Source organism: Spodoptera frugiperda, chromosome 6 (genome assembly GCF_023101765.2).
Source record: "Spodoptera frugiperda isolate SF20-4 chromosome 6, AGI-APGP_CSIRO_Sfru_2.0, whole genome shotgun sequence".
NCBI classification, from domain to species: Eukaryota; Metazoa; Arthropoda; class Insecta; order Lepidoptera; family Noctuidae; genus Spodoptera; species Spodoptera frugiperda.
The window spans coordinates 9,843,795-9,915,883 of NC_064217.1; the positions used below are offsets into that span (position 1 = coordinate 9,843,795).

Genomic DNA, 72,089 nt, shown 5'->3' on the forward strand with positions numbered 1-72,089 from the left:
GTTTGAAATGTGGATGTATAGGACGTATATATTGTAATATTTATTACATGTATTGTGTGTTAAGTATGGATATAGTTACAATTATTTATGTTAAAAGATTTTAACAGTAACTCAATCTTTTACTGTTGACTGTTCGAAAATGCCAGATTGGCATTAAGTTCACCATTGTTTAAATTTACAAAAAGTGTAAAAAAAATTAAGTAAGGTAAAGTTAGTGTTTGCACATGAAGTACAATAGGAATCTCATTGTGTTAAGGTAGAATACATTGTGTACAAGACCCACGCCACATTTCCTTAAACATAAGGATGGAGTTTAGAAATTCCCAGTGATATTTCTTGGACGACCGGACCGGAAACCGCAACTTAAAACAACACTAATTTGTATTGAATACGAACCAAATAATGCGGTTTATGGTCATATACATGTGTACATTACATGCAAAGTGTGGCGCTTCCATGTCATCATAAAATGACTTCTCCCGCCTTGTGTGAAGCGAGAGTCAATATCAGACCTTTACTGACTAAAAATCAGCCCCTTCCAACTTTTGTTTCAAGCAGTAGCCCGTCTTTGTTGGCCGTTCGCAGCCTAGATAGATATGATTGAGTACCAAGTAAACGTCTTAATAATCGAGGTATATTATTCCTGATAATTGCAACACTAAACTGTATGTCTGTCAGTCTTCACAAGTTTGACTGCTAAGTAAGAGGTTTTGGTTTGGGTAAATGATTGGGTATTTTTCGACTATTCAAAATTCTCATATCAGTTGTAACACGAAGTCTAGAATTAAGATAGGTATAATAACTTATGGTAATAGACTCTCCCTCTAGCTGTTACATAGGACTCATATTATAACTTAATTGGTAAAAATTGGCGTTATGTTGTGTGTGCAGCTGTGGTCATTTCTTCAAGGATGCAAGATAGTTATCATATTGTTATAACAGCACAGGTTATTATTTATCTCAGTAACTGGAGCGAAGTCCGCGGCAGAAGCTAGTTATCAATAAAGTGGAGGATATGTCTGCTCGCATCGCTCCATAGTCCGCAGCTGGTGGCGCACTCCAGATAAAAGGAACAAATAAAACATTGCTACAATTTGTTACAATTACTTCCCATGTTGCAGGCGATACAGAAGGTCCACTCGTTTTTGTTGTGAACGTGTTTATGTGAACAATGTTCCGTTCATTCAAAGATTGTGTGGTAGATATTACTTACAATGAAATATACAACGGATTGTGGGGTTTTTGAATGTTCATGTTCACTATTTTAGTTTAGTTCATTCCTTATTTAGAAATTTAATACATGTGAACATGTTTTATCATCACCGTGATACCTACAAGCCGTCCACAGTTTTATAGTTGATTTGCAGATCGGCCCTTAAATTGAAGACACTTAATTACCTAATTTTGTACTATGAATTTTTGCTTTTTTTTTCAGCAACTCTGTATTTGTTACTTTGTGTAGTTAGTATAGATATGTGTCTTATTCTTGTCTGGTATTATTATTTCCAGATCATAGTCGCCATGTAAATCTAAGAAACCAATCGCAACTAGACTTTTGCAGGTATTTGGTGGTTGATGTTGTTGATACAAGTACACTGCAGGCCATTGCGGTGCACCGCGTGTTGCCACGAGCCAAATATTTGGCCACGTCATAATTTTATTACTACACATCCCTGCAGGTGAATTCAAGTAAAAAATTTCGCAATTTTTGGCTTCGCTTTTAATGTCACTCTTTTTTATTTTAGTTTAGTAATTTAATTTTTCATCGTTCCCCGAGGAATGTTTAATGTGACTGTTCAGGGGCGCCACAGCGCTTAATTATTCATTTACCAATGGGAAACTTTTGGAACAATGTTTATTTTTACTTCTGTTTCGGTAGAACTGTGTTCCGAAACAACGGCAACGTGCTGATACTCGGAATGGGACAAATGATTTGTATTTTCTCGTTTCGTACTCAGCGTGTGTTGCTAACAAAAATTTGTTAGGCGATTATAATATTTACAATGAGTATCTAATGAGAGTGTTTGCATTGATTTAATTACAGGCACACTGTAGCTGTACAGCAATAGCTCTTACAGAATTATATTAAAAAGGGTGATTATATGACCTACTTTTTAGTTTAGACATATTGCAAGGATCATACTAGCTGCCTGTAACTTTTGCTTTCCCGTTGTGGCAAAAACGTATGTGTACGTATGTACTTTTTGTGGTATAAGGCCTTGATCTGTATGTTTCTTATATCAGTGGAATGAAACGATGATTGAGCCATGAACTCGGTCACATTGATAAAGAACTTTATCATAATAGAGTAGGAAAAAAACAAGAACAACATTAAAATAAATAATTTAATAAACAAACATAATGTAATTGACTAATACTCGTAATGACTGCTACCCAAATATGTGGAACCCGTGGCCGGCTCCCTGGCCCCCGAAGAACAGACCGGTGCCGTACCCTCCGTAGAACGTCCTGAATCTATTCACTTCTTCATTCTCCTTTTCTTCTTTCTTCTCCATGACTGTGTACCTCTCTAACTTCTGCTCCTTATGCACTGTCTTCTGTAAGGGTATCACGGAGAGATCCTGCACTGGCACCAGGTTGTGATGTATTGGTATCAGGATCGGTATCACTGACGCTGACGACGGGTGTGTGATGTTCGCAGTGCTGTGGGACACAGTTTGGGAGATTATTGGTATCTTCACATTGTCGTGTGTGATTATATGCTTGACGTCTGTGTGCACGGCGCTGTGGTGGACGTTTGATTGTGGGGGAGCATGGTGGAGGGGAATTATATGAAACTTGGGCACGAGAATCTGTTGTATCGGTATGGAGATGATGTTGGGGCTCTTCTTCTCCCTGGTGGCTGTGTGGATGACGACGTGTGGTACTGTGAGCGGCGCGTTGTGCTGCGGCGTCAGCATCGGTATCTCCGCGCCAGGCTTCAGTTCTCTCAACTGGCGCAGCGGGATGTTGATCGCTTGTTGCAGCTGAACTAGTAACACAAGCAGTGTCAGTTTTGTCACCATCTGTAAACAGAAATACAAGTGGAGTTAGATACATTTTTTTTAAAGAAAATAAATGGTGGACTTATATTGAAATGTAAAGAATTTATACACGAAACGTTTTAAGCTAAGCTATTAATAGAACAATGATCAAAATTAAAGTAAATCCAGGAGAATCCTCGTCAGCCCGTAATGAATGACAAAAGTATACGTTTGTAAAATGCGTCATTGTTCGTCATAGAACAATGTGACGGTAAACGGTCGGATCCATTTTGAAATTAGAGAACGAGTGAATGAAAGAAACTTCAATGGGAAGGATGACGGCTTTTGATTGTTCATTACAATCCCGACAGAAGACTTGTAAAAACTGTACTTGTGTAAGGGTGTTTTTCTACCAGAGATGTGCTATGCTGCGTTGCTGTAATGCGTCGAAAATCATCCAATGACTTCTCCCGCCTTGGGCGAGGCGGGAAGGAGTGTCAGACTCTGTCTAAAAACCACCCCGTTCCTACTCCTGCTTTTCGAGCCGGAGCCCAGGTAAACCCGCTAGGTAGTCGCACGCACGGGTCTGGATCTGGTCGGGCGGTGAGCAACCCCTACTCGCCGTCCGCAGACCCGCACTTACGGTGGCCGGAGATCGTCGCGCGATCCCCGACGCCCGGAGTGTCTCTCGCGACCTAGGTATTAGATTTTCGTAGCATATCTACATAGCACATCTCTGGTGCAAAAGCATCCTAATATTTTTTGTCCATCACCAGGTTTTGTGTCTTCCGTATTTATTTATTTCTTCAATGTTGATCGTTTGTTATCTTTTCCGCATTATATCACCTATCTTTGTATCGAGATCCTAAAGGCCAATTCTATTCAATGAGTCTTTCAATAGCTTTATAATTATATCTTACAAAATAATAAATAAATATATAATTAACTTGTATTGTTAAATAAAATAAACAAAAACATTGCAACAAAATGCAGTGGTGAGCGTTGCTTATAAACTTCTACTTCCTATATTTTTATAATAACTATCGTGAGACACACTAAATTAACCAAGGAAACAGCAGTTTACTCACGCAAATATATGGAGAAAAACTAGTTTTGAGTCACAGAGGGAGTCTTCATCATGAGCAGCATATGACGACTCGAAACAAGTAGAGTTTTTCTCAATATACTTATGTGAGAAAAACGTTGTTTTTAGTTAATTTTACTCCTTAATAAATTGACAAAATGTGTTGAAATATTGTCATAAAAATCTCTCAAACAATAAGATAACCAGAAGCACTGTCCCAATTTGTTCCACTCCCGAGCACACTGATCTGTGTTCAGCCATAAGTCAGTGTGGTGTCAGGTGTAGCTGTTAATAAACTGCCGTCAGCGCCGTCACGCTATCACTGACGGCGCCGTAATGACGCGTTACGTCCGCCGTCCGTCACCACTTACCACTGTCATTCGTCACTGACACTCTACGGTTATATTAATCGCTTATTACAGGTGACATACTTGTTTGGTTCTGTGTAGATTGAAGGTGTGCATTATTGAGTTTAGGAGATTGTGGGTTATGTCCTACTTTGTTCAGGCAGGAGGCAAATTTTTACCTGGTATTATAATTTTAGAGAGGTTTTTAGATTACTTTTTGCTTCTTTTATCAAATGTACCTAATAAGTAAAGTGAAAATCTGTTAAACATTTTCACAGAAATTCCTTCGCTTATTTAATTTTAATTCAGGTTTAGTCACTGCATTCAAGACGTTGGATGTATTATATCAAGGTCAAATAACTAATTTAAAAACTCTCAAAGAAATTTAATTTGAAACTTTCAGTAAAGTTGAATGCTCCTACATTCTTAAGTGAGTAAAAAAATAAAAATATATTTATTTTTTGATTTGCAACGAAATCCTCGAGTGGAGCCGAGACGCACTTAATTGCTAAAAGACGATCAGAACCAAAACATAATCCTTTATTAATTCAAGGGATACAGCGGATTACAAGCGGCTTCTTTATTAAAAGAGGTTTAAAACTCAACTTTTTCCAATATGGAGTTGGAAAGTAATTAGCCAGTGCAGGCCAGGGCAGGCCAGGCAGTCGATCGCTGCACAAAGGGTAGATAATCTTGTTCGATGTGATATCAGACTGCTACTATTTGTTCCAGGGACTAATTAAATGTTCCTCTGTGTGGACGAGCCGACCGACGCTGGGATATAATTAATTAACATTGAGCGGGTTATTGCTTGTTCATTAAGAAGATACTGCGGTTTTTTAAGTTCATAAATACTTGATAGAACATTTTTCGATTAAAATAGACTGTGATGCAATGTCGATGATAGTATAGGAGCATAAACTTAACGCATTCAGAAACAACTTCATGATTGATTTTAGAGAAACACCAATCGTTTCAGGTGGCCTCTTTATTGACCTCTTTCAACAAAATATTCTAAAAGAGGCCAAGCGCATAATAAATAAATTAATTAGATATATTATCGGTGGTAATATTTTTTCCAATAAGCGCCTGGCAAGCAGTAGGGCTGATGTTGGGCTTCATTAAGCCCTGGCCTGTCCCAAATGTACCTCATTCCTGGTACATTACGTGGAACATGTGGATTAATAACACCGTAATGACTAGTGATGGCCGTGGTATTGTGTCATGTCGTGTGTGTGACTTGGTTCGGGAAATCATGGTGGTATTGATATATTTAATAATCATAGTAATGTCAAGCCAAAAGGAACTCCATTTAGGAACATATAGATATATTGTATGTTTTTCTGTCTATAAATTATAACGCTTTCTTTCTAAAATGTAAAGATATATTTTAAGTGTAAATGAATGTGTGCGATGACACATATAGATTTTACTTTCCGCACTTCTAAAAATAAAATATTCTTCAAAATGTCACCGGAACTAATCGTGTATAAAATTAATTAAATAAAAAAATAAATATATCTACAGCTGTCCACAGAGTATAAATCAAATCGTCGATAAATGTTTATTTGTCCGCAAAATTAATTGTCTGCGTTTTATACTAACACTAGCCGAGCCCGCGGCTTCGTTCATGTTGTTGATGAATAACGTCCTTTCTAGAATTGAAACTTAAAACGGGATATTTACCATGTTTTTCAATATTTATGAGTTAAAACATACCGACAGACGTGGAAGAACTTACAATTTGATTATAAAGAATTTGTTTGATTATTTGCAATTAATAAAGTTGTCATCAACAACGGATCATTGTGCATTCATCAAGTTTCACTTATTTAATAAATCTCGCTGATTTATTGGAACCAGTTTTGTCTAGGATTGTAGGAAACCATTTGTATTAGTTTTGTGTTTAGAAAATTTGATTTATCACCCAAATGTGTGTTAACAGTGAGGAATAGATCAGGTTTGGTGTTTATTTATAAATACAGTCGCGGTAATTAAATATCTATTTTGGATTTATTAGTTTCAAAGTTTGAAATATTGTGGGACATAATAGAATACAACTTTTTATTCTGAGAATATCTAAAAATAGCGAGATTAATGAATTAGTTGTAAGTTTGATTTTGTAGGTGACACTGTATAACTGCATACTTTAGTATTTTTATCGCATAGAGAAGGTTTGACCATAATCACAACGCTTGCTTAATGTGGGTTGGTGATTTCAAACTTATAATTAGAATTTATAAACCCAGGTTTCCTCACGATGTTTTCCTTCACCGTTTGTCAGTGGTGTCTAAATAATCTTAGAAAGTACATATAACTCGGAAAATCTCACATTGGTACTTGCCGTTGGTAAGTTCCGAACCCGCACAAGGGTACCTAAGCTTATATTGTGCTTCTACATTCTTTGCTTCACTAAGTTATCGTGAAAATTATAAAAAAATGTGCTGATGACTTTGCCACATACTAAATAGTAAACGTTACTTTATAATAAATGAAGTATTTTATAAATGGGATTACATATTATCTTATATTAAACGTATAAATTTAATGTAGGTACAAACTTAGTTAAAACATATTTGCAAGCCTAATGAAGAAAGTCGTTACTGAACACAATTATATTAAAAAGCTAAACGTTAATTTATGGCCACAATAGGCTCTACTCCATAAGCTCACTACACAAAGCGCTGACAAAACTAATTGATATAAATTGTTCAAAAGTGTCGTGACCTCCTAATCACTTAGGACATAATATTCAAGGTAGTTGACCTCTCAGCTAAAAGCGCTGTATGGCTGAACGTAATCAGTGTTGGCACATAATATGGTAAGCAGGTGCGACCTAATTAGGGTGGCCTGAAGCGCGTTAAGCTGCTGGATGGTGGCGGTAACTTAATATGTATTGGTCACTGTTGATGTGTGAACATAACATTACTGCCTTTTGGTAGAAGTAGAATTGCTCTAATTATAGCAAAATCATTAATGTTTTAATTTTTAAAATGTACCAGTATCTACCTAAATGTATTAATGAAACTAATTGCAGTGGTCACTTTGAGAATTATGGAGTAATTTGTTGTATTTGAAAAATTAATACTATACATTTTAGAATGCAAACCGGATATCAGAAGTTATATTAGAATTAAGATCCAATTGACGTTGGCTTTAGGCAAACATTTAATGGAGCCAATTAAGTGTCCCTACTAAATCACATTTAATTGAATTTTGTTTTAAGTATTTGTCTAGATATACTGCACGGTTGGCGCAGTGGCTGGGCACGACTGCCATGCAACGTGTAGCGGGTTCGATTCATGCACGGGTCTGGGTGTTTGGGGTTTTGGGTTGACTGCCTCGTTGGTCGAGTGGTCGCAAGTGCGACTGCCGGACAAGGGTTCTCGGGTTCGATTCCCGGGTCAGGCAAATTATTACTGAGCTTTTTTCGGTTTTTCGATAATTTCTCAGTAGTAGCATGGAGTCTGGAATTGGGCCCAGTATATGGCAATAAACTCACTCGTTGTTACATGGGACTTATAACATTAATGGCGAAAAGTGAGTGTACATTGTATAGCGCCATTACATGCCGCAATATGCACCTCTGCCAACCCCTTTGGGGGTAAAAGGCGTAACGTTGAGTATGAAAAGGAACCCGATTCATTATGAATTACGTGACCAAAACAGATCACTTTAAAAAAATTAACATACATAAGTATTTGTGTTTCAAAATCACCTTGTCCCACACGAGACCGTCAATAAAACCTCTTACACCGTTGCACTCAATTATAATGACATTTTTGAAAGCAATTAAGTACTTAATGAATTCCGATACAGTACTGATACGGCGGGAGTTGATAGTATTTGCATAATATCAGTGATATTGTTGAGTAACAGGTTTCGGTGATACGGTGACAGTGTGACAGTGAGGCGAGGACGGGGGCTAGACTATGTATGTTTGTAGATGGGACTGTTTGTGTATTTAGTACCTAATTGGTAATTAATAGTAATTGAAATTGATCTTTAAACCATACGCCTCGTTAGACGCAGTGTAATTGCAAAGAAAAAGATTTGAGTTTGATTTCCAAGTCAAGTCAAGATATTATGAAATTCAATTTAATTCTGAGCTAGTACTTCATCATTTACCTACACTAACTGATCCTTATACAACAATATTAAAGTGTAATATTAATCATAGCAAACATATAAGAGTTTTCTTTCGAGGGTGTGTCGTGTCTGCGCGGGCGCTCGCTGGTACTATCGCTGCGCCGGCGCAGGCGTCGCGCTCGAGATATCGCACGTGGTGTTTAATGGCCGCTTGTTACGCGTCCCATTAACTAGGCACTATATACTATATAGGTTTATGTAACCCGTTCGGTATCTATAGAACTTATTGTACGTAAACCTTTTCTAAGAACAACAAAAAGCCTTTTAATCCCATAAGGAATAAAATGTGAAAAAAAGAAAGAAAAGCCTAAATAATAATTAACTCTCTTAATTTTGTCAATAGGATAAAGATACCGTAATTACTTTATGAATATTTTTATACAATTGTTTCATGTGATTTTGAAAAAAATTGGGGGCGTCATAAAACATTTATTTACTGTTAGAACATAGAAATCGTTATTTCTATAATAACAACAATAAAAAAGTTAAGTAACATAGTAACTGTAACGAAAATATAAATCTAATAAATCATTACAACAATTATACGAGTATGTTATACATCACACACTATTCTATTGACACTTGTTACGTCTTTACTTACTGACATAAGTAAACATAGTGTATGTATGTATGTATGTATGTATATCTCCTAATGTTTACTAACGCACACAACTACACTCGCTCCATAAGCACTTTCCTTTGATTAAGTTTGTCAGGAATTAACTTAAATATACATCGCATTCAATCAAGGAGTTTGATCGAAGCCAAGTTAAAATTAATTTCACTCCAAGTTTAAGTTACGGTTTTTAATTAATGATTTAAGAGTTTAATTTGTAGCAAGCAGAGATTTACTGCGAGGTCAACTGCTCTGGGCTTCTGTTCCGAATTATATTTAGATTGGTATGTATTATAGCTATATCCAGCTGGATGTCTATGTTTAAAATATGTCTCACTTTTTTAAATATTTATTTAACTCTACGAGGTTAAACGCGTGAGTAGTAATTGTGTCTTTAAGTTTAAGAGAATTTTCTTAACTGGTCTACTTGTATAAACGTCGTAGGTTGCAAGCTGTCGTTTGTCCTACACCTATATGACAAAGTATATAATAAATGTGTAATTATGTATTAACTAAAAATCACGGTTTACTCACGTAAATGCTCACCCCCTATTACATATAACTTATAATAAAAATCGTGGAAAGAGGGTGTATATTGTACAGTGGCATTAAGTGCCGTAATGTGCAAATGCCTACCCTTTTGGGACTAAAAGGCGTGACGTTACGTATTCACGTAAATATCTGGCAAAAAAGCTCTACTAGTTTCGATTAAACTGAATTTGTTATGGATTCTAAGATTTACAAAAGTCGTAGTATGTATGTAGGTACATATTATTTTAATATACTTCCTTAAGTTATAGTTCTTTGTGATATTTTTTGTATGTGTAAGTGAGACGACGGAATGAATATTAATTATTTATTATATAGTTTTATATTATGATTTTCCGGAACATTAAATATTTATGAGTAGTTTTTATCAGTTCAATGAACTTGGGACGTGTGGAATTTAATGGGAAAATCTTTGTCTAAGAATTAGTGACAGACATTTTGTAAGTGAGGTTACCGGAGGCCCAATTACCCTTACCTGTACCCCTTCCCAGTCTTTACAATTCCCGATTCCCCAACAAACCTTAAATTTCTAACCCCCAAAAGGCCGGCAACACGCTTGTAGCGCCTCTGGTGTTTCAAGTGTCCATGGGTGGCGGCGATTGCTTACCGTCTGCTCGTTTACCGGTTTATTTCATAAAAAAAGACAGAAGACATATTTTTATGGTACAGTGAAGTAAACGAGTTGACGGATAATCCGATAAGCAATAACAATCGATACAGATATACAAATGCATTGTCGGCCTTTTAAAAAGACGCATGGTCTTTTTCGAAGGCTCAATTGTATTGTTTCAGAATTGCCTTATATACCCTATTTCTTTTTGAACTATTTTCTTCATAAAGCCTACTTATTTTATGGGTACCTACCTATTTTAGGCAATAAATCAGTAATGTATAGTCGCTTGTCAGTTAAATTTTGTTTTGTGGTCTTTTGATCTAGATGAGACCTATGTGCCTATTATTTTATAGTTTTTTTGTTTAAGGAAAAATAGGCCTAGAAGTAATAAAAAGGTCAAGGTGACGGAAGATTAATATGACTATTTTGACATGTTGTTTGTTTTTAAACATTCGTCCTTGAGATTTAATCTTTTACACATTTGGCAAGTTTATAGCTGGGTTTTTTATGGTGCGATGTGTTTATTCAGATTAAAGGTTGTAACAAAAGATAAACTTGAACCGATTAGATTATGTTTCGTAATAGCAGGCGGTGTAACCTCCGCCGCAAGTCATGTAATTAGACCACAGACTATATTTACATAAAACATGTCTAAGGTCATGTTCGACATTTTAGACTCCTGACTTCCGCATCCGTTATTAGAACTTTATAATAAATAGAATTGGTTTATTATTTATGGTTTAATTCTCGAGTTGTTTTTTGGGTGTTGGTTACTGAATAGGGCAAAATATTACTGGTTATTTTATTCTTCGATAGCCACAGATTGGAGTCTGGAATTAGGGATATGGCGGTCCATTTACAATCCGGGAATTGATATAGTGACCCACGTGTAGTCACAATTACTGGACCAGCAAGATATTCCATTCTAGTTAGACAAGTCGTTAATAGAGACTAATAACACATAGAGTTATTTATTACCGTCATGATTATAACTTTCATCAGTTAGATGTGGTCAAATAAACGGTGTATGCTAATAAATGTAAATATTTACATAGCTACATAAGTACATATACATATACCTATTGGTATTGATGTATAATCCTATTGAGGTGTAGGTCAAGCGAGACTAAATCAATGATCCTTGTATAGAAGGTTTGGAGTTTAATTTTATTAGTATTATTAATTGGTGACTTTATAAGGTGGTTTGTCTAAATTGTTATGCCCAAATGTTTTTTTTAAACGTTGCTCCTACACTAGGTTTATCTCCTGTGTCGTGGGTACGTTTACAAACATACAAGTTCACATAGACATGACAACCAGACCCACAACAACAATTTATGGATCACACAAAGAGTCGATCCGTACAGGAATCGCATCCGTTACACGTTGTGTAGTCATTAATACCCATGTTTGTGTAGAATAATTAGTCCTTTTGTGGAACTTAAGGAACGTTTTGGTAAATGACAATTTGTAGGCCATACATAGGTGATGTGTTGGGGGAGTTACTAAAATGGTGCTAACGCCTTTGTTAAGGAATTCTTAATAAACAATGATGTTGTTATCGTGAAATCTTTCACTATCTATAGAAGTTTTAGTGTTGAGGTAAAATTAAAATCCATTGTTTCAGATAAAACAAGACCAAGTAAGGAATGTTTACCAACATAGATCACATAAAGGTCCGTTACATTGCACTCATTTCACTCAAAAAAAGCTAGATTACACAACTTTTTGCCGACAGTTCTTGAACAGTTTTTCGGTTTTTGTAAAAACAACCTTTGAAGAAAGTACCCATTAGCCTGGAGTTTTAGGAAACCTCACACCTATTCTTCTGATAGCACGTAATACTGATAATAGAGCCGATAACAGCCTCGTACGCTCACATAGAGCTAAGCATTTCCACTAACATTACGACTATGAGGGAATGTATTTCAAAAAATGGTTTCTCGCCAAATAGCAGTAATGAGAGGCCATTGCTGAAACTGCGCAATGATATCTGCTTTTGAACTGAAATAGAGCTTCCCCAATTACTAGAATCGTACTGTGTACTATTTGAACCCTATTGATTTGACGTCGCTTGACATTTGAGTTGATTATCAACGTGTGGTTTGTTGATTTACGATTCGCTTTGATATCGAAACTGAGCGGCAAAATAAACATGAGTATGTCAAACTTAAACCTATAATTAGTTGTGTAGTTTAACTTTAGTAGGTATGTAATGTACGTAATGTATATTTTTTATGATTTAAGCCGGTAAACGAGCATGCGGATCACCTGATGGTAAGCTATCGCTGCCGCCTATGGACACCCGAAACACCAGAGGCGTTACAAATGCGTTGCCGACTTTTGGGGATTCAGAATGTACAGGTTGTTGGGGAATCGGGTAATGGGAAAATTTGGAAGGGGGATAATTAGGCCTCCGGTAACCTCACTCACACAACGAAACAACGCAAGTGTTGTTTCACGTCGGTTTTCTGTGAGGCCGTGGTATCACTCCGGTCAAACCGGCTCACTCCTGCCAGTAATTAGCAAAGTTGAAGTATTGTAGTTGTAGGTACCAGGAAATCATGAGTAAGTATTAGTATATATCGATTTATGGCATCTTACAATGTTTCTACGTCTATTCATTGTTTACACGACGTGTATAGCAAAAAACTCACCATCCATTTCATGAAGTATACAGACTATGTACAATTTTCTGGGCACAATGTTTTGTTTTTTTTTTCTTAAGTTTAAGTGACAAGAACGCGCTCAACATACAGGGTGCTAAGTTACCAAGGTGACTGAGTGCCGCGCGATAGTCAAATACAAGTAGTTATTGCTTAACTGAAACTTGTACTGATACAGTTAAGTTAGGCAACTAGAGCTTTGCTTGTAACGTTATTATGTTACAATACGAAGTGAATGTTGTCGTTGTTTATTGTGCTGTCATAGACTTGGTGATTGTATTTTTGTAAACTCGTCTTTTTGAAAAGGTTAACTGTGTGTGATAGATGGTGTGTAATAAGTCTCATGTAGTAAGACTCTTATTATTATTATAGCTATTTTCAAACAACCTGTAGCTCTAGTTAGTGTGAAGTTTCGAAAAAGTTCAAAAGTAGTTTTGCCGACCAGTGAATCAAACCTATTTTAATCCTTTGATGCAGGAGTATAGATGAATATCTATTAAAGTAGTGTCGTATTGTTTATGTCACCTGTTGCAGCTTGTTAAAGGCTTTGTTTACTATTGGTTTTATGTTCTTTCTTATCGATTGTACTATTGCCGTTAGAATAATTAATTTGTACTAACAACGATCGTATTTTTTCGATTACTGTAAAAACAACAAATATGATATTGGTAAAATAAATTAATAAAAAAAAAACACCAAAAAACCTACCTTTCAAAAAAGCACTTTCCAAAAACCAATCACTTAATAAACTTGGTATATTTTAATATTTGCTCGTATACTATATCCCCTCACTATGCGCATGAGACTGGCCAGGCCAACTGGTATCAGAACACTGCACCGCGCTGACGGCCGAGGGACGGAGCGGCCGACGGGGCCATTAAAACAGCGATAAAATATGAGTAAAAGTTGACTTGATGATTAAAACTGTTTCACTTTTTAAAACATTTTTTTTTAAAGAATTCGATGATATGGTGAAAATACTAAAAGAGTTGCTTCGTTAGCTGAGTCAAAGGGTTCATTTTGTGATCGAAGTAGGTACTATTGCGGGTTTTGGCTATTTGAAACTTATTTGTAACATCCTCATATTGTGCAGATTGTATTGTCGGTCGAGTACACTTGTCTGCTGACTACGAAGTCTTATTCCCGAGTCAAATCCAGCAAAATAACACTAAGTTAATTTGGTTATTACAAATAATGTATAGTTTTTTTTACCAATTTGCTGGTATCATCGCTGATTTAATGGCCTGTACCTCAGTTGCATGCGTAAAGCGTAACGGGTAAATGACACCACACCATGGTATCTCCTTGACGCCATGCGCCATCAAATATATGCCACCGCGCGTGCATATTGTCGCAGGCATTGGCAGGCTACACAATATCCTTATACGGGCCCTGAGAAAAGAAAACCCGACACAACGGAGCAATGTGCTCATATTGGAGCTTCAAATTATCACTTTAAAATTTGCTGTCAAAGTAGACGAAAATAAAAAAATGGACGAATGCTTCTTGACCGTATAATTAGCGCAACAATTGGCTGCCTGGCCGTCTACTGCAATGTTCGATTCGAGTCTTATTTATTGTATCAGACTTTTTAGAGCTGTTTTTCATAGAATTTAAGTCACTAATATTGTTTTATGTCGTACGTAAATTATATATCTCAAAGAATTGTTTGAACACCACAAGCAAGCCAAAGGATTATGCTAAAGCATTTTTTTTTTCAAAAGAAAAATAGCCTCCAATAGCCCCAGCCTCCCTAGCAATCAGTCCTGTGCCTGTCCCCCCACAATAAAACCTGTTTGCCCAGGTAGGCATGCCCGTTATTTAGTATTCAGCTGGGCATCCATGATTGATGCCCAGTCCGCCACCGAATTCGTTGTACCCGGGAAATGCATTAGGATTTACGTGATTTTTTTGCCCAGTTCGAGACTGCCTATGTAAGTAATGTTACGTCTCTTTGTCCGCGAAGGGGTAGGCAGAGATACACATTTTAAATGAAAATTAAATAAAAAATATTCGGGCAGTTAAGTAATGATTTCTATCTCTTATTAAGTGATAGTGTGTTAACACACTGTTTTAAAGACACAATTCTTAAACTGTAAGTTACTGCTGTAACTGTCTCTAGAATCAAACCCTCGAACAATTATATTTTGAATTAGAGTGACTTTTTTGATATTAGACGGTTTCGCTATTCCTGATGTTATTTCATACGTGAGGTACTATGCGAATATATGTTTCCTATTTAGCGCAATGGTGCTTAAAGCTTAATGCTTGGGAGACGGAAATTAAAGAATTATATTACCTACTCGTATGTCCGTTTGAGTAAATTAAACATACTTATTTCTTTTTCTGATTTTGGATTTTGTCGGCACCACCGACAGTATTTATAGTTGACGAGACGATAGTATTTATAGTTGGACTTGCTTTATTATTAAGTATTCGACTTCCCTATTAAACAATTAAGAAACAAAATGTTAAAATCGACATTTATCACCATACTTACTATGAACCTAAAGACAGCCTCGTTAGTCGAGTGATCGCAAGTGCGACTGCCGGACAAGGGGTCTCGGGTTCGATTCCCGGGTCGGGTAAAGTATCACTGGGCTTTTTTCGGTTTTTCGAAAATTTCTCAGTAGTAGCTCGGAGTCTGGAACTATGTCCGGTATATGGCAATCGGCTTACCCCCTATTACATGAAACTTATTACATAAATGGTGAAAAGTACACCCGTACATTATATAGCGGCATTATTAGCCGTAATGTGCACCTCTGCCTACCCCTTCGAAGATAAAAGGCGTAACTTTGCAGCAAGTTACTATGAATATTAAGATCCGAATTGGTTTAACGTCCCACATACAGGTATCATACACACAGTGCTGTGATAGTAGTCGACCTTAATCTATGCAGCCACAGATCAGCCGCAGCTGATGATCACTTACTTCATTTACTTATGTCATTAATCTAATCAAGAGCTGTGTAAATATTTGGCCCGCCCGTGCAGTCCGGCCGTGGCCTTCGATCGTTCGGAAGTGGTTATTTATGACAGTCTCAACTATGTGTGGTTATTTTTTCGTTTAAGGAAGTTTGTCGAAGATATTTTATTTCAATGCTTTCTATTCAGGGTTAGTAAATGTGGATGAGTTACTAGAATTGTGTTTATCAACATTATAATATCAATAAGACAGTATATAAGTATAGAACTGATACTCACTTTTCTTCTGTTATGTTGGAGCTTGTTGCTGTAAACCGCGTATATTTCAGATTATGTGAATATTGATAGTCTTTTCTAAATTGCATATTAAAATAATATTAATTGCAAGTTCACATTTTGTAGCGTATTTGGTAGTCACATCTTTAACCATTGGATCTTCAAATGAAACCTTTAAAAAGACACAACAACATCCCCCGTGGCATCCAGATTATCCTGCGTTAATACCCTCATTCACCCTTTAAAATCCACAAAAACCACAAGCCTCATGTTCCCACCGAATATTTAAAAGTCATTTATTCAGTATGTAAAATAGAATCACAGTCCAATCATCGTGGAATTGAAAATATACGTCCGCGAAAAATTTAAGCAGATTACAGCTGTGTCCGATTTTTACATAATGATGTCGGAGTGGGTGAAAAATGGGATGAGGCTGAATTTTATTAGAGAGCTGACGTGGATTACATGGAGCGAGGTATGAGGGCCGTAATGAATTCTCGTATGTATAGATCAGAGCTCGTATACTATTTCTTTTTATTCCAGTCTTAGCTCTCGTGACGTCACGTCGGTAATATACAGTTGGTACTAATTTACTGACTAGTTCCTTTAGTATGAGTTTGCTTTACCTACGTTTAAAATAATCGAAACGAGAGCGCGTTCGGCATTCTGATTGGCCGACTTGAATATACCAACCAATCAGAGCGCCGTTTAGATTACTTTAAGCGTAATGCAAGCTTAAGAGTTTGCCCTTAGTATGCTAAGGGTACAGGAGACTTCGATATTAATAAATTAGTTAGTCCCTTATGATCTCCAAGAGGCTCACTTCGATAAATGAACTATATATTTGATACGAAAGCATTCAAAAGTTTGACCAGCGGTTCCGTAATATAGACAGCACATTACACTTGTTCTACAAGGTTACAGTCACATTATTATTTCTTGTCAAGAGGATCACGATGCACTAGTCAATGGCATCACTGCAACGAGCACAAAGTGAGTGTGAATTACTCTGCGTATGTAAATAGCCGGCCTCCCCCAGGGCGGCGCGGGCAGCGGCGAGCGACCTTATTCTTTTGTCTCAGACCTCACGCCGCTCTATTTGACTTTCTTTGCCTCCAATTTGGGCAAGGTCGCCGCGGATAGACTAGGCCTTAAGTCCAAGATTAGCTTTAAACTGGATTCGAGCTCTCTTTATGGTATTTATTGCAGACACTTTGTATTTACATGTACTTATGTATTTTAATAGTGTGTTGTGGATTCTGAGCCTTTTTATTTTTTGTCTAATTTGCATAGCTTTTGGTCTAAAAGTAATGGTTACATTTGAATTAATTTAAACAACTTTGGTGAGTGAATTTTAAATTTTAAGTAAGCTTATATGCTCTAAAGTGAATATAAAAATAGGCAGTAAAGAAAATTTTAGAATTTGTTAAGCATTTCATTAGTTCTCCGTCTGTGGCAGTGGGCAGTGAGCCTCTAAAAACGTGTTTATTGCATTCTGCAGCTCTGCATATGTTTGTGCGCAAAATTAGCACTCACTGATGCAGTCAGCTGATTAATTCAGGGAGAGTGGTCTGCGCTAGACCGTCATAGAAAGAATATTTTGGATTATGAATAAGCACAGGTTTTAGTTGAACTTTTCATGTACTTTGCTTAAACGAATGTAATTAAGTTTTAGTTTAAGAAGTCGAGTGGTGAAGTGTGATGTTGAAGAGGTTTGTTATTCCTTATTTAATGACGAAGAAGATTTAATGCTGTATAATGTTTGTATACATTATATAAGAAATCTGACTTCTACATTTAGTTTTATTGCCAGCCCAAAGCAAAAGGGAATGATGCCTACTTTTATTCAAATCATCAAGTCCCTCGCGGTACACAAGTTACTATCGTCAAATATTCATAAAACAAGGCGTGTGAAGTTTTGTCAAAAAGACTACAAACACTTGTAATTTCAGATATAAAATCTGGAATTTCCTTCAAGAGTAATTCTAGAGATGTAAACGGGAAATGATGTAGGCAAGTTAGCGTGGTCTGTGTCTCCTGATATTCTGTTCAAGGTGTTCACAGGTGCTCATGAAGCTATGCAAAACCAGTATGGACTGACCGTTGAATGTGAGGAAAGACCATCCAAAGAGAGATCACGATAAACTGGTTATTGTATAACTTGATGTGTCCGTGTGTCCATTGAGAAGTTTTTCATATTATTATTATCATCTTGCATTTTACGACTAATATTTTTCACGGAGGCTGTTTGTTCTACAACTGTCAAAGTTTGTTTATCGCGATGACAGCTTGTTGCGAAAAGATATTCAAATAAATTTTGTGGAATTTTTAAGTTTAATTTGATTAACTGGTTGACGGAATGATGAGAATTAAAATTCGAACTACGATACATTAATTTAACCTTATTTAAATGTGAAACTGACAGATGTATGCTCAATAAAAGTGTCTTAATAGTGTGATTAAATCACTTACCTCCCAAAACTTTATTCGTAGTCCCAACTCACACGAAGCAGCGTCCATTTTTGCTAAAATATAACTATTTAATAAATGTTGTGCCCTCATCAAACAGTCTTAACAATAACGGGAGGGCCAAAGGCACACATCGCATATTCAGTCCTCTGGAGAGGTTGTGTGCTCAGGCCCTTTGTCAGGCCTCCCATATCACAAGGCCAAAAGCAGGCCATAAAGCGATCTTTTGTCTGACATCATAATGGCCCTGATTCCCGATATCCAATAGGGATTTGTATCTTAATGTCTGTTCCGAAACGTTCCCCTGTTATATTAGAGCTCGCTGTCAACGCAAGCGATCCTTTGGTTTATTAATAGAATGTTAAGTTCGAGGCTCAGAGCGCGGTGCTGTTTAAATGGAAGCTTTTTTTACTGTTTTAAAAATATATTTTTTAATAAAGAACGAGTATTTGCTCATCCTTTCTATCATCAACCAGTGTTTAATAACTACCTGACTATCAAGTTTACGTTATCAACGGATGGTTCTCATTATGAAAACATTTTCTTTATTTAAAAATAGAACGCGCATTTATCTGTGCTACTTGCAGCCATTACACCAATGAGGCCCCTGAGTGCAGCCCATCGCACACCATCACAGCTCCCAACATCTTCACCCCTCGAACAAATAATAGGAAATATAAAGTAATGAGTTACAATTTAGCCGCCTCTCCCCGAATTACACACAATACGCCTCGGTCGGCTCATTACCAGCCTGTTACCAACATTTTCAGGTGCTTTCAGGTATTTTCAGCATCATTACCATCTACACCGTAATTATTATACGCAGCATCTGGTGATTACATCAAAATGACATGAAAATTTAGTGAAATATTTCCGGGATGGGCGTAATCATGACGTTTTATAGTGTGTAAATGGTACCTCACATATTATACACAACATGTGTTGTACTGTGAACAAGACTGTTACTAAGTTGTACTGAGTATTGCTTGCTCAATGTTAAGAGGCATAGATTTAACCTCTTTAAAAAAATACTGTTTCTGTTTGATATCTTCTAGTTTAATTTTTGAAAAAACTATCAACATCTTCTACGAGTTGCTTAACTCCTAGGAATGTGAACTTATAGTATTTAATCTTGGTATTTTAGGAGATTATTTCTGCTACTAGGTACACATTGAGTTGAAGTTGAAGTAGCTGGTAATCTAGAATAATATTGTCGTTCAGTGGAGTTGCCATTGTACTGACATCAGGCGTTAAAGCTTCGAGTGAGTAAATTATTTTGGTAGCAAATCGTCGATTAGTGATTTTGCGATATTTTTAATTTAATTACTTGGTTTAATCTAAACGTTAACGTGTTATTGGGAGGAAAATAATGTACTATGAGATTCGTTCCATCGAGATGCATAATTTTATTTCCATTTTTATTAAAAACGGCTCGTAAAAGAGGTTATCCTGACATGATACTTTTTCTATAAATATTTAAAATAAGAAGCACATTAATTCAAGTAACGAACATGACAGTTGCCAGAACTCTTTGATCTACGCAGTACAAAACGTCACGCGCAAATTACGAAACTCCCGGTCGGGGAATAAAGATGAAAAAAACTGGAACATTAAAAGATGTTTCCCTCACAATCTCGCTTTGGATCAACCGTAACGATTATATCTACGGGTTCTTTAAAAGCCCTAATACAAATTTGTGTTACGTTAACGCGACCGACAAGTTGAAGACGTCCGGCATTTTGATAGGCCAGCTAAAATTAATCAACCAATCAGATAGCAAAACCCGGTAACGTGTCGATCGCGTTAAAGTAAAAATAAAAATCGTACTAGGCTCTCTAGGGGTGTGAGATTCTCAACATTTCCGCAGCTAGTTATCTTTTGTTCTGCGATAAGATAACGTTATGTTAAGTCGTTGTTTTTTATTCGTCGTTATCGTTTCATTTTTAGCGTTTATGAGGTGATTGTTGTATGGGGAGTGATTATGCTATATTGTGCTTTTTATATACTTTTCCGTATTATAGGTCTAGATATTATCCGTTCTGCGGTAGTGGTTGAAAAGAACTGAAGACTGAACTCAGTAACTTGCTTTTGAAAGGTAATGATGACAGTAAAGGTCTAGTCGCTAAACCATTGAATATGCTACTGGTAAGGAAGCTTAATTTCATGCCTGTCTCCCATGGGGGTAGACAGTAATTAGTGACATTTATATGTAATGAACGCTCGACCCCCTATTCTTTCAGAAAATGTTTATCACAGTTACCTAACACTTTTTACAATTCAAGGTAGTTCTGATTTTGTTTTGTCTAAAAGATACGATGAATATAGTATGAGAGTAATTGACTTCAATTTGTTACAAATATACAAATGTATCCAAAGATTGAAATAATCTACGTAAGTGCCTATTTACAGGGCTGTACAGATGCTGGTTTTCCAAATTGCTCTGGAATGAATCAAATCTTTTAACTTGTTAATTGTTGGGCTACCGTCAACCTTTTCCAATGTATTCCTTTTATATATTTTAATGATGAATGAATGATATCTCATGTATGTGGCGCCACCTGTGTAAATATTTAGGAGACTAAAATATTCGGTCCACTTATATGTGGTTTGAATGTCATAAATTAACTTAGCTTAGGTAAATATCTACTAAGTTAATTTTGTGTGTTTCGCACACAGACACACAAAAAAGCGTAGATTAGAATAACAGTACATTCTAGTTGTACAATTCTTGAATAATGTAGAAGTAAAACTTATTTTATCAGAACCTTCGCCGGCTTTTTCATTACCCACTCTCGTAAAAACCTGTCTTTATTTTTTACGAATCTAAAAAAGTAAAAGTTTTCTGGAATTGAGCAATATTTCAGGCAGTTTAATACAAATAAATCACGCGATAACTCGGTTTGAGGCAGGTGTAGTCTGGCAGGAGCCAGATAACAAGTGAAGGAGATGAGGTGCTGTTGTCTGGTATTTATGACTAAACTTTTTAAGTAGGTATCTGGATAACCTGACCCTTTAGTGCTTAGGGTTCATTTTCAACTTTTTTGTGGGGAAAGGAATACCTACTTAACGGAATTTTATCTCGTGTTAGAGTAAATAAAAGTAATTATCAAAGATTTTACGCAACTTTAATAAAGAAAGCGATACAAGTCTCAGTTACGTACCGAGACACACACACAAACACACTATGGCATCACAGTCGAGCATGCTCTCCCACATCTAACAACATTAATACTAACATTTTATGTACATAGCCTACACATAATATCATATTTACAGGCGAAAGTCTTCAACGTTTTATGACAAAAAGTATTTAACCATTTCTAGAACATAGAAATCTTCATTTTTGGTATTTCGTAAACGAACGAGCCTCTTTTTAATAATTTTAAGCCTACAATAAAGATACTACCTGTCAAGATAATCATAATCCGACATTAATGTTGAAGATTCCTAAATAATGCTTCTGCAAACTTGCCGAAATATTGCACGTCAGGGTAGACTGGCACATCCACCATGCCGTACTCCGGCTGCGCCACGAACTGATGGGGTGGTGAATACAGCGCTTGAATGCCTGATATCACGGGTCCCCGGTACGCTTGTAACGAGATCCCAGAATGTGATACTTTCCCTGGCTGCTCTTCAGGTTTCCCTGTAGTCAGTTGTGGATTCGCCTGTTGTTGGTCTTGAGAATCTGGCTGATGTTCATTGTCTGCAGACGTTGATGACTGTTTCGATTCTTCAACAGGGTTGGTGGTGGTTACTTGACCTTGGTTTTTAGGTTCTAGGTTATGTTGTTGGTATTGCTCAGGCTGGGACTGAATCTGTTCTATTGTCTGTTGTTGTTGAGACTGTTCTGCAGGCTGCTGATTCTGCAACTGATCGGGTTTGACCAGGTGACGCTGGAGAGGGTGAGCTTGTTGCAAGATCACATATTGTTGAGGTTGTATCTGCTGTGACGCGAACTGTTGTTGCGGAGAGCCTGATTGACGGGGTGCGTGTCGGTACTGTTGGGCATGCAACTCTTGTAGTTCTTGTTGGAATTGTGGAGGTTGCAACTGTTCGAAAATCTGGTGGTGTACTTGAGAATTCAGTTGGTGTTCTTCATGTTCTTGGAGAGGGTACTGTGGTGTGCTGGAAGGTTGGGGAGAGGGATCAATAAATAATTCTTGAATTTCCTGTTTCTGGATTACTACCTCATGTCGTGGTGGTGTCCCAGCTGATTGAATTTGTCGCTGTTGAGGTTGTGGCGTAGAGTGCTCATCATGCAAAAATGACGGCTTGTATGTTGTTGATCTTATTAGAGGTAAAACTGACGCTGGCAGAAAATCAGGATTGTCTTCGAGTCCTAGCGGCTGTGGTGTTTGTGACTCTGAATTAGTTTTCTGCAGGATGTTTTCTTTCGACTCATCTTGATTATTAAACGCAGGTTGTACGGTCGTTGATGAAACATGTTGGTCTGTATGGGACTGGGCGCTCTCGGTGGTTGTTGGAACAGGTTGCAAGGTTGTCGGTAAGAATATTGACGTGGTACGAGCAGGCTTCAAAGGTTTAACAAACTTGCTATAGTTTGGTTTCAATGGAGGCAAGGGAGTGTGCTGGCGCTGAGGCAATACCGGTGCTATCGGCTGGTCAATGTGGTTTGTAGGTTGTGGAGTGGATTGTTCATCGTAATTGTACGGTCTTGGTTCCGAATCTTTAGGCGATGGTGAGCTTGTTTGTGGGAAATAGGAATCTGCAGTAAGGACTGACTGAGGTAACGGTTTAAATGCAGGTATTTCAATAATTTGATCTTTAGTTACTGGTCGGGAATTTTGAAAAAGTAATTGCGGTGGAAGTTCATTCACAACGTCTGCCTGACTTGGAATGATATGTTGTTTGTAGCTTATAAACTGACGTATCGGTGGATATGCCGGCTGGCCATATTTTTGTTGTTCCTGAATGATTTTTTTGAATATTTGTGGATACTGGAAACTGCCTTGTTTCACTGGAACTAATTTATGTTGGTGTTGCTGAGTGGCTGCAGGCCGATGTTGCGCCGCTAACTGTGCAAGCTGGACTGGAGTCATGTCTTCAGGCTGAGCATAATGAACATTGTTTGGTGGAGCCTGCATCACTGTTTCGTACTGCGCGTGGATTGGTAAGTTTTGAGAGAAACTCGCAAAACTAATAGCACCATTTGGATGAACGTAGTAACCCTGGAACAAATAACGGCTTTATTACTACAAGTATTTATATTTTATACCGTCCATGTGGTACGCTTTATGCTCAAGTGATATCTTTTTTCTTTAAGTTAGTAGACAAATTTGTACAAACCTGTTTAGGTGTAGATATTTCATTCTGTGTTTGAGCTCTCTCTGTCGTTTCTGCTTTCAATTCTTGACTGTTTTCTTGATTCGGGAAACCTTTCTCTCGGTTATCTGCGGCCTCACCGTAGTTATATGCAGGATTAATGGGGATGAACTGGTATATTCTGTTTTGGTGAACATATTGGGCAGGAACCACATGGCCTTGGTATCTTATAGGTCCCAGTTGATCGTAAATTGGGAATATTGAGGACATTGGTTGCTTGAGAATTGACTGAGGTTGGTAAAGTTCTTGGGGTAAATTTGGGTGCACTCGAGGGAATCCAGGGTCCATTGCAGAAGGGTAGGATTCCAAGCGAACTCTCGGTTGCTTTACAGAGTACAGAGCGATGCTGGGAAAGTCTGCTGTCTGTGGTGAGGGTTGTCTCTGCTGGGTATCGGTGTCTGCCTTCTGGGATTTATATGTTGGGTAGGCCACCTGCGATGCTGCTGGTTCCTGCACCTCGAATGATGTTGGTGACGCTAGCTGTAATCAATTATAATATGTAATTATTATTCAACGAACGACAAAGAATTCAAAGATGTATCGTGATAAAGGAAATAAATATCAGGGTAAAGTCATATTAAGCATTTGAATAGAGATATGATAGGGACCAGCTTAAAATTTTCAATTTTTTTACAGTTTTATCTAATAAATTTCAACCGTATTTTCAGATGGTAAAGTAAAGAAGCTTTTGAGGATATACCTTTATTATTTTAAGTTTATAAAATGTAAGTCAACAAACTTAAATGAGGGCAAATAAAATTCGTGATTTTAATACATTACGTGGCTTTGGCACCGACAGGATTTGAATGTGAATCGGTTTGGCAGAGTCGCGTGTTTAGTGTGTATGAGCAATAACTCGCTTATTGACTGCTGATGCCAAATGTGATGTGTGGTTATGCATCACATAATATATTGGTGCATGAGCTTATTATATGGTTTGTTTGAGGGTTAATTGATGGTTAATATTACTACCTGGCACACACATGAAATTAATTTATAATAGTGTACACAGCTGTGCTTATAATACAGTATATTAATATTAACGTTTACGTAGTAAGAACTATGATAAGTGTTACAAGTTCGATCGCATCCGGACCAAAAAATTATTTGGTTTGCCATTAGATTGGCAGTCAATTTTATTTTATACCTAACTATCACTGGAGTTGTTTTATGAACCAGTTATATGAATGTGAAGATAAAGAAGTAAGTAAAATGTAATAGGTTTCGCATAGTACCTAAGTAGTAGTATAGGTAGGTAGGCTCGGCAGATAATTTTCAAATAAGTTTTTATTACTGTAAGTAAGGTGGCAATTATCTTAATTCCAAGTTGCATATATATATAGCAATTTGTGCTTACCCTGGTATGGTACACGGATATCGGCGAGTATAGGTGTTTAGCGAGCGCTGCCTCGAAGGAGGGACCCTGTCCACTCAGCACATCGGATATCTTGCTTATAGGGGGCAACCGCACTCCGAACACTTGCTGTGGAAGAAAACACCCTATCATTAGTGACGGAAAGTTCAGAATAGGTTGATGTAGTGAGGTTATTTTTGGATGTTCACAGAGATCGATAATGAGTGAGGCATGTGCGCAGATTTAATGGGGTGATGACTAAGATGTTAGCTTGATGCTTTACTATAGAGGCTGGTCGTATACAACGTGTAACAAAATACCCATATACATCAAGAAGCCCTGATGTATATAGGTTGAATAGAATCTCTACACAAAGTTTCAGCTTAAAATACGTTTAAAAAAAATTAGTACAAAAAAATTATTATCGCATGGTTCTTGATTTCAAATCATACAAACGTGTCACAACACTACAGGGGTCACTCGCTAGTATTACGAAACATTTCTTTTGTCAATCTGATCGCCTAGTACCTGTCTACCTAATTTTGATTCGCGCGGTGGCGCGATTGGAAAAATTCATAACTACGTACCATGAAAACATGAGTTTCAAAAACCCTTCCCGTATCGTTTGTTATGTTATCTAGAAACCGTGCACTTGATATGTATACCCCCTTTTTGTTACACGTTGTATAGCAGAGTCAATACCTAGTACTTAGATACCTTGTGACGGAGGTGCATCTATTCATCATACATGTATACAGTTTTATCAATGGGGTATACCTTACCTCCTATTCCTAAACTTAATTCCTTTTTACCTATGTATTGTATCCCTATATGACAAAAAAAATCTAAATTACGGACTAATTTCCATACCTTTGCCTGCTACTCTATTAATAACGATATGAATTTCTCGTAATAATCTAATTCCGAAGACTTTTCAGAACATTACTTGGGAATTAGAAAGCAGTTGTTACCATCGCTAATGAACAAATTACATGTAAACAACTTAACAAATGTTTTGTTGGTATTTGTAAACACACTACAGAAGATAGTCTTTTGTTGTTTAATTGTAGCACAATTGTATTGTTAGTAGTCCCGCGTGGGTGTTCAAGTACTGCCGACTGCCCCATCAGCCTCCTCCTAATTACTAGCGTCTCTGTATCGAGATATTTCCCAAAGACTAACTGCCGTGTTCAGAGTCATTTAATGGTTACTTAACCCATTATTTAGCAATTGTTTTCAATACAAAATCGTTACTAAGGAATAGTTAAGTAATCTTTAAATGTCTCTGAGTGCGGCAGTAAGCATTTTCCCTTTGTATCGAATAATTTTATAGTCTGTGGCGTACTGTAGATTGTGTTAATTGTGGAATTAATTTCGATTTCTAACTCGAAACGGTTTGCCTAATCAGCTGCCATTGAATTGGTGTAATTTGTTTTGATGATTATAACTCTTTGTCGTTATACATTTTGCAGCTATTTAGTAGAAATGGTTTACCTTAGTATACAATTAGTTTTATAAGTACTTAATTTATTTTTATAATAGCTATCTTGAGACATACTAAATTAACTGAAAATCACGGTTTACTCACGTACATTAATGGAGAAAAGCCCTACTAGTTTTGAGTCACAGAGGGACTCTAGCCTACACCGCAGCGCGACGCCGCCGCGTCTGCCTACGCTGGTCATGATAAAGAGTAGAGCTTTTCTCCATTAATGTACGTGAGTAAACCGTGATTTTTCGTTAATTTAGTACCTACATACTTTAACAAAATGAAACAAAATTAGGCACTCCAATATACCTTGTTACATACGTAAGCTAAGGCATAAAACCTTCTCCGAAACCCTGATACAGCTAATACATAATGTAAATGAATATCTACTCGTACAGCTACTTTTATAATTTGGGAGCAATAAGACCCAATTTGCGATTTTGTTGTATGTAAAAGGTAAGAAATAAATAATATAACGTTTAATGTATTTCGTGTTCGTATCACGACACGACTGACATTATAAAATATAATATATTTCGCGTCCCGGCTTCGCCTGTCGCCACGTTTAAGTAGACTTACTTTTACGCAATTGGCACACAAATCACGAAGCAACAAAGTGGAGGCTCGTATGTGTAGTCTGGTTGTGTTTTCGTAATTTGGTTTAAGCTATGACGGTGTTTTTAGTTTTGGAATAGGGTCAAACGAGCAGACGGATCACATGGTGATCAGCACCGCCTATTGACAACCGTAAAACCAGAGCAGTCACAAGTGCGTAGTTGGGTTTTTGCATGTTGTATGAAATTTTATTTGAGTACCTCATCTGTTTTGGATATCAAAGATATAACTTTTTATATTTCCGTTAATTTGCTTTTGAGTAAAAAACTCGATACTTTGGCTACCCAATCAAAATTGTTATTAAAATATCATACATTTTAGAAATTACATAAAATATCAGCTAAAATTGTACAACCACCACTACACATTTTACAAGCCAAACATTTTCTTTAGCTCAACTATGAATACGTCCCCAAGCGAGTGAGGCTCGCGTCGACAGAAAGATTTCCCGGCGGAAAATAAAAAGGAGGCCATACTTAATACACAGATGTAGGGCTGTCCATTTCACTCCACTTGATAAGGACGCTGCGTCAATTCCCCTCATTAAACCTCACTTACCCAGGTACAGCTCCACACGAACTTTCCGAAAGACTCTGATTTATCAGTAATTTGTGGAAACTTATTTTAGAAGGGTGAGTGTATTGGTTGGCTTCGTATGTTTCATTTACTTTAGATACTAGGTAAGGGAGATCCTCTTCCATATTAGCATTTTGTAAATTCATGGTTTGTTGAATATAATGTGCTTGGAATACTCGTAAAGGTAGATGTAACAAGAAAGACAGTAGTCAAACATTCACAGGCATTTAAAAAGAAAATTATTTTCCAACGTATTTTATCAGTGAAAATGATCCGTGTGTATGGAAGCTTGCACTCGACTTACAGTTCGTGTCGTGCGAACAAACAGACACAAGTGTAAGAGAACAATAAAACAATTATTTAACTTTTTATTTATCTCGGCCAGAGTGTGACGTTCTCGTAATATGAATTCGCTCCAGTAATTTGAGTTCACCGGCAACTGGCAACACATTGCTTCATTCCGTGTGATGTCACTATACAGTTGTGTGACAGAAGGTTCAGTTACACATGTGCTTTTAATTTAGGTTTGTTTGAGGTTATGAATGCAATTTCTGAGAGTAGGGTACAGTTTCTGGGAATTATTCTAAAAATTGATTTTGATTTATCTATATTGCTTAAGAACTTCTACAAAAGTTAGTACTCAGTAGGCAGTTATAAAAACAAGATTAGAATACTCTTCAATTCTAAACACTACACAACAACCACATCTGAGGTTGAAGATAAAGAACCTTCTTTACAATAAAAGTTGTATAGTTCCACTATTATGTCAATAATCGTCTTATCTTGGACGAGTCTCCAACAACCCAACGTTGGTCTGGTCCAGTCCAGCTCTTAATGACATTAGTCACGTGACCTTCAACCATTCATTGGTATATTTGTGTCACCTTGTTGCAGATGTAACTGTTGGAGGCGTTTGTCTCTTGCTGGATAGAGGCCCAATAGTATACCTACACCATTTTGCTTTAGAATATTATTTCTCATACTGGGAGCAAACCCTGATTTATGAAGGAGTGCTTTGTTCAGTGGAATATTTCGGCTAATGATGGTAAAGAGGATGAAGATGATGCCCATATAGAATTTCTAGGGTTTAAATAATATAGCCGCAGTTGTCGATAAGAAAGCGCTATTCGCGGCAGTAAATGCGCATTGACGTGTATAATGATAACTTGCAATATGTCTTGGACAGTTTCCAACTTTCCGCCCATAAACCGTCCCCGATTTACGGTCGTTTAAAATTTTGTGACAGTTTTACGAAGTCATAATCAATTTCGATGTAGTATTGAATACTTGGCTTCTGATAATATGGTTATTAAATTTATTGAACTACTAGTTCAATATAAGCCATAATGGTAGGTAAGTTTTTATTCTGTATAGCAGTGTGATACTGTAACACAGTAATTTGGTATCGAAACACGAGTAAGACAGTAACATTTTAATTCGATTCCTAATTCTATAAACAGTAAGTTGGAAGTCTTGAGTGCTTTGATTCGTATTACGCTGAGGCATGAGGTAGTGAAGAGAGGATAAGTCCTCACATCCTAATTCCTACACTATTTGAGCAATGACATCATAAACATTGATGGGCAACATATATCGTTTATAAACGTCACAGTAGTGGTGCACCGTAGTACCGGCAGTGGCAGATAATGGGCTATCCCCATGCATAATAAGAGGTCGTTAGTCTCGGGATAAGCTCTCGTCGACTGTCCTACAATGTTTGAGTAGTTTCAATTCATTTCGGAAGCGCCCAGCATTGTCTTTGGAGGACATGAATTATACAGAGACTGTATCATAAGTTTACTGAGTACGAGTATAAGAGCGATCTAAAAGTCTTTAGTTTCGATTTACCAGTCGCTAGTTTAACCAATATAAGATTGAATTAATAATATGACGACAAGTCGATATTCTTTAAGACTTTGCCTACCGATAGAAAACTGATGAGGGCAATTTTTCTGCTAGTGTGTCCTATATATTCTCTCCGGTGGCAATGAACATATTAAGTAAGAATACATTCTCTCTAACTATACATTTTGAGAAACATATATGTAGTAATATTAGGCATATTAACACTACTGTAAAATAACTTTGCCTCTCATTAGAACACAAGAAACTCTCAGAACTAGAACAAGCTTAATCTGGCAGTCTGTCCGTCCCCTAGAGAAATAAATGTTCACAAGTTTGTATACAAGTGTAAGACTTTAGGCGAAAATATATGAAGATAAATACAATATTAATAAAGGAGAGTTATTAGCCAGAGTGTCCCAGTAAATTGTTTTGATAACTCGCGTCGTGTGAGTTATAAAAGTAAATAGCAACAGGTCGCTAAGATTACGGGGAGAAGATTGGGTCCTTACTAGTTTTACTCCGGGATTCCCACACAAATATGAGCAAGTTGACTGTGTTTCTTTTTTCTTTGTTACGTATTTTCTTACAACGTTTTTTGTTTTGCTGTAATAGGTCATATATATACTCTATGTCGAGCTTATGAAAGAATACTGGTTTCAGATTGTATAATGTGGATTACGTAATATAAGTTTTTAGCGCTGGTCATGATGAAAAGTCTATCTGTGACTCGAAAGTAGTAGAGCTTGTCTCTATAGGCGAGTATTATAGCGAGTAAACAGTGATTTATAGTTAATCTAGTATGTCTCACATCATCATCAAAACTCAAGTATTTTTAGAAGCGTAGTAATTAGGATATCTGATTCGAATCAGATGATTCTAGTCTTTTTTTTACCGACTTCCCAAAAAGGAGAAAGTTCTCAATTCGGCCGGTTTATATATTTTAATACATACCAAACTGAATACAAATAAATATTGTATTAATTACTAGTAGTGCAGTAATATGTGATGGTACTTCTGTATGTATCCTGTACAGTGTTATAAGGCACTTTTCGTAACTTCTTGTGACAAAATAAGTTGGAACTTTTTGTTTTATTAATACAAGACGCGAATGAATGCTGATCAAATAAAAAGGAGTAAATGTTGATTTACTTCATGAATATTTCAGCGATCTTTTCACATTTGAGAATGTCATGAATAGAGTATGAAGAGTACATTTCCTTAATGTTTTTCGGTACGAATTCACCCCTTATTACATGGGTCTAATAATATTACTTGCGAAGGGCGTATACTAACCCTCTACCTATATTTTCGTTGAGTAAACAAATAGGTACCTTATGTTATGTATTTTGGGAAATATAGAAAATAGTATTAAAGTGTTGCCTCCGCATTTGTAAATATTTACACGTGTTGTTTTGTTATTACTGATTAAGATTCGATATGACGAGGAATTAAAAAATAACTAAAATATATAAATGTAGTTATAGGTTTTACATGCATTGTTTGTAAAATAGTCTATGTAAAATGAATTACTTCTACAAACAAAAGGGTTGGTGCGGTGGCTACGCAACGTATAGCGAGTTTGATTCCTCCACAGAGCAAGAGCCCTTTGTGTGATTCACAAATTGTTGTTTCGGGTCTGAGTGTTATTGTAGGCAAATATGTATGATCTTTAATAATTTTCTGTCCTAAGTCAGCACTAAATACGTAGGTAAGGAAAAGGTACAAACAATAACACAAATTAAGAGAAACGTTAAAAAAAAATCTCCGTCACGTAATGAGTTTAACAAAGCTTTGACCTCCGTGTCTGCCCGCACCTCCTGTTCAGAGTGTCGTAATGAAGCTAACAGTGTATATCTGTATGTACCCTCAGCCCTCCCTTTCAAGTAGTTCCGTGAGGATAATGCGAGGGAATTGTGAGGGTACGAGGCGTTTCCGGAGCCGGGTCGACGTCGTGTTAAAGTCTTATTAGTCAGCACATAACGTAAACGTAGTAATTTTACACGTAAAGCTTATATAATAATTCACAACCAAATCATGAATATATTTCACGGTCAATAGAAACTTCAGATCACGATCGACGGTACTTATAATTTTATTTTTGTTTTTGCTGTGGGGCAATCATACAATGATTTCTCCCAAATTAGGTAAGGCGAGAGAGTGTCAGACTTTTATTGACTAAAAACCACCCCGTTTCTACTCCTGGTCTCCGAGTCGGAGCCACGGTAATCCGTCCAAAGCTCCGGGTCAAAAATCAGCCTTACTGGACCCATCCATGGTGGTCTGACAGCTCTGAGGCGCCGTACTTTCGGGTCTGACTTATAAACTTTATTAGCTTTCATCTATGGATTAGATGATGCATCAGGTCTTTCATGTCAGGCAACGTCGCCTTGCAAAGAGTAGTTTTCGAGAATTTCTCCCATGGTAGTAAATCATAATAAAATTCCTTTATTAGTTGAGTGAGTGTTCAGACTACAAAACCATTAATACATTTAAGTAATTTAATTTCTGCACATAAATATCTAAATGCTTCTTGCAATCAATTTGCACTGTACCACATTATTGCACTTCCTTAATTTCGAACTTAAATGCCAAACCATTTCAATAAACCCATCTTCTATGATTGTGATTACTTTTACTTTCATTAAGTCTCGATAGTTCTTAGGAAATGGATTTGTACCTAATACGTACCCACTTCTAAATCGCCAATTTGATTCTCGCACAGAACCAATAAATGTATAATAATCAATCAACAAATAACTGTTTGGTTTTTGTGTCGTCTACAAAACATATTATAAATGTAACCAAAACTATGGAAGATGTCCTAGTTCAGCACGAATCCTTTTGAAAAACAACACATTTTTTTAATCATTACACAACAGAAATCACAGTAACGTAATCCCATACCTCAGTGTATTACCTTGTTTCAGCTGCTATTACTGCCTGTGACACAATGTAAATCGAGCGTGAAGTGTCACCTAACTGGCGATAACGCGAAACGACTGCATGTGGCAACACTGGACTGACAATCTTTAATTACTGTCGTTGTAGTGTTGCCACACTTGGCTCATGTGACACACGTATTGTATCATGTAAAACGGTACTTGTATGAATGTACTGTAGGTATAGTACCCAATTGGGACATTACATTCTTTGAAAAAAACATGGTTCCTTACTTGGATCGTCTCTTGTGGACACGCATCACAGGCAGCTGAACAGATCAAGAACAACAATTTGTGTATCACTAAAAATTAACACCGTGACTCGAGCCATCGTGTTTGGGCCAGATGAGCACTGGCCTTTTGGCGCTGTCTTGACGATAATATTTTTCTATTTACCTACCTGTTCTACCTATATTTTTTTCAAAAGCTCCTTCTACGTGAGGAATGACTTGGTGACACGTTAAGAAGCAGCAAGCTGGCGAATCGCTAACAACCATGCAATTAATGTATTTTTTACAGAACGAAATGTAAAATACAGTTGATTTGAGCTTAATATTTCTTTTTAGGAAAATCCAGATTTCTGTTACAAAACATCAAAATAATATAGTACAAAAGATAAAATAGAGCACTCACATAAATAACTCTTAACAAACTAAACTCGGGATTAAGTAAATTGTGAGAAAAACCCGAAATAAAGTGCACAATCTTTGTTCACTGTTTGTTCGCCAACTTCGAGGTTCCGAGGAGTTCGCTCGGTTTATGGAGTAGCGGTAGTTGCGGCCGCGGGACACTCCGTACTTTATTAGTGAATATCAGGAGTCATTGACCACCGAAATAGGACCCCAGAGACTTATTACTGGTGATTGTTTGTATTCGTGGACCTTCGTGGAATATGTTCTTATAGTTAGCAAGTCGTGGTATTGAGGGCTCATTAATTCGTAGTCATACTTCATATTGTTTTTGTTTGCAATTCACGGTATTGTAGTCATTAATTTTACTTTATATAAGAGTCCTTATCTTACCTCCAAAACAAGCAGAATTCAAACCCTTGCCTTAATTGAAGATCTGTACGAAGCATTATTATTGTCTCCACAATTTCGAAATAAATCATGATCAAAAGGACTGCTAAATCAACAGAATGGTCTGAAACAATGGCCGACACAATACGATGGTAGCCGAAGTAATCCGAAGTCATCTATCGATATTGTTAGCGTTTACTGTGCGCAAAAAGTGCGTGGAGCAGGTCGACCGCGTTAATATGCAAAACGCGGTCTATCGCGGATCGCAGGGAATTGTCCCGGGCTGGTCCCGAGCCGAGTCGTAAACTCGCAACTTTACAATGGCCTGGCAAATCGAGGCTAGAGTAAGCACTGCTGTCTATTTCAGAGATGATATTGTGATAACGATGTCTCAATAATATATACTGAGTACCACTAAAATATTCTTATCCGCTAAATCCACTATGAGACATCAGGTAAGATTAGAGACTACACAGATACATAGATGCGTGTGAACTAGCACCATGCCGGTCACTACAACTCTTATAAGCTAGGGTCTATCAAAGCTATCAAAGTTTAGATCAACTAGAAAGCATTGAAGCAATGTAATTCGATATATTCCCACATACACGACGAGATGGTTGTTCATCCTTCAGAGATTTGAACGACCGTTTATATATGTACCGTGTATTATATTTACTGGAGAAGAAGAAGAAAGGACCATATCTTTATGTACAATAGGGTATTATTTGAGTTGCAGTAGTTTCTCTAGCGTTTAGTAAAGCTTCCTGCAAATACAATGATGCCTGCAGTGGACGAAGTTTATGCAATTTATGAAATGCACCGGCCCGTGGCGTGCCTTCACCGCGGCGTGAACTTGCCGCGATAAATAAACAGATTTAAAAGTATTTATAACTAGTGAATTATTGTTTTAGTTTCACTTTATTTATTCAACTATTTATTCACTGGTTATTAATTTAAATTCTTTGAAGAGTTTTGTGCAAGGAAATGTTTTGTGGATGACATTTTATTGTGTCAGTAATATTAATACAATTAGATTATATTGGAAATAGTTGGATACTACTACTATCGATATACGATACTTACTACCTCATCTAATTTAAATCATTACTTGATTTAGGTGATTGTTACAATTACAATGTTTCAGATTATTTATTAATTAACATTAGCATTGTTTAAGGAGATAAACCTCTATATTTTATAAATCAAAAGCCTTAACCCTATTCCAACCAGTCACTCGAACTCAAACCTCCTTTCAACAGTGTCCACTCACCACGAAAAACTCACAAAAATAGTAAAATAAAATCATGACCCTCATGTGTCACATAGGGTGCGAGGTAACCGTACTTATGTGGTGACGGAATGCTGGGCGCCGGCCGTAAAGTCACAGCCTCGCGCTGTGGTAGCCGCCACAGCTCGTGACGTACATTACTGCCACTCTCACTGTCTACCCTCTCCCCATTATGAGGGTTTAAGTAAGTTGAGGTGTAAGATTTTAAGTCACGTACTTCTAACATATTTTGGGTAAGTTGTTGCTGTTGTTCAAAACAATTCTCCTAGAAACTGTTGTTTTTTATTATGATACTAGCGACCCGCCCCAGCTTCGCATGGGTACATTGGTGATATATTATGCCTGATAATATATCACCAATGCACCAGAGGAAGGTTTATATTATACTTATAAACCTTCCTCTTGAATCACTCTACCTATTACAAAAAGCCGCATCAAAATCCGTTACGTAATTTTAAAGATTTAAGCATACAGACAAACAGACAAAAATAGCGACTTTGTTTTATACTATAATTATAGTGATGGATAAACAGCAGCAGCTTTAATATGTGTCCTGTAAATACAAGCATTCAATACGTGCCTACAATAACAATGAAACTGTTAATTGATAGTTTTAATTTAATAACACAGCTTTAATATCGCATTCACATTTATGTCAAACAATATAATACCGTAGTGTGGACATTATACGGTCACTATTTAGCAAAATAATCGACCGCGCATAAAACTCCATTCACTCATTAAAGCGAAATTAAAAATATAAATCATGTACATTGCGTACTTTGCACCCGTGAAATTATCGTCCGCCGGCACAATGCATCATTGTTACCGCGGTAACTGTCTTAATTCCGAGATTAAAATTAATGTTGCGCCGAAACTTAGCAAGTTTTGTAGTAAAACCATGACGGCTCACTCACTCAATTCATCACTCCGTACTGTGAGGAAAGAGGGATTTACTCAGTAAACGAGGTTACTTTCTTGTTATTTATCAGATTTTGAGATATCTAGTTACTACTACACAAGAAGGATTCTTTAGAAACTGTTGTTAGTTGTGTTACTCATTAGCTTAGCTTGAAACTAGTCGAATGAGTTTTTGATTTTCTTTTTACTTCGGAGAAAGGCTGCATTATAAGTACTAACCTATCTAGTTAACTGAATCAAAATATAATCTATATTTTTGTACTATCGTTATTTGTTATATTTATCATATTTGTAAGAAAAATCATAAGTCTTGTTATAGGAATTCTAGAGAATATCTAGCACTTAGTTCGGTTATGTTAGTTTTGAATTTGCCTAGCGCCTACATAAACGTTTTCTTGTCATTAATGTTGCCCGTGATATCATAACAGACAACAGATGCTTGTGTACACACACATTCGCTAAAGGAACTGAGGTGAAATAAAAGTATTGAAGAGTGTAACAAATTGGCTATGATTGCTATCGCTAAACTTATAAATTAACTGTTTGGTAGGAAAATCGAGCTGGCATCTAGAATGGATTTTAAAAGCACTTTATCAATGTCTAGGAACCTTAGAACTCTAAGATAAAGATGAATTTGATGATCAAGGACCAGGATATCTTTATCAAACGCTGTGGTACACTGACACAGAAAAAGGCCATTTTCCAAGAACTAAGTTCCAGGTTTAATAAATTTTCTGTAAATGTATAAAATATGCTAACATTCCCCAGTGTTCTTTATCATTTTGTAAGAAGAGTGGTGGAGAGAGGTCCTCTTCAGTAGATAGACGCGAGGACAGACGGACAGATAACCTCTCTTACATAAAAAGAGAGGGCCGACGCTACTGAGCTATGTTTTACTACTTTGTAAGTATACGTGGAGAAATTTTAAGAGGGAACGTCTTAAGTTGGTAGAGTGTGAATAAATATTGTTAAGCAAGAAGTAATGTATAAAGATATCTTCTTGACATTTAAATTTAGGTAAACGTGTGCGTTTATATACGTTTGACTGCAACCAATTTTATTATTATAAGCACGAACATTTTACTCTGTTTTCACTTTATTGAAACCAAGTAAACTCTAAAAAAAATACATGATATTCGACTGATCATCTTACAAACATCATACAATTTTTAACAAAAAGTAAAAAAAAATCCTCAGACTGTAAAATTTTCCATTTCAGACTTTTTTTTGAGGGAGGAAAATCTTCCAATGTCTTCTTCCACCTAGTATGAGGCGAGAGGGAGTGTAAGACTCATATTGACTAAAACGACCCCGTTTCTATTGCCGGAGCCCCGTTAACCCGCTAGGTAGTCGGCAGCTCCGGGTTCCATTTCAGCCTTATTTGAGTGTCTGCCCCAAAGAAAAACATTCCGTATGTTTCCACTGATTTAAGTAGCGCGGGGTGGGCGGTCCATTTGCACTGATAACTTAGCGATACTCTTTTTAGAATAATCTAAGTTTAAGTATTGCTGCAAACGGGAGTGAAATGAGATGTGTTCTGTTCCATAACTCGATATTAATGGATTGGTTTTATACAACCGTTTCCCTGTGCCCTTTGTGTTTGTAATATTTATGATTTTGAAAGGTTAGCAATCATAATGCATGACTTTTGTAAATTATCTTGAGTTGGGAATATTTGTGGCGTATATTCGTTCGGTAATTTATTTATTTTATGGGAGTAATGTTAGATGTTGTCGCTAAGACTATTTGGAAGTGTAATAGTTCCAAGATACTCATAATCTATTCTTTTGAGAGTAATAAAGGTACCTACTTACCTACATACATGAAATGTCTAAGTAACTTTTTTGGACTAATTAGATCATTTTGTTTTTACAATGATATTCCAAGACATACTAGAACAAAAAATAATTTAACAAAGATATACAAAATACGTAACGGGGCAAACAATCCATTGAAAACCTTATTACCCTTTATAAAGTAGGTAAATGAGTGAAACTAAGTCTGCGTAGTTCAAAATATGAGAGAGGTATAAACTCGGATGCAGTGGGCACATGTTTGAGTTGCAGCTTGTGGGCTGTGGGCGTGGGACCGTGGGCCGTGGGCCACGCAACTTAGTTTCAAACACTGTTTACACAACAACTGCGCCGTTGCCGACCATAGCATTCCGCCTTTAATCTGTGAGGGAGTAGGCAGAGGAGCGGATTAAATAGGATTCCATTTTTCATCAGTTATGTTGTAGGGGTGGAGTTATTGCCATAAGCTTCATATATTCCGGACCCGGGTTACTGGGAGTATTCTCTGAATAATTTTTTTTTCGACTGCACGGTAGCGGCTTCGATTCCCGCACGGAGCAAATGTGATCCACAAACGCTTTACAAACGCACTGGTTTTTTTTAGTGGAAATGAAAGATGGAAATAACATAATAAAACTTTGCGCGACCAAAACTAAACCCCTCGTATGTCAGACTAATTAGGAAACGTATTTCTACAGGTCGGGTACAGATTCTCAGATGTTGCTAAACTGAAGAATTTCGTGATGAGATCGTGTACGCATACTGTAATTGTGATGAAGAGGGAGAATGTTGATCTTATGACCTATTGTTATACCAATAAAGTGGAGTTTTGAGTAACTCTTAAGAATAAATGAAATTATGAACCTTTTGCAATAATTGGTAATTTAGCAGTGTTTTTCGGAGCGTAGGCGTAGGATTCATCAGACCACTACAGATAGCGCCCAGTAGAGCCGCGGATGACTTAATAGGTTACCGAAGCTCCGGCTCAGAGAGCAGGAATAAGAAGGTGGTTGTTTTTAGTAAGCACTCTCTCTCCCAAGGCCGGAGAAGTCATTGCATGATTTTCCGCCCTAAACCGCAATAACCGTGTAGTCATCTATGTATATGTACATAGAAGTACTAATTATATTATTTACCTTTGAAAGTTCAAATTACTTGTGGTAAGTAGGTTTAATAGTTGTACGTACCTACTTAATAGTTATTTCTGCAATTTATGTTAGTAACGTTTAGTGTGTGTTGCGTGAAAGTAAATATTGATACTGCTACCTATAACATCAGTGAAAATACTCAATGGATATTAATTTAATACCGTCTACTGTTAGTACCGTTGTATTTAATATTTGGTTCGTAGATTTCACTTTTCTTTTAAGCTTTCATGCTAGTGCCTGTTAAATAGAAGCTAGGAAATTGCGTCATAAATACGCACAGACGTAAAATATAAAATGGCGGACGGATGTGACGTCTGACGATTAATTGTGACGGTATTACTGTCTAATGACTAAAGCTTAAAGGCCCAGGCGTTAAGTAAACACTCCAAGGGAAGGGACACAAATTTCAGACGTTTTAAATGGCAGCCTAGCGAATATTTTAAACTATTTTCGTCGCAAAATATTTGTGTACAAGTCTAACATCAGTCAGACTTTAAATTAACCGACACAAAACAAACAGTGACGTATTTTCATTCATTAGTTAAAACATATTTACTTAATGGTTAAAGTTTAGCCTTGAACGTTAAACCACGGCTAGACGTCATAAAACGAGTAGACGTTAACCGTCCTAAGTAATTCACTATAACCAAGTGATCCCAATAATTGATGAACTCGATATAATTCCGGCTTCCAAGTTATACCACGTAATACATATATTGGAAGAAATATATCGCAGGGCTCCCACTAGTTTGGCGTTTTTATGACCCCGACTTCCAACCAGAGGGCCAGCATTGAATTATTAATTCTTACGCAACGCAACATATTTGTGGACCATCAATCCAATATACATTTCTACTTATATAACTTTCTAGGAAATTCTATTTTGATAATGACGGTCATTATCCCGGTTTTTAAGGTCACCAGGTCAGCGGATTGTCTCGTGCTCAGTCGTGCGGTGTGTTTGCTCAAACATCGCTCATTTCTTTTATAGCAAATTGATGACAGGTAATGAGCATGCATTTATGTTTAAGAGACGCAACTTAATGATTGTGTAAAGTTCTAGTATTGAGAAGGGCATCTGATGAAAAATGTGCTATTGATCTTTTATATATTGGACATTGTATTGTAATTTATATTATGTATGTGATAGTTTACAAGATGTATGAAGGGATTCTTCAAGTACGAGCTGTAAGTAAAAATGTTTACTCTATACAGTTTATTGAATATTAAAATACATAATGTATGAATGCCAAACAGTGAATGTATCACGACGGTTTATGTTGCTTTGCGGTCACAAAATAATGTTTGTGGTCATAAAATATTTGGTGGGCGTGAGTCGCAGCCTAAATATTTACGTGAATTTGTCATGGCGCCCGGTTTTGCCGTAAGCCTCTCAAATTAACGCTTCGACCCTTTCCCGGCCGGAATTTGGATACTCCCTTCACAATTATTTTTATATTCCTTTTGGCTTACAAGATGTTTTGTTTAATTATTTTATGTTTTAATTTTCGTGGCTTTAGGATCAAAGAGAATGCTAAGTGAGCGAGAGAACCTTTCTGCACGTGATGTTATCTTTTGCCAGCGAATATCTTGTAATTTGTTTTTCATCCTCATCTACGTAATAAGTGAAAATGAGTTCTCGTGAGTGACGATAAATGAAGTGACATATGATATAATACAACTCCATGTTTGGACGTCTCTCGTGAAAGGTTTTTCAATCGAATTATTTTGTATCAATCCAATCAGTTAAAACCAGCCTCTATCTGAGTGATATCGTATGTACTTGGTTCTGTCTTTATGTACCTAGTACTCAACAATAATCCAAAAAAGAAATGCGTATGTTCTTTGAACAATTTCTTAAACTAAAGTTTCTATTTCAATATGAGATGTGTTTTGTCACAGATATGTACTAGAGCAGCGATGGAGAACCTTTACAAACTAACGTGCCAATTACTTTAAAGACATGTGTATTGAGGTCATAATACCATCAGAAAATTTTTACTTGTTATTCTATTTACATCCCTGTAGACTAGTAATAGTAGTAATTGTTATAATCTACTCAGCACCTATACAAGCAAAAATTAAAATTCTAATAACATTTTAAACAATCCAATACCCACTAAATAAGCGAAAACATGAAACCATACACATAGGTACTTCATAATGACGTCATTAACGAAATTAATAACACATTAATTATAATACGAGATAGTTTTAATTTAACCATTACGGTTAGCGGTTAGATAGTCGGGCAGCGGACCGGTTGTTACGTGTGATCGGTTCACGTGTTATGTAAGTAGTGGATCAACTCTCACTGCGCACACGCATGTGGGACATTTCGTATAGGGACACCTGTGTTAGATCTGTGTCTTAGATAGTATTTTGAGATAACTAGATGATGTATACCGGTTCAAAATGTAGACAAGTCATATGAAGTGAGCGAATATCAAATGTACCTATGTAAAATATTGTCTTATGTCTTTTTCACGAAGCTGTATAAGTACATAGCATGTAAACTGTTCGGACTTAATGACACCACTGAGATTGTTTTTTAAAAAATTACTTAGGAGTTCATGCTAGACCCGTGACTTATTAGTGAGACAAGCTCGACGGTCAAACTCATCTACTTCGGCCAATAAAGTGGCAAGCGTACATGAACTTGATATTTAAAAGTATAACGTTAAGTATAAGGTTTAAATAATTTAGTATAAGGTACATAATTGAATACACGTCTTGGCATACCCAAGAACTTCCTAATATACAAGCTAATATCTCAAGCGGCAAGCTAAACATTGACAAATTGCGACCAAACAACATTTACTTGACAAATACAGTTTTCTTTTCCGACAAAATTAACATAGAAATAACAGAGTTAATACATCTCTGTGTAAGTACTACGACGTGAAACACATCGCCGAGTATACGGCGCAATGTATCTTAATTAATTTCTCTGTGTAAATGTCTTAAACAAGCTTTACAATTTACGAGTGAGTATGTTTATGAGATTCTGCCGTGTGTAGAGGGCGCTGGTGTCGAGTTTAATCACTCGACAATTTCTTCTCTTCTAATTGTCACTGGACTATCATTAAGGGAATGGACCGTTTTGTATGAACGTCTGAATTCTAAGTACTTTAATTCAGTGTATATTAAAGTGCTTGAGTTTTAGATCTTGTTAGGACATAGCTCTTTGTCATTTAAACGAAAGGGTCTGAATTTAACTAGTACGTGTTTTATTGTTGTAGTGTTATTTCGAGTATTTAGTGTAGGTACTGCTTTTAAAGATGAAGTGTTATTAGTCCGAAGTCTGGATGGAATAAGATCCTCTTGGATATAAAATCCCCTTGGATATAAAGTTTAAAATCAAATTCAAAATGTCCCAAATGTGCGTGAAGCGTTCCTGTATAAATCACTGTAATATCTCCCGCCCTCAAGTACCTTTGACATACATTATTAAAATGATTTCTTTGTTACATGGGTCCACACGTCGATCGATAATTCTGCCTGGGTCCTCTATAAGCCCTAATAGGGACACTATTAACAATACGTTCCAGGCTTCCATGCCCTAATTAATCATGATCAGACTACGGTTGAGGTTTCAGACTACTTTTTTCTTATAACGTGAGATTTACATAATATTCCTCTTTGTGTGATAAAAGTGTAAGTTATGATTTATAATTTTTGATGGACATTATTAAAAATCTAACTTATTTGCTTGTGTTGTTTGAATAGATTGTTAGGATTTTGAGTGATTACTTAATGGTGTTAACCTCGTTACGTGAAATTAAACTTGTATTTACTATTTATGTGGTCTTTTAAAATTCAAGATTTCGTTGAAGTTACTCATTTCAGTAATGAGCAATTAGTAGATAAGGCTTCATGCTACAAGATCAAAACGTGGTGTCGGTATCTGAAGTTGGATATAGCAGGAGTCTGTAAACAATTCTCCAGGACAAACATCCAAGCTCCAAGTTCCGCTCGAGCTGAACCCCGAAATAATTCAATAATGATTATCAAGAAGTGAAACACAGCCGAAATAAAACAATTCCCGAAACTTTCCGTAAAACTCGGTATTATTGAAATTAATAAAAGTTGTTCTTTTAATTAATTTCTTCGAGATTTTTCTTCGTTTTTTTTTCGACAACTTTCAAGGAAATCGCAGTCGTTTCTGAAGTAACCAAACGGAAAGCAATAAGGATTATTCGAATGTTGATGAAGTAATTATGGAACAGGGGGTGGGCAGACAGTAGAGAGGGCTGATGAGATTATTGAGATCTTAACGCTGTGTGATATTAATGAGTATAGAGTTTGGAGTCATGTTTTTATATGGTTAGATAATGGTTTCTCTTTGGGTTATACCTACCCAATAGAAAATTATCAGCACCATGGAAGGACACTCGTAACACTTATATATTTACTTATACTGTATTTAACGAAGTATATTTTCGACATATATTTAAAACAGTAGCAGTAAAAGTGGTTACGAACGTTTAGGTAAATGTGATTTGTGTTGTATGTCCCCTGCATTGTCATAGTATTGGAAAAACACTACAGGGAAAATTAAACACGAAGTTAGGTGAACTTCTAGTCTAGTTAAAAGTATCGACAATACAGAGACATAATGCTAACTCAACGAACGTGAACCTATTACGTCACGCTCATCACTGTCTAATTACGTAAATGAATGGCAATAGCAATCATAACAATCACAATTTGTAACGAGTGAAAATAGTCACACTAACCAATCTCTATTACATGACTGACCAATATTTCGTAAAAGGATGTAATTAGTTTTATTAAAAAACAACTTTACGAAGTAATCAGGTGGTTTGACAACGAGCAAGATAATCCAGATTATGTTGTAATACAAATTCGGGTTGCTAATCTCAAAGCGATTGTAATAGAAAGGTGATCATTGCAAGTGTTTGTTATCATGCGCCATCTTGAAGCCGCGTTTAGATCGGTCGAGTAAAAGCTCCAGTGTCGTGCTAGTTGCAGTTCCTTGTGTTAAGGAGTTGAATATTATGTTGTAATTAGATACAGTTACGTTCATTACATAAAAACTTTTCACCTATAGATTATATTTATATTTGTATGTATTTATGCAAATATTTGAGGTTATGTCATTTCCTACGCCTAAATTATTGGTACCTAATGGTACTTTCTTTAGCAATGGTGTCAACAAGGGTGTGACTTCCTTTTTGTGATTTTCTATCTGTCTACATAATTATACGTCTCTGTTGGAAGCAGTTTACATATGTGGCATAATTAACGTTAATATATTTTATTATATAGAAAGAGAATAAACGAGGACTATTTTTGGAGTTATTCTTAAGTGAATCTTTAACAAGTTTTCATAGCTTTTAGTTTAAGTACATCTTTCAACAACAACAACAAGCATAACAATTAATCTACCAACGTTAATTCGTTAACTTTCTTTTAATATTCTTCACGCTAGTTGTAAAGCCAGTGCGAGTGAACGCGGCACAAGCTCGCCACTAATGCGACCTTGACCTAGTCCTATTACGTAACACTTGCTATTGCTATCGAGCTTAGCAAAGTGTTGTCAATTTTAATTATCTTGCAAATGATCATGTAATTAGCAGTCCGGTATGATAGTGAAGTATGATAGACGTGTGATGTGATATGTTAGTCTGTATCAATTGGGGATCAATAATAGATTGATCATTATTAGGTTGTACTGTTTAATTGAGAGCAACTTTTTGTTTGCTTGACACAATGATTGATTGGATTGGATAAAAATGGTTTTGGGTTTTGTACACGAAGAGTAGGTTGGTCATAGGAGTAAATGGTAACTGTCATGTTCAAAGTACTGTGTTTTGTTTTTCGGGTAGTGTAAAGGATTTGACCAGTGAAATACTAGTCGACACTTCGACAGTGGTTTCATGCGAAATTGTGTGATTTCGCGAAACCAGGCTTGCTAGCCAGGCTTAATGTATTACAAAATTCTCAGAATATGCGATATTTTTACCAGCGTCAGGTGGCTTGACCCCAACAATGGGACATGAAAACATAGAAAACAAAGAACCAGTAGGTAATAACAAGACAATGAAAGGTTCACATCAAACTATACAAATCCAGTTTATCATGGCCCCGCTTTGTATGATCTTTCCGCATATACAGCGGTCAGTTTATGCCGGTTTTGCATAGCTTAATGTGAGCCATTAGAACAGTTCCATTGACCAAACAATATCATTTACTATTACAGTCCAAGTTTTTATTAAATATTTTTGCTAATTACATTATAGCGGCACAATGGTGGGACCGATGGTACGCCACCAGCATTGGCCTGCTTCTCAGGGATTGCGTCACTGTTTAACCCAGAACAATATTATGGAATAGAATAGACATACAAGAAGTTATAGATTAAACATTGGACTGGTCCAGGCCATGAAATTGAACATCTACTGTGGCACTTTTGAAGGATCATAAAAGAAAATCTGCGTTTTTTTTAGAGCCGCCATACACAGACTTCTCGAGTTAAAAATCTCGAGAAGTTACCCAGATAGTCACATGCATGCACCATTCTTGCAGTTAGAGTCCAAGTCCTCAGCTTGAAGCTGCACTTCATAGCTGCTAATGCTAGACTGCTCGAGCAGTCTGCGTTTGTACGTGCGTAGAAGTCTATAGTTCCTGACAGGTTAAAAAAGTCCATGTATGGCAGCCCTTACCAAAATTGATACCTACGTGTGCAAAACTTGAATAAACATTACGACTTCACATTGATTAAATTATCATTGTATGTAAGAATGTGGTATAAAGAGCTGAAGATAGTACTCAATGTCATGCTTTGAAAGAGGTTAAAAACGGATTTGGTTTAGAAAAACATACTGTATAATGATCTCAGTCATAATAATATTAATGTTGATGAAAAAATAACAAGTGTGTGTCAACAGTCAACTGTATGAGGTGTTGGTCAACAGTTCACAGCAGATGCATACATACATAAGTACATACATACATACATACATACATACATACGTTGTGTTGCAACTGAGGTGATTGTCAGTTGTTGTAACATTAAGATTATGTCTGTATTTCTTCTTGTGTTTGTTATTGTTGAGAGAAAAAATTAAGAAATGCGCCGCAAAAAGTATTTTGACTTTTGTTGAAGTACGACCGGGTCATAGAAGTTTCTGGAAGTATGCTGGTCTGTTCCTCGGTTAGAGTATAAGCATTGCTTTACAACGTGGTGTGCTGCCAGCATTTTGGGCACTTCCTCTATTGACGTCGATGCGGACGATTTTTTTAATGCTTTGTAAATAATAAATGATTTTTAGTTTTCTTTTATTTTTCAGTTTAGTTGAAACTATTACGTTGTAGAGTTAATTTATAATACACAATATCTAAATACCTATATTTTTTATTTGGAACAAATAATGTTTACATGTCAAAACTTCTTCACTTATAGACTTCAAAGACGAAGTTTGAGAACAATACACCTCCCTAAGTACAATAGACTGGTATAATACATTCAATTTAGTAATTGTCTAAGTAAGGATCCATGTCAGGTCCAGTTAGTTGGATAAATCGTTCAATTTACAATCAGCGGAGTAATTGAGGGCGTATCTATACCTGTACGAGGGAGGAGGGTCCCTTCGAGAGGACACATCGCCCTCACTACACACATAAATTAGAAACGTAATTAATTCCCCTAGTACGACAATTTAATTTTATCCCTTTGCTGAACTAATACCTAGGTACAGACATAATTGATTTATAATAGAAGAATTGCTATTTAAAAGTGTTTTATATGTTTGTTTTAGAATTTTGAATGTTCGTAGGTTTTGTGTAAAACATTTTATTCATTTGAAGGTCAATGAACTTTTTCGTTCATTAGGAAATTATACAAATCAGGGAAATGTTTCAAATTAATTATGAAGATATTAATAGTAAAATAAGTAGGTATAATAGAATACTTGTCTTTATAAATTCATAAATAGGCTTGAAATTAAAAACGTTAACTTATACTAAAATATAATTTTAGTGTACCTTAAACTGAGTTATTTTTACTAAGATATCGATATTATAAGCAATCCTTATAATTGTTAAACATAGTAAGCATACGTCTAGTTTCCATAGTTTGGTCAAGAAGGTAGTTCATCGGGTCAACACTAATTATATGAATGTGTATCTATGTCCAAATTATGTTAATGTCCGTCCATCAGTCAAAACATTAACATTACACACAAATAATAATCATATTGACGTAAACTCAAGGTCGAATCTGCATCGTTTTGCAAAATACCTAATTGCGAATGAAAGAGTCAAATTGCAATAATACTCGAGATCTTATTTACTAAATGTCGTCACTTTTTTAATATACGAGTACTTAGGTACATTTTGAAACGAATTTTTTGTGTGTTTCAATTACTTCGTTTTATACTGCTATTTAATTCTGTTATAATAATAAAAACTGAGCAAATTTCAAATAAAAATGTATGGAAACTTGGAGAGAATATTTCTCTGTAAGACATATAAGAAGTTGATGTTCCATATCCGCAAGAAGCGAGTAAATGATTATGATCCGATTTCCGAGACAGAACAAGTCCACAACACCCACACACTCGTCCTGACCTCAGAGGGCTGAGGGCTGAGGGCGACACGACCTCACCGCCCCGCCACCAAGTTCAAAGAAATTTAATATAAAACTTGGCCGCACTTGAGCGGCTATAAAAAACCTTCGCCCGCCACTTTGTTGAGCACACATTTTTCAAAAGTTTCCTTATGAATAGTTCGCATGATGTAACGCTTTCAACAACTTTTATTGCTTTATCGGATGTCAAAATGTTCAAGATTACTTCCTTAATATTGTTCGGGCGGTGTCCAGCGGGAAAATATGGCTTCTTCAACTCAAAGTCGCGAGGTCATTGGAAAAAGATGTGTTTGGAAAAATCACAATTACAGCAAACACAGCTACTAAAACTGTTTCAAAATACATAAAGGAGAGCTTATGTCATTTATCTAAATTTTCAATGATACGTCATGTAATTCTATTTATTGAGAGATAATTAATTATTGAAAAATACAGAATCTAGTAGAACAATCCATAATAGTTGTATTAAGTACAATGAACAAGTCGTTGCTCATTGTATTTTCTTTTGTTTTCGTACTTGCCAAATAAATATCTTCATAAACAGACTAAAATTGTATGAAGAAGTGGTTACATCATTTTATAGTACAACTAGGAAATGTGTGGTAGGAGAGAGTCAAATAATGGTTAATAAACAACAAGATACATCGGTAGTAGATAAACACAATAAACCACTACAATGATAGCAGTGAATGTGTACATGAGAATAATAGTTTGATGGGTTGAATGTCATAGTTACCAACTAAAAATATGAAAAAGTGAACTTATATTTTGCTACCTCTTTACACTTTGCTCAAAGTCTATGTAATTGTATTTACATATTATCCAACTGTATTGCCTTGTTGCCTATTTAAAATTACCATCTCATCCAGAACAATCATCATCACTTTATGTATCTAATTGTTGTTAATAAAACATAAAATAAGTATAAAACTCACTTGTTCCGGGGACTGCTCAGAAATTAGCTCTTTCAGTTGCTTCTCATAGTCGGCTTTCGAAGCTGCCTCATTGGAAGCTGTAGGATGAAAAACAATAGATATTTTATTAGTGATCTTCCATTATTAGATTATTTGAAAAAGGGCTTGTTGGTTTTGACACTCGTCAAGTAATTTAAATGCCATATATTTTTATGATTCCAAGATCACTATTGGAACAACTTAATGACTGAAGTAAACAGAGACAAGATTTTATGTGTATTTGCACGTTCAAGATTGTTTAGAATCAATAGAAGGTGTTGCAATAGAGTTGTAGAATGAAAATACATCAGTACATCAAATTGTCTTTACGAAAAACTAGTATGATATTGATAGAATGATGGTGCCAGAATTATGCGCAAAAAATGATCTCTTCAAAGTAGTTTGTAGTCTTTTCGACGGAGTTTGGAATTGTACCCAGTATATGGCAATAGGCTCACCCCCTATTACATGGGACTTATAACACAAATGGTGAAAAGTGTGTGAAAAGTACAATGTACTCTACATTGTACAGTACAGTAAAAGGCGTGACGATATGCATACGAAAGACAAAAAATACGATCTGTATCTCTCAATACTAAACTATTAAATTTCAGTACAGTAGCTAACTATTACAGTTTACGGAGCATACAACGCAATGAATTTCATATTTAATACACGAATAAATAATTGATAAAGCAAACACAATTAATCACATGAAAGCTCGGAAGTCGAGCGAATATATGCAAATAGAATATAATTAAATAGTGCGTCGGCCATCGCATAATGTTTCAATGGAATCACTGCGATACTGGTGTCGCTGTCATTATTGTCGAGCGTATTGTTTGTGTATCGCGTGTTGTTGAATTAATTGATATTTTGTTTTGACAGCCCTAGCTGACGGTTAGTGGGTGATAGTGATGCCTCTCTGCTAGTATTTTTATTGGACTATTTCAGTTTATGTTGAAATATCTTATTTTATCAAAGCAATTTTGCACGCATAAAATGGATGAGATTTGCACAGTATGAATATGCTTAAAGTTTCTTTTTCATTAGTTACCGTTTTGAAATATTGAAACGTCTACGTTAAGTTATATTTAAGATTATTTAAGTATACCAAAATATTCTAACAATAAAAATGTTTATGATAGAAATATGATTCTAAAAAGACTTTAAAATTATACGTTTTCTTCACAACATATGGTATTATATCATGAACATGTATCAGTAGATACTTACCGAATTTAGGTGCAATATCCTTAGGTTTACGGTCTCCAAAGTTTCCTTCCTGGAGCTCCCTCTTGCTGGTCGGGCTGGGGTCCTTGGGCTTGGTGTCCGAGGTCTGGGCCACGGAGACCGCTGCAGCATGGCTGAGCACTGCTAGCACTACCAACGAGATCTGGGGAATTATGTTATTGTCAGGGAGAACATTTTGTCAAATATTTGAAATCTTCTCTGTGTATGTAACTATACGTAAGATAATTAAGAATTAAGTGAAAAAAGTAATCAAAAATCAAAATCACGACATGAATTCGATTGTAAAAATTTTCAATTCAATATAACAACTAAATATCAAACGACAGGGCGGGCCGCCCGCCCAACTGAACTCTTGCTTTTAATCAAATATAATTCAAATTCACAAGTCAAACTGGGATATATCCTAAGTTCCGTATTGAGAACTAATTATAATATCCCTTTAATCACAGATAGAAAAAAAATAAGTGATAGCACTAATGAACAATGTCACTAAACTGCACGTGGAACTAACCGGCAGCTTCATTGCGGCGAGTGGTCAACACACGTCTGACCCGCGTGAGCTGCGCGAGACGACTCACTACCAGCACTGTACTGCGCGTGCGTGACTTTGTGGGAGGGGCTTTTATGCTCTCGCGCATAATCGAGGGATAGTTATGATAAGTAAATCATTATTACTAAGTAACGTAAAGTATTAGGTCTTTTACAATTTAGAAATAGATTCTAGATTATGGTCAGTTGAAAAGTTAACTGTAAGTCAAGATTCGAGCATCCGACAATGACCAAGCATACTTGCTTTGTCATTCGTCAATAGCTTTAAGATGAGCCATGTTTGCAAATAATAAATATGTTTTGGTTTACTTTGCGTAAGTATAAACTGATAATTTTTTATTCGACTTTGGTTTTTAAATCGTTAACGTAACACTCGACATGAATTTAATGTGGCGTTTCGACTAGTTTACTTTGTTAGCTGTTTTACAAATAAATGCAAAAGAAAAAGTATTAAATAGGTTTAGTTTTTGGTTAAATGGAATGGAGTTTTAACTGAGGATAAAAAGGCAACGCAAAAACTATGCATCGTCACGCCTTTTATCCCCGAAGCGGTAGCCAGAGGTGCAGTTGCACATTACGGAACGTAATGCCACTATTCAATGTACACCCACTTTTCACCATTTGTGTTTTAGGTCCCATGTAATAGGGCGTGAGCTTATTGCCATATTAAGAATAATAAGGCGTGTAGCGATGAGGTTTTATCGCATCCACTGGCAGGCTAGGTGTTAAAATAAAGCACTGGCCTTATTAATTACTTACTGCCACACTCAGAGACATTTAAAGATTAAGTACTTAAACTATTCCTTAGTAACGATTTTGTATCGAAAACAATCGCTAAGGACTGCGTTAAGTAACCATTAAATGTCTCTGAGTGTGGCAGTTAATCAATTAAGCAACTTAGTAAACTAACATATTATGAAATTCACAAAAATGTAAATATTGCAGTGAATGCTACAAAGATTTCATTTTACATATAACTTGTTTTATTTCTATGTACAATATATTTCGATACTTTCATGTATTGAAGTAAATTCTTCAGATACAATAGTAGGCTAGCAAGTTGCACGCGTAGCAATAGACCAGTTAGTAGTTTGTTTACTGGAGTGCATTCACTAAGAGATACATACGAGGAATGCTATTGTGTGTGATAAACAGCACAATTATTTATTGTGGCAACAAACAACATACTTACTAGGGCACCTCACACTTTATTGCATTCAATATCAACATCTTGTGTCATTGTACAACTGGACTATGAATGTGACTCCTCTACATATGAGAGACTTTGTTACAATCATCACACTCTAGGCAAGCGGGTAGGCGATCGCAGTTTAAAAAGTTCATGTCTTTCTTATTCTTTGGTCCAGGTATTCGTGTATCAGAGGGTGCTACTGCTCAAATTCTGTCAAATGTGTAGTGGCACGACTATAATATAGGAATACAGGTTGTAAACGGAACGCTCCCGAACGCCGCAAACAGGAGACGGTAAAAACGAGTTTTATTTAAAAAATGAATGACATGAAAACAAAAACGATTAAAATTATAAAAAAAAACTAAGATTTTTGTAGCGTTTTTCGAAAGGGTTCCGTTTACATCCTGTATTATATACTTCACATTATTAGGAAGATAAATTAAAAGTTTGCTTGGTTTTTATGTAAAACATTCCGTTCATCCTTTCAAAGAAATAAATGTGACATATAATCGTTATGTTGTTAACCGACTTCCCAAAAAGGAGGAGGTTCTCAATACGGTCCGTTTGTTTTTTTAATCTATCAAGAATTGAAACTATTACAAACAAGACTAGGTATCTATTGCATACAAAACCAGAAGCTCAGAAAAAAAACAAACAAATGACATTCTCCCGCCCTCTCATCATTTAAGCAGGCTTCAAACATTTCATCTTCAAGGTCGTTCACTCTCGCGATGCTCTACTTAGATAAAAGATTATGCAAAATGCACTCAGCCAAACGTGTTACGATGCATTATTGTAAACTAGATGAACTCTGGTCATTTGCAAATGGTGTTTAATTATTGAAATGAGCTCTGCTCTCTATAATTTAGCGTTGCATTTGTGATTTATTTTGACGTTTATTTGCAAGTATATTGTAGTGTAATGTATGCATTCTCTTTTATGTAGTGGTTTGTTAAATTGAACGTGTTGGGTCATAGCTGGGCTGGTACCAGAACTCTTCGAAAGGCTGTTATGATTGTTATCCTAGGTTCTGTTTGGTCTGGTTTAAAGTCGTAAAAGTTTGGGATTTTAGACGACAGCACTTCCATCCCCATCATATAGATGGTTGACAGGCCATAACTGTGCGCTTCTCACGAAACTTTCTGCCTCGCACAGCAAAACTGTGTGTCGTCGGCGGTATTACCGAATCGATACCACCTTTAAAAAAATAGTGTACACCTTTTTAAAAGGCCGGCAACGCACCTGTGTCTCCTCTGGTGTTGTGGGTATCCAAGGGCGGCGCTTATCGCTTACCATCAAGTGACCCGTCTGCTCGTGTGGCAAACTATTCCATAAAAAATACACAATTTCCAACCTTTGTGATTGTAATTTGCCATCTGATTTTAACCATTCATATGAGCTAGGACGATATCGTTGGAAAGCCTCAGTTTTCAGAATTTTAGCATTCATTAGCGTTATAGTTTGCCAACCCTGGTTGGATTTTTACTATGTTTGGTTGCTACGATTTATAATCAGTTGCAGAGTTAGAACTTATGACGTCTTCTTGTAACCGCTAAATTAGGTATAATATTACCTTTCAAACCATTGCGACATCCATCTATCTCTTGAACATCTAAAATAAAACATATGTCCAAGACTTTACGTCTGAGCTATAATTACCTAGTACTCTACTAGTTGGTATTGCATCAGCCATGCGCCGACGCCGCGCCGGGGCGCTCACATGCCGACTATGTCCTGTTTCCTGACACCGTCCGTAATTGCTTTCCAATTATATAAATTGGTACTAATACATATATTATATGTGTCAGGCGTTTTATAGGTGAGGGAAATGATACATAGTTAAGTTTGTACTTGGTGTCATTTTTTGAGTGGTACCTATTTGGTAGGGGATTTTCGACGTAAATTTTTTTTCAAGGAATGGCACTACGTGTTTGTGACATTGATAAAGGGTTTTTTTTTCAAATAAATAAAGTAGTCTGTAACTGTCAGGTAGAGCTCTTAATTAACGAAAATTATGTCTAAGTTACATGTAGGTAAGTAACATTATTTAAATTATATTTATTTATTTAGTCTTCATCTCAAAACAAAAACAGTAAATGGCGGACTTAATGCCTTAAAGGCATTCTCTAACAGTCAACCATAGGGTAGTGCAGAGAAATGAAGCGGATTGATGCGAAGCCAAAACACACAAAAGAATTATATAAGAATACAATATACAATACATACAATACATATACATCTCTATATATAAAAATCAATTGCTGTTCGTTAGTCTCACTAAAACTTGAAAACGGCTGAACCGATTTGGATTATTTTGGTCTTGAATTGTTTGTATAAGTCCAAGGAAGGTTTAAAAGGTAAGAAAAATATGTTTGAGGCGGTACGAAGTTTGCAGGGCCAGCTAGTATATAATACATATTATATACATATAATAATACACACCTCTGCTTACTGCCTTTTCAAAACCAAATATATTGTTAGTCTTTATCTACGTATTAGTGGCACCAACTTCCTCAGTAACTCAGAACATAGGACATAGAAAGGTAATACAAAACCATTGAGTTGTCAATTTGTCAATGTGGTTGTGCAATGCGATTGTTTCTGTTGCTGCCAACTGGCCAAGTACTAAACACACAACCTCACAAAGCCCACATGTAGGTAAATATTCACACATCCACGTCTGACAAACAGGGGGGTTAGAGATCGCAATTTAAAAAAGATTATCAGTCAATGCTGGTTCTCGGGCTCTGTTAAACGTAGAGAGGGCTTAGTATGTACATACGTAGAGAGGTTGGTTCATTGGAGCCAGCCAATCATAGCGCCGAACGCCCGCTCGTTACGATTTCGTTAATCGTAAAATCAACTCGTACTAAGGGTACCCCGAAACTGCGGACTACTTAGTGGGTTACTTCCGGCTCGAAGAGCAGGAGTAGGAACGGGGTGTTTTTTACTCAGCAAAAGTCTGTCACTCCCTCTCGCCTCGCCCAAGGTGGCGTGCCCTGTTCTCTAGTCACCAGTTACCAATGATACCCGCGGGAAGAGTAGCGATGATAATAAACGTATTTACTCTGCTGTGTACAAATATTTCTCCCAACAATTATACACGATCATCTCTTAACAAATGATAGTTCTCATTCACCTTACAAGGCATTATGAGCCTTATCATAATTATAATTAACCTCATAAAAAGTAATTATTGTATGAAATAATTAACTCGCTAATATGGGAGCGAATTACATGAGATTGTGTGACCTCATAGTTGTGTGTAAACAAATACATTTAACGTAACAGACAGGCACATGAACCTACCCGAAACTGTTAATGGATTTTTTACTTTATGATGAATAAATAAAGTTGAAAATGTGTAAATAGATAATGATACGTTGATGTGCTGGTTTTGTAGTACAGTGTCAGTTTAATGGTGTTAATTAAGGCGTGAGTGATTCACACCCAGGTTTGACGGATGACACACATAATGATAGTCATTTACTATGAAAAATGTTTGCAAAAGCTTGTCACTATCCTCTAGGTATATTAGGAGCTTTAAAAGTATCTGCCACGGCTTTAATGGGAGGTAATGGAACAATAGTAAATATTGATTACGGATTTATTTTTCATACAAGAAATCTAAGTATGTGTTTGTTATGAAAGAGCTATCTCTTTTATTGTCTCTGTGGCTTCGTCAATTGTTTTCATTGACAAAGCAACGCATCGTGCGTATTTGTGATCAACTTTATGTATAGTAGAGTCAAGGTTTATTTAACTTTTTTATTGAATTGACTGGTCCGGGGTACGAAATTTCTTCACTATTGTAATCTTAAAATATAACACTACGTCTAATTAAAGTCGTGGCAGATTATTTTAGATATTTAATATAATAATCCTTTATGTTTTATAACAATAGTCGTTTAAGTAAACATTACTACGATTATTTATTAATTTACTAAGTAGTAACTGGTATGCGTTGCAACTATTTATATAATTCCGTAAATTCATAAGCAGAAGAGAATCTATTTTTTGTACCTAGTTGCCATTTACCATACAATTAGAATAATATTCTTACATTATATTGCTACAAGTTCCAATATCGACATTCATTGCTATTGAACTTAGAACCTTATTACTACTACATGAGAAATCAAATAATTAGAAGATGAGACAAGTTATTATAAATCTCGTAGGTAGTAAGTAGTGACATCAGTGAACAATAGTTATTCATTAAAATCCTGTTCTTTGATTAATATTATTGTAAGGTGCGAACTAGCTGTGTTTGTGTATTGCTCGCACCAGTTCATACAATGTCGTTTACTTTACAAGGTGTGAATGTCCTTCATTACATACGTATAATAGAGGATTTTCCTAATCCATACTAGAAAATATAATGTTCATAATTGTATTATAATGATGTACTTTGACACCGCATCGTTGATCAGTTTGTTATACGTTTAACGAGATCGAAACGAGACTGCGTTCGACGCTCTGATTGGCTGGTTCGTTCGTGCCGGCCAATCAGGGCGCCGAACGCGCTGTCGCTCTTTTGCATTCAATTTAAATTATAAATACTATACTAAGGTACTTTTGAAACGCCAATAAATAAAGAAATAAATAATAGTCTGCCAGTTTGTCCGTCAGTCAAGCTAGGTGCTCATTCCAAAGTGTAGCTTCGAATGGAGAAAAACGAGCAAGAAATTCGATATCCCCAACAGTGAGCGTTACATTATTTAGGTACAACTCTACTTATTCCTTCTATAAATGAGACGCGACACTGAAATCATGTCTAGTCCATATTGTAACCTTTCTTATTCTATAATTCAACCTCTGCTGAATATCTTTCTCCTTTATTTCTTTCTTTTGCAATCTAATCCAAAGAACTGAGCTCACAACAGCTGGTGGCTCAAATAACCACAGCGGTTGTTAATGTTCTTTCATAAAATGTTATTTCTATATTAAAAGTTTTTATTGGCTTCGGGGAATGGATTGACAAACAAAAGGGGTCGGTGTGCACGTGATCCCTCGGGTCCAAAGTTGAAATCTTTTGAAGATAATGTATGGAGACAGAGCCTTAAGATTTTATTCCCCGAAGGACTGCCAGAGTATTAGGTATATTCTTTTTTGTAGTTTTGTTATTAATCCCAATATCATAGACAAATAAATATATGGCAGAAATAAGTCACAATATCAACAACATTAAGTAACGTGACTTCTACATAAAATCCGAGATCACGTCTTCGATAACAGCCTTTCTGATATTTCAAAATCTTTTTTATGGTATAACGGTAAACGTGTAGACGGATCACTTGATGGAAAGCAATCGCCACCGCGCAAGGACACTCGAAACACCAGAGGCGTAACATGTGCGTCGCCGGCCTTTTGGGGGTTAGGAATTTAAGGGTTGTTGGGGAATCGGGGATTTGGAAAGGGGGGGGGTAATTGGGCCTCCGGTAACCTCACTCACACACCGAAACACAACGCAAACGTTGTTTTACGTCGGTTTTCTGTAAGGCAGTGGTATCACTCAGCAGTGCCGAAGCATGGCTCGCCCACACTTATATTTAATAAATCCCTTACAACCAGTCACACAAGATTTTCCACCCTATCTTTCGTGCTATAATTTGACAAAAATGAAGTGCAAAATGTTTACAAGTCAGTTAATGAGGAGCAGCTAATCATAGAGTTAATTAATCATACCGAGCCCCCGTAATCTGGCGGGAGTCGCCGAGTCGCGGGTGACGACAGGACAGACAAATTGTGTTTAACTGTAGCGACGTTTTACATTACTGTATTGTACTGCTATGGGACAGGGCGATGGTGGTACTGAGTTAGCGTCAGTAATAGAAATCATAATAGGGAATCAACAATAAATTAATGTTCATTTTTTTATTAAATTCTTAAGCCTCGCTGGTCTTTACAGTTAGTAATTATCTAGCGACTCCGACACGCGCTCTACTGGGCTCCTATTGACCATAGCGGGATATTTTATAAACTTTCTCGATAAAGGAACTATTCAACAAAAAAAAAATCAAATAGGACCAGCAGTTCTTGAGTTTTACTCTTCAGTTTTACCTATATAATATATATAATAGTATAAGATAGTAGTTGGTTTATTCAACAAGAGTACAGTTTGCAACATTTCAGGAATTAAGGTGCACGTGACAGCTGCACTCGACCTGTGTCTACTGCATGTGACATAGTCGTGTGTGTGGATTGGACGCTTAGTTTACTTGAAACGAGATAGTGTATGGTTTTGATGACAAGGAACTTAAAAGATTTATTTTAGCAAATCCTATATTTATCAAATTTATGAAAATATTGTCTTAAACTAATACTGTATTAAAGTAATAGTTAAAAAATCCGAAAAACGTAATTGCACGTAAAGTAAAAATATAAATTATGGATCGTTCAAGCTGCCTCTATTTCTGGACTGAGGTGTGCTTTCAACTATAATATTTTATTTGATTGTAAAAGCGATTGATATACACGACGACAACCTAATCAATATTATTAAATATTTATTTTCAGCTATGGTCGTACCATTGCAGGGCAAAGGCGGGAGGCCTTTACCCTAAGTTTTTTTTTGACCTAATAAAAGCTTCTTAAAAAGCAGTCTGTTTTTCAAACCCTCTTGTGTTATCAGTAGACCATTGCGATGAACGTGCTTGAGCTACATGATGTAAAACTAAGATATACATATGTATAGGTATATATTTACTAGACGTAACAATTCTCATCATGAACCCGAATGAATTTTGACAACTAAATCATAAGTCTAGTCTGGTCAACCTTTAATTACACATTACTTGGTACTCACTTGCTTTATGTAGCAACTACATATATGACAAAGTATGTATGTTATATATTTTTCCCGTACATTACACATAATTGTAGGGCACAGCTGTGCCGGCGTACAGGGAGTTACAAAACTGACATGTACAATATGCGTCCAAGTGTACGCTAATAGCCTTAAGGCTTTCAATGTTACGAAATACACTATCCTGTCTGTAGATACCTCGTGTGTTAGTGATTTTATGTGAAGTGGAATGAACAGCCTTATTGATCAAATCTTATATCTTATAGTTGTTGTATCAAGCTGAAGAGTTTGTTTATTTGTTATACACGCTAATCTCCGGAGCTACTGGTCCAAATTGATTAATTATTTTTGTGTTGGATAGTCTACTTATCGTGGCAGGTTACAGGCTATAAAGCATCATGCTACGGTTATTAGGAGCCGAACACAGCGGGTGAAACCGCGCAGAACAGAACCTATCAATCTGAAGACAATGATTAAAGTAAGTTTAAAAATTAAGAATCCTAGAATAATTTAATTTATACAAAATTAAAGTTCACAGGTGTTAGTAAATAAAATGATAATTACAGTAGGTGGGTGGGTATATTATATTAAAATAAGAAAACGTAAGAACCTTGGTAAGAATTAAAATGAAATTTTATTCCTTCACTTAGCGTTGGGTAGCAGTTATAATCGCAACGCTGACTTTTCATCTGATGGTAAACTTTCCTTACAAAAGGGCAGCCGATGCCCATGCAAACATTGCTCTAGGGGGGGTCGGCAGAAGTAAGAAAACTTTTTCTAAGTAAAAGTAAAAATGTTTCCTATCAGTTAGTATAAAGTTTAACAGTGAGTTAGTTTTATATATTTTTGTTAAACGGAGTTGTACCCGCAGCCCTCACGTTTACCGTACGTTTCAATAAAAGTATTTTCACTCAACAACTTTACAAACATGTTCGAAACGTGTATTGTGACGTGGCCGGGACGTCACACCCGCTGCTTCTATTTACGTGGACACTGCACAGTGGAGGACAGAAGTACTGCAATATTTTCTGTTTTATTTTAAATATAGATACGTTATACGCTTTTTAAATTTTTCTACTAAGCTATATGGCTGTGGGCGATCGCTCACGACACTACTGAAGCGCACATTCATAGCATGCATCCATAGCATGCAACTATAGCACGAATCTTTTCACATGTAAACCATAGCTTAGCTGAGTCCTTTTCCACCAGTGCTAAGTTATGTGAGTTTTTTCGTGTCCTGAGTAATAGTCTAAAAGAGCCTGTTGCCAATGTTTATTTGTGATCACTTGATCGACAGGGTGTTTTTTTCGTAAGTCAATGTTGTCAGTTTTGTACCTTTATGGGTTTTCTGCATGTTAATATGTATGGCGGTGAAATCTGTAGTAAGTGTTGGTGCCTCTATGTATTGAAGATCGGCAATAACTTAATACGTCTTGTGAGGTTTGTGTGGACATGGCCCCTGCTAATTTATTTACACAGCTTTGCTATTATAAGTACCTAGCTACTTTTATAAACTAATTTGTTGATTTCAGTGGGATAGAACTTTTTTTTGAGGGGGGATACTCATCCAATGCCTCCTCCCACCTTGGGGGGAGACGATGGGAATTATTAGACTCTTACTGACTAAAAACCAACCTGTTCCTACTACTCCGTTGATCCGCTAGGCAGTTACGAACAATTCTAGATATTTAATATTACACCTGTTCCGTGGTTAAAGTAGATAACCTACAACATAACACTAGTTTCCGTGGTTAAAGTACATGGAGCTATTCACACGGAGTTCATTATATACTTGATTTATAGATTTATTTATTTAGTTTGACCATGCCAATTTTTTAATTTTCCTTTTTTGTTAAATATTTGGTTGTAATAATATATACTTATTGTAGTTTAATTGACTACCTCGGTGGCCTAGTGGTTGCAAGTGCGACTGCCGGGCAAGGGGTCTCGGGTTCGATTCCCGGGTCGGGCGAAGTACCTACTGCTGGGCTTTTTTCGGTTTTTCGAAAATTTTTCAGTAGTAGCACGGAGTCTGGAAATGTGCCCGGTATATGGCAATAGGCTCACCACCTATTACATGGGACTTACAACATAAATTGTGAAATGTGGGTGTACATAGTGGCATTACGTGTCATAATGTGCACCTCTGCCTACCCCTTCGGGGATTAAAGGCGTGACGATATGTATGTATGTATGTAGTTTAATTTTAATGCTATTCCTGGTCGCCGTATTGCATATTAGCTTAGGTTTATTTATTTATTACGTAACCATTGAAAAAATAAACTATAAGTTCGAACTGAACTTTATAAAAAATATATTACCACATTTAGCGGTCCTATAGAAATAGTACAGCTAAGTTAAAAGTACATAAGTTTGAACCTCGGCCGAGTAAGTCTGCGGTAGTAACGAGCGCGCATAATACCTGATAATCTTCTAGCTTCTTATTAACTAGGAAATGTTTACTAACTTCCAAGAGAATAGAGTTTCATCTTATTTAATACTACAACGCTTTTATAACCCCATTCTTTTCTTTCGTAAATTTTAATTAACAATTTATTCTATAGGTTTCGAATATGTTCATATATGCTTTTTTCACTACTAAGTTAACTGGCAAAAACTGCGTAAGGTATATTTTAATCAAATTCAAAGTTCAAGCATTTATTTCAACTAAACCATGAGCAGATTTAAAACCCTAGACAGACTTTTGAAACGTCAACAAATATACATAGAATAGTCTGGCAGTCTGTTCGTCTGTGAAACTAAAAGATAACCATAGTTAGGTAAAACGAATCAAATTTTAGGAGGGGGAGCTAATACGTCATTTTTGCGTATAAAACATACTTACCTAGAAATTACATCATGCGATATTTCAAATGACGTGTCCAATGTTTTAAAATAATCCACAAGATGGACATTAAAATTAAAATTAGTCATCTACCCTATTCTATTGTATTTCCATATAGGTTTGTAGGTACGAGTATGTTACCTACATGGAAATACAACACCTATACACACCTAATACAAACCTATATGGAAACACAATGAAAGATAATCTGGGTCCGATTTCGATAATTAATGGTTTATAAATTAGGACTTAGATTGGACTGTTTTATTTATTGTTAAGCTTTATTTAGGAGTTTACCCTTCCTTTACAGATACTTGTTTTAGGCACATTTACATAATGTGTAGGGGTAGGACTACTAAATACACTACTGAGGTTAAAAAAAATCTTACTTCGAACCTCAAACGTTATGTTCAGAAGACACAGTTGCTACAACGACACAACCAACGACAAAAAAAAACATAAATGTTCTTTTGAAAGGTAATTTATGAAAAGCAGCAAACTAGGTTTCCTTTCAATCCTAAGCGTTTAAAGTTTAAAGTCTCCTGTGAATGCCTGTGCCCTAACTAGGCCACATAAAGCAGAATTCTATGAGCTGAGACCTAAACCCAGCTTCAAGTTCCACATCACTCTCCATTATCACTGAGCATAAACAAAAGAAAACAATGCCGATCTTAGGTCCGTTTACTCACAAATGGATACGCCTAAATCCGGTTATGTGTGTTCAGTAATCCTTTCTCCGGTTGTAAATTCGTAAGCACCCACTAAGAAGGGTACAAAAGGGGTCTCCGGATCTAGGGGTCCCTATAAAAATTACAATTACTTTTGTCTTCTAGTAATATTGTAGTCTGTAGTAGGGTGGTTTTCCGAAAAACTTTAACTTTTATTTAACAAATCATTAATCTCCTGCGTTATTAAGCATCATGTCATTCTAAAAAAATCCTTGTTTTAGTAATAATAAACTAAAAAAATATATTAAGATCAATAAATTTATAACAAAAACCAACAGATTGATCAAAAGACAAAAGTTTTTTATAAAAAATGTTAAACTAAATAAAGAGCGTTTCCGGCTTCTAAACCAACTAAATATTTACTCTTCAAGATTAAATAAAAATAACAGGAAGTATGAAACTGACACCAACAACCTACAGTTAGAACTAGACCATTTAACTGCAAAGTTGCACACCATGACCAACAAATATAGTGCATCTGAAAAACAAATGAGAGAATACATGTTGGCGATGGATGAGTTAGTGCGGTCACAATCACAGGAGAACCAATGTGAGAAATGTGATTCCAGCAATGTACTGCCTGCTTGTACTTTGCCACCATGTGATACCACCTTGTCTCATGGTGCCAGTTTATTACTTCCTAGCCAATGTAATAATAACTCTAGCTGTAATAACAATAATGTTGTGATCTTCAGTGATGAGATTGGTAAAAACTTAGGTTCCTTATTAACAAGTAAATACCCTGGACAATCAATAATAAATCACTGTATGCCCGGCTGTACTTTTGGTAATATTTTGGAGAGAATTATTAATTATAATTTTAATCATGATGCTACCCTCATAATTATTTGTGCAAATAGAGGTAGTTTGAATAAAAATAATTTTCTTAAATATCATAGTTCACTTGTAGCACTTAAACTAAAGCAAATAATTTTGTTTACATTACCTTACAGCAATAGCTTGCCACAGGAAGAAAATAACCATAGATATAAATTAAATGTTGCAATGTGTAATTGCATAAATTATAATTTATGCAATTACACAAATGTACATATTATTGACACCAACAATTATGTTGGTAAACATGTATATTTGACGAAAGATAGATACTATCTTTCCAGGTATTATTTAAGACAGATAGCTGTGTCGCTATCATATTTTATTAATATAACAGCCAAAAACTTGGCTAAACAGGTTGCTCCTATTGAGCAACATTCAAATATTGACATAGCTCAAAATAATTCTATTAGTATTGACATTCCCCATAATTTAAATTAAAAAATAAGACAAGAGAGTCCACCTCTTGCAAATATAACAGTAATGTTATCAATCTGGTTCACCAAAACATTCAAGGTTTTTTGAGTAAGGAATTAGAAATAGAACTATTTTTAAATTGTAATAGTATTGATATTCTGTGCATTACTGAGCATTGGTTGAAATCTCATCAACTAATGTTCAACTTTGGTAATCATCAGATTGGTAGCTCGTTCAGCAGGGAGAACGCTATACATGGTGGTTCACTAATTCTACTAAATAACAAACTTAAATTTAAAGAACGCAAGGATATAGTTAGTTACTCTGTTGAACGTACTGTTGAAATAGCCTGTGTGGAATTAGAGCGGTTTATTGTTTTAAGTGTGTATAGACCACCTACTGGTTTGTATGACTGTTTTGAAACAGTATTAGATGAAGTACTAAATAAACTCAGTAGTTCAAATAAATTCATCATTACTTGTGGCGATTTTAATGTAAATTTGTTAGAAAATTCTAGTTTAAGTACAAAAATTGTAAGTTTATTTGCCTCATTTAACCTCACGAACCTGTTTCTGGAGCCCACTAGGATAACTCCTACTAGTGCCACTTGCCTAGATAATATTTATACTGACATTGTACCAACTAATAAACAAATAATATCATTGCTTGATTCAGATCATTGTGGACAATTAATTTCAATAACAAATAAAGTAAATAAAGTGTCGAAACCACATATTATTGTTAACCCAAAGACTGAAAGACGCATTGAAACTTTCAAATCTAAACTCACTGACAAAATACCTTTATTATTAAGGAATAAAAATTCTAATAACTTGTGTGATGATTTTTTTAACATTTACCATACCGAGTTTAAGTCCACCTTCACACCTAAAACCATACCAGCTCATGGCAATGCGTCTTTCAATCAATGGGCAACTACTGGCATCTATAAGAGTAGGAAACGCCTATATGAACTTTATAACGAGAGAACATATATTAATACAACTGAATTTAGTGAATATGTAAAGAAATATTCTAAATTATTTAAAAAAGTTTGCTCAATTGCAAAATCGTTATACTTGAGCTCTAAAATAAAAAACAGTGACAATGTAATTAAAGCGACCTGGAGTATTATTAACAGTGAAACAGGGAGGTCTAAAGAGAAGAGTAGTGAATTTAGTCTTATAATTGATAATAATGTAATTAAATCGGATGCAGAAGTCGCGGCTGCATTTGAAAACTTCTTTTCGGACGTTCCTGTATCCACTACTAAGTCTTTGAACTCATCTCCCACAGTTGCAGAATCTTTACTAAAAGAAAATGTTGCAGCAATTTAGGCTTCTCTTTCGAACACATAGATTATACAGATATTGTCAAAACGTTCCATACCTTGAACAAGAAAAAGACTGCAGATCTGTGGGGTAATTCTGTGTACATTACCGGCTCTGTAATAGATATTGTAGCACCCGTATTAGCTCTAATCTTTAATAACTGTGTCGATCGTGGTGTGTTTCCTGATCTCATGAAGAATAGTAAAATAACTCCGTTATTTAAATCGGGTAGTACTTCTGACCCCACTAACTTTAGACCTATTTCAGTACTACCTACATTCAGTAAAATTTTTGAAAAAATTATTCTATATCAGTTGCAAAGATTCTTTAATAGAAATAAATTATTACATGGAAACCAGTTTGGTTTTACAAGGGGTCGTTCAACAACTGATGCCGGTGTTGAACTTCTTAATAACATTTATGATGCATGGGAGGACTCGGCCGACGCATTGGGTATTTTTGTGACTTATCCAAGGCGTTCGATTGTGTCTCTCATGAAACACTGATCAGGAAGCTATCCCATTATGGAATACGGGGCAGCTCTCTGGATCTTCTTATTTCATACTTGAGTGATAGGATTCAGAGAGTCGACATTAACGGAAAAGTTTCCTCCGGGTCTATTGTTAGGATGGGTGTTCCGCAGGGGTCAATTCTCGGCCCGTTTCTCTTTCTTATTTATATTAATGATTTACCTTACCTTGTGAAGGATAACCATGGGATAGTACTGTTTGCTGATGATACATCTTTATTGTTTAAACTCAAACGTGGACAATTAGTCAGTGATCATGTAAATAGTGCTCTCTCAAAAATAGTACGCTGGTTTAGTGCCAATAATTTATTACTTAATGAATCAAAAACTAAATGCATTAAATTCACAACACCAAATGTTAGACATGTGAAAACCAGCGTGCTAATCAAGGGCGAGGAGTTGGACCCTGTAGATTCAACTGTCTTTTTAGGTATAACTCTGGACGCTAAGCTACAGTGGGCTCCACACGTAGATAAGTTGTCGAAAAGACTCAGCTCTGCAGCATATGCCGTTAAAAAAATTAGAAATTTGACCGATGTAAATACAGCGCGATTAGTATACTTTAGTTATTTTCATAGTATCATGTCATATGGTATCCTCCTGTGGGGAAATGCTGCTGACATTCAGTCTGTCTTTGTGCTGCAGAAAAGAGCCATTCGATCAATTTATAATCTTAGTCCGAGGCACTCTCTTAGGGAACTATTTAAAGAAATTAATATATTGACTGTTCCTTCTCAATACATTTATGAAAATGTAGTGTATGCTCACAAAAACATTAATTTATTCAAAAAGTATTGTGATATACATAATATAAACACTAGAAGTAAAAACAAATATATTGTTCCCACTACTAGACTTAAGAAAATAAGTGGTTCGTTCAGATGTCAATGCATACGCTTTTACAATAAAATTCCCAGCGATATTCAAAGTTTGAGCCTGAATAAATTTAAAAATGTTATTAAAGAAAAACTGTATAGTAAAGCTTTTTATAAAATTAAAGACTACTTAGATGATAGTCAGGCTTGGGAGTGAGCCGCTATAATGTCCACACAGGTCATGTCGACATGTTTGTAACACAAGTTACATTTTTATACAATTTGACATGATATACATTAATATCATTCGATATTTTTTTGTTTTCACATATTATTTTTAAAATTGTTAGTTTGAGGACCGTGCGAGAGTTTGCCTAGTCATTTCACTTTTAGTTAATTATATTCTGACAGTGTGAGCATTTGTGTGGCCTACCCAAATGTTCTTTTGGTAGGTATTGTTCGTCGGATCATTCAGCAACAGCCGCCAGCTGAGCTCATTGTAAACTGACACATGCGTGCTGCCATCTGAACAGGTCCGCTCAAACTGCTGTGGTTCTTTCCTCAAAAGACCACTACAGAATAAACTTGCACGGTTCTCCGACATCTTTAATTGATTTTGTCTGGACTTTAAAAGAGACTATGACCTCTGAGTTTGTTTCGGCATTTCTTCTCAGAGTAGTCGGATAGGAAATGCCGGCCTCATCTAGCTATTTGAAATACTGACGTGTAAAAGTGTTATTTTATAATCTATTTACAGAAATAAATATCATTTATCATTTATCATTTATCATGGTAGCTTATTATCATCCTAATTTTTATTAGATTGGTTGAGAGCAGTGTCACAGCTTATTTTATTGAAACCAAATTTTGTGTTCTAATCTGCAGAATTGTTAACTTTTGGTTGAGGCTAATGACGTCGTTAACATCTTGTGATTTTTTTCGGAAATCCACCCAGTAGAAGTTGCGGCATACTGATCCACTATTAGAATTTAAAATATCAACTTTAAAATATTTTGAAACTATGTAGAATATGATGTGTAGTAATTGGTAACCAAACTATTAAATTAACGAATGATATACAAAAGGCGAACGTAAACTAATGGAAAAACACTTTTGGATAGTTTTCCGTTAGATCCTATGTTATACTACATTTTTGGGATTGCTGTCGCTACTAAGAAATTTGTTACGGAACTTCACTATTCAACATAAAATTCACTTGACAGGTTTTTATCCCTTTTTACGTATTAATTTAAATAAAATATTAATCGCATCCATGTTAACCTGACGGTGTCTTTAGTGTGAGCGGGGAGGGGTGTGGGGGACACATTCTATACGATTCGCGGTAATTTATTATATTTGTTTGCAGTTTCGTTTAAGAGATTCCTTGCACTGATTTTTTTTTACGTAAAATGGATTTTCTTTTCATCCCAGTAAAGCAGAATTTTGCGTGGCCATTACCATGGAAAATAGACATTAATGTGTTTTTCATTGAGGGTATTTTTACTTAATACACCTTTATGTACCCATTCTCGGGATTTGATGGCTTGAACGATGCTATATGGATACTATCAAAATGTGTTTATCCAACCGTTTAACTATTATATTCATCTTCATCTTTTATTGTTTTAAAGCTGATTAGTAGATACTTACACTCAAATCTGACTAAGTACTTTTCCTGTTGTTGATAAAATGTATGAATTATTTAAAATAGATTAAGTATAGTACAATTCACTCTCAGTATGAGAAAACATAAACCATCTCATCAAACTAGTCAACAATCAATTATTATAGTTGGCCCATTAAAGATGTGTGAACTGTCACGTCAAAATAATATGACTATCCCGCACAACTGGCATAAGTGTGAGCGAGAGATCAGTACCCTTAGTATGAGTTTGTTTTACGTTGAACGAAAACGAAACGAGAGGGCGATCGGCGTTCTTATTGGCCGGCGCGAATGAACCAACCAATCAGAGCGCCGAACCACGCCGAACGCGCTTTCGTTTCGATTACTTTAAACGTAAAGCAAACTCGTATTAAGGGTACGATGAAAATGAGTTATGACAGTTCATACGTTTGTAATGACCCAACTGTAATTACACTCAAAACTATGACATTGACACATCGGCCATCTTGAAAACGGCAACCATTTTGTTTATGTCACCGCTCGCTTTCATAATGATCTCTAACGTAACGGTGACTTCTGCCAAAGTTGAGTGGAACTTCACAATAACAGCGCGGAGTTATGAAAAGCGTGCTCCCAGCCATAATTAGTGATTGTTTCGTTTCTACTTCATTATTTAAGTTTAATTCTCTTGACGGATGGCTTAACTCGACCTTGACCGCGCGGCCGTTAATGAAATTTTGAATCGTAATTCGTTTAGTCTTTAGAGAGATCTCGTTCAGAAATGAATTTTGCAGTGGTGTTATAAATGGCGTGTTATTTTTCATTATTTGATTATCAAAAATGTTCTTTATTAATAAGAGCCTTTATTAGTAAAAGTCCCATGACTTTGAATTTGTATTTCATCATCAGCCTATAGCAGTCCACTGCTGGACATAGGCCTCCCCAATTGTTCGCCACTTTGCTCTATCCCTAGCGACTCGCATCCAGCTCCTGCCAGCCATCCTGCGCAGATCGTCACTCCACCTCGCCTGGGGGCGTCCTACACTACGTTTACCGAGACGCGGTCTCCACTCCAGGACTCGCTTACCCCAACGGTTGTCGGTCCTGCGGCTAATATGGCCGGCCCACTGCCACTTCAGCTTGCTGATCCGGTGGGCTATGTCGATCACCTTGGTTCTCTGCCGAATCACTTCGTTTCGAATGCGATTCCGGAGAGAGACACCGAGCATAGCCCTTTCCATAGCCCGCTGTAATGAATTTGTATTTAAAGTATATTAAAATCAAGTCAAAGTCAAAATTATTTATTTCAAATAGACCGAGAAAGCACTTTCGAATGTCAAAGCAAATATTACAATATAAAAAAGTGTCTGTCTGTCGGAAGTATCTCTAGTGAAGCTTTTAGTTCGTTCAAAAGTATAGATTGCTATGGAGAAGAACGAGTTGTTGATAAAATAGACTAAAAACTTTTTAGTTTATACCTTTTGGTTGTTAGTAAAATAAGTGCCTATCTTAATTTTCTACCATAGGTTAGCTTTAAAGAATTCTCCACCAAAATATTTATCTCAAGGTTATATATAATATTACAAAAACTAAAACGAGGCTCATTTCAATGTAATGTTTTATTCCTTGGAATTATTATGTACTTACCTTTCAGATGATCGCTGTAACATTGTAACTGTTTCAGGACCCTTCCGGAGCTCTCGAGTGTTATTTAGGTAATCAAGTTTACCTCGTCCGTTATCGAGTTCTAGGAAGTAATGTTTCTCCATAATTATTTGAATAGGTTTATTTATTTATTGCTCAGCATTTCTGACATTCATTTTAACTTCTTCCTTATTCACTTTATCTTGATTTCCATAATCTAACACGTGGCCCTTTGACTGGATCTTGATTAAGATATTTTAACAGTAATAGAATTATGGCTGTTTTTACTACCAGTAAGAACATTTTAGTACAAGTGTAGGATAACCTTTTGCTAAGAATCTGAAACTCTTAGTAATCCTATGTAGGCATAGGATTGCTGAGAGTATTTTCCTCAAAAAATCTTCCTGATTTAAATATTACTTGGAATATGCTATCGAACTGAAATTCTCGCTCCCTCTACTCCTATATCCACTCACAAATAGGAAAGAAGTACAGTATCTTATTGAACTGAAAATGCAATTAACTTAATACATTACGAAGTAAACATATATTACGCATATAATTTGATTTTAAAAGCCAACAGTCGCACAATGAGGCAGCACGGAGTATTTGTTGCTTTGCGACAGTACAGCGAAATATATTTGTCGTAATGTGTATAGTAAACATTTGACAATTGTACCCTCTGGGAGGGAAGGCCTGCGAGGGACGGAGACAATGTAACCTAAACGTTTTCTGTCCTCCGAGAATTTTGGGTACAATATCGAAAATATTAGTTCCTTAGTAATAGATAGGTAACGGGGCGGAGTGCGGGCTCTTGGCCTTAATTGTGCCATTGTTTGTTACAACGATTTATAGGCAGGAAGCCTAGTTGTGTTTAGTGATAAGAACGTTTTGTGTTCGGATCTATATGGGTGACTTTGTATGTGTAAACTGTAAAGTATATTAGGTATTGTATGCTATTGTTGCTTCGGATATTTTATTATGGTATTGAACTGATATCTCCATTTAGGTTTTTACCTCATACATTCTGTTAGTTGTATGGACCTTAAATAACATGACTATAACAGCCAAGAGGAGTGAACATGACGAAGTTCGAAAAAGTTGAAATAAATTGTAGTCACGATTTAGATTTAGATTTCAGCCATAATCGTCCCACTGAAGGGCAAAAGCCCTCCAACTCCTCTGTGTTTAAAACTTTTTGCAGTATAGTCACGATATAATTCCTTAAAAATCATCTGTATTCTTCTTCCTAAGCTTCCTTGCTTGGCTGCCACATAAACTGTTTACTACCGTACCAAAATCTCAAGCACTACCATCCATTAATATTCCTATTCCCTACCTTTTAGGGAGTTACAGCGGATTATATTTTACGTAGTTGAGTATGAACACTGAAGACCTGTTCAATAAACATGAACCAGGTCTGAGACGGAGCCTGGCCCAGCTTAGTCCTTGTTGCAATTATATTAGTATGCAAACAGCGGCTTGTTGCTGCAACACGCTACACAACGGCTCGCTGCTGTAGCTTAGTTGCGACTGACCGTATTTCGGTAGTTTATGTATTCCTTTGCTTACTTCCCTGTACCTACTGTAAAGCTTAAAGTCTTTAGTTTGTCTGAATATAAAATCAGAAGGACAGAAAATTTATTTTGAGGTTATTAATTGTTTTATTATATAAGTATGGATTCGAAATTGTTTGGTCATAAGCCCATCTCGTAAAACTAAAAATAGAGAAAAGTGTAATAAATACTACTGAAATTACATCCCCTTTCCACAAACTATAAACATAGTGTTGTGAATAATACGAGGGTAAAGTCATCACTTTATGCCTGCATCCTACATACCAAGTAATACGAGTACGAGTACATAAAGCATATAATGTACTAGTGCGAGCATTCACTCGCATGTAGTGGCAATCTCTTTGCTTCGCCTACACAGAATAAAAATATATTTCAGATTAGCAGTTACCGGCAGTTTTCCCCGATTACTTCGCGCGATCGACGCTCTAAGCGTTTCGAAAGCCAAATAAAATAAGTCAGGTACCAACATGTTGTATGTGAATGCTAACGTTTACATTGAAGTTTACTGAAGCGATTTTCATAAAGTTTTGCGGTATTAACAGCTTTGTGTTATATCTGCAGTGCGCAGGTTTCACTATTTCATAAAAATCCCTAAAAAATATTTTAAAACAAAACGTTGGTCGATCCTAAAATATTATATTACAGCGTCAGAAAAGGCCGTTTTTAACCGATTTAGATTTCCAGTAATATGAAGTTAGTTTGTATGTTTTCCCGATAACTTAGGTATTGGATTTCGACCCAAAAATTATTATTCATGCCATTTCGTGGAATTGTTAAAATTCTGGGCACAAACGCGTGAACGTTAAGCTAAGTGTAATAAATAGATTCATGGCGTTATTAGAAAACTAAGTTGAATAAATACAACCACATTATTTGCGTAATGTGATGGAAGTAAGATAGATGTTTTTCCGTAAGGATTGTAGTCTCCTACTACGATCGGTTTATGCCTACCATAGGAGGAAATACCGTGAGTATAAGAATATGATATGCGTCGGAGCTCAGGACTACCTAGGTTTACTGGGGCAACGGCTCGTAGGAGCGGGGTGGTCTTTAGTCAGTAAGAGTCTGACACTCCCTCTCACCTCGCCCAAGCGGGAAAAGTCATTGGACGAATTTCCGCCCTCATAAAAGGGACTGTACGCACCTAGTTATATTTATACATTAAAATCCATATAATCTTAGATTACGTTGCACAAATACAAAGTTCAATGACAATACGGCTGCTGGTATGTCGTAATCAGTAGATATCATTGACAATGGTGCAGTTTCTCAAATAAATTCAATAGCAGCCACATTGTTCCCACAGCAGGCAGTACGTGGTCATGTATGTGGAAATATAAAGTAATTGTTAT

General features: G+C 36.2%; 2 protein-coding genes across 4 annotated transcripts; both read right to left on the reverse strand.

Annotated features, from left to right (window-relative positions):
- Nucleotides 1–2,329: 2,329 nt before the first annotated feature.
- LOC118267755 (uncharacterized) lies at nt 2,330–13,837 on the reverse strand. Of its 3 annotated transcripts, none has more exons than XM_035581930.2 (2): nt 13,717–13,837; nt 2,330–3,026 (listed from the first exon to the last, which is right to left on the reverse strand). In XM_035581930.2, exon 2 carries the CDS (start codon nt 3,024–3,026, stop codon nt 2,391–2,393), a length of 636 nt encoding a protein of 211 aa, XP_035437823.2. In that variant the 5' UTR covers nt 13,717–13,837; the 3' UTR covers nt 2,330–2,390. The 3 variants fall into 3 exon arrangements, with proteins under 3 accessions (XP_035437823.2, XP_050550279.1, XP_050550281.1); XM_050694322.1 differs by lacking the exon at nt 13,717–13,837 and adding an exon at nt 4,273–4,392; XM_050694324.1 differs by lacking the exon at nt 13,717–13,837 and adding an exon at nt 4,073–4,258.
- Nucleotides 13,838–21,790: 7,953 nt separating this feature from the next.
- Nucleotides 21,791–50,450, reverse strand: LOC118267664 (uncharacterized). Its single transcript, XM_035581772.2, has 6 exons — nt 50,350–50,450; nt 49,821–49,980; nt 48,567–48,643; nt 25,385–25,510; nt 23,992–24,507; nt 21,791–23,873 (listed from the first exon to the last, which is right to left on the reverse strand). Exons 1-6 carry the CDS (start codon nt 50,359–50,361, stop codon nt 22,113–22,115), a joined length of 2,652 nt encoding a protein of 883 aa, XP_035437665.2. The 5' UTR covers nt 50,362–50,450; the 3' UTR covers nt 21,791–22,112.
- Nucleotides 50,451–72,089: the final 21,639 nt, after the last annotated feature.

Bases quoted from the DNA above. Each gene is read 5' to 3' on its own strand.
- LOC118267664 (XM_035581772.2), bottom strand. The intron at 48,644-49,820 runs GTAAGTATCTAC...TTCATCCTACAG, and splicing joins GGATATTGCACCTAAATTCG to CTTCCAATGAGGCAGCTTCG. The intron at 24,508-25,384 runs GTAAGCACAAAT...AATTGATTACAG, and splicing joins TATCCGTGTACCATACCAGG to CTAGCGTCACCAACATCATT.
- LOC118267755 (XM_050694322.1), bottom strand. From the start codon at position 4,329: ATGGCTGAACACAGATCAGTGTGCTCGGGAGTGGAACAAATTGGGACA. The intron at 3,027-4,272 runs GTTATCTTATTG...TTCTGTTTACAG, and splicing joins AAATTGGGACAGTGCTTCTG to ATGGTGACAAAACTGACACT.